Here is a 64,550-nt window from a genome sequence, read left to right as displayed (position 1 = left end):
ATTGATCCAGTTCAGACTATGAATTATTAACTCTGAAGTACAGACCAGAGAGTGGTGTTATTCCTGAATTTATACAGTTTAGAATATGGATGATTAACCCTGAGGTACAAACCAGAGCGTGGTGTCATTGCTGAATTTATCCAGTTTAGAATATGGATTATTAACTCTGAAGTACAGACCAGAGAGTGGTGTCATTGCTGAATTGATCCAGTTTAGAATGTGGGTTATTATCTCTGAAATACGAACCAGAGAGTGGTGTCATTGCTGAATTTATCCAGTTTAGAATGTGGATTATTAACTTTGAGTTACGAACCAGAGAGTGGTGTCATTGCTGAATTTACCCGGTTTAGAATGCGGATTTATATCTCTGAGGTACGAACCAGAGAGTGGTGTCATTGCTGAATTTATCCAGTTTAGAATGTGGATTATTAACTCTGAAGTACACACCAGAGAGTGGTGTCATTGCTGAATTTATCCAGTTTAGAATGTGGATTATTAACCCTGAGATGTGAACCAGAGAATGGTGTCATTGCTGAATTGATCCAGTTTGGAATGTGGATTATTAACTCTGAAATACGAACCAGAGAGTGGTGTCATTTCTGAATTTATTCAGTATAGAAAATGGATTATTAACTCTGAAGTTCAGACCAGAGTGTGGTGTCATTGCTGAATTGATCCAGTTTAGAACATGAATTAATAACTCTGAGTTACAAACCAGAGAATTGTGTCATTGCTTAATTTATCCATTGTAGAATATGGATTATTAACTCTGAAATACGAACCAGAGAGTGGTGTCATTTCTGAATTTATCCAGTTTAGAATATGGATTATAAACCCTGAAGTACAAACCAAAGCATGGTGTCATTGTTGAATTTATCCAGTTTAGAATATGGATTATTAACTCTGAGGTACAAACCAGAGAGTGGTGTCATTGCTGAATTTATCCAGTTTAGAAAATGGATTATTAACTCTGAGGTACAAACCAGAGAGTGGTGTCATTTCTGAATTTATCCAGTTTAGAAAATGGATTATTAACTCTGAAGTACACACCAGAGAGTGGTGTCATTGCTGAATTTATCCAGTTTAGAATATGGATTATAAACCCTGAAGTACAAACCAAAGCATGGTGTCATTGTTGAATTTATCCAGTTTAGAATATGGATTATTAACTCTGAAGTACAAACCAAAGCATGGTGTCATTGTTGAATTTATCCAGTTTAGAAAATGGATTATTAACTCTGAAGTACACACCAGAGAGTGGTGTCATTGCTGAATTTATCCAGTTTAGAAGATGGATTATTAACTCTGAAGTACAGACCAGAGCGTGGTGTCATTGCTGAATTTATCCAGTTTAGAAAATGGATTTAACTCTGAAGTACGGACCAGAGAGGGGTGTCATTACTGCTGTTTAATCGTATATATGAACATATAGGAGAAAAGCTTACATATAACTGATGTACACGTACATTGACAAATCATATTGCACACCGGTAGTGTGTTTGGCTATTCGCCAGAAATCACATTGTTCACACTGCTCTGGTTTTACTCTCTGCTCCGTAGTTTTTCATGTTTAATTAATTTATATATTTGAATAATGTTTATCACTGTACTAGTTACGCTTATAAGGTGGCGGTTTATGAAATGAGGAAATTGGAGAGAACCTGTAGGAGACCACCGAACATATCTGGTACCAAACAAATATCGTGATTTAAAGCCGAAACCGATCCTGCGAGAGCAGAATTCGAAATCGCGATCTTATCTTATCTCACATGTCAACGATTTTATCAATATCGTGGCGCCCGATGTTTGAGACTTTGCAAGTGAAAATCGGGAATTATGTATAAAGGAAACTCAAGTTTTTAGTTGATATAGTTCACAGTACCAGCATTAATGTTAACGTTGCTTCAGTCAGACCAGATATATAAGCTGTCCAGCGCTATGAAGTACAGCCTCCCCATGTGTACACAGCCTCTTGCATTCTTACGTAATTATATTCAGTTAGTGGTGTGATCTTATTGTGAAACAGTTTACCGTGACATATGTGGTGCCTATAATCTGGATTCATTCAGTATGGATTTTTCAAAGCCCAGATAAGACATTCACAGCAAAGTTCAAATTCAAAATAGCATCATACATTATTTTCTAAGCCGTGATACAGTTAGTTAAACATGTAGGACTATAAATTAAGGCCAAGAACAATCTTTATTCGGATATTCAAGAATAAAATGTATGATAGGCTTGTATAAAAATTAGACTGAATTTAAACTTCTTTTTTGCCAGAGAGGTATAATCCTAGTTAGCCTTTTATGTGCACACATTGTCAGGTTTGGCTTTCTGATGGGTATTATTATCAGATCGCTTAAGGTTTGCAGGGAGTCCGCCTCGCATAGCACAAGACATCCATTGAACCAGTCGACCTCGTGGCGGTATTGTTGGCTTCACGTGAGGTCGTTGTTTCCATCGCCACAGTGGTTTGCCAGTCACGGTCCCCGCATCGATCACCAAACATTCCATCTATCTTTTCCATCTCAAAATCCATGTCTTCTCCGTAAAATAACATGTGTTTATATCGAATTGTCCTCGAGTTAATGGATAACTTACAGGGTATCAGAGATTTCTCAGATACATAACCATTGTTTGCTCGAACGGTAACTTCCTCGAACCGATTGTCTGGCTTCGGCTTTAGAGCCATTGAAGTAAAATGAAGACACGGTGAGCTAAATACTCACAAGCCATAGTTACTGACCACTCCCACAGTGCGCATCTTCTGGGCATGTGCTTAGAGCATTAGTTTGTGGAACACGATGGCTTTGATATTGTAAGCCCGTACTGTCAATATTCAGTGTAGATATCTCTCCGACCTGTCTATCGAGTACAGACAATCATGAACAATTAATGAGGAAGAAATAAATCTGCGGCATGCCTTACATATTGCGTATATATTTACGACGGTGGAGTAACGTCCCCTTATAACGTCAAGTATATATTAGGCCAACCACGTACGCTATTAAGCCATATATTTTCACCGAAAATCTAATCTAAGCTAACACGTCAAAAGGACGGAATGATTGCACTTAGATGTAACTCGAATAAAAAGTGACATATTGTAACTAACATCACTACATTTGCATTACCTAGTTTTGCATACACCACGGTGTTAAGGGTTTGTGTTAGCTGCTAATATTTAAGAGCTCATATGAACAGTCAGAATAAAACCCTAACTGAGGTAAACTGACAAAAGATCTTATTTCACCCGTTACGTGTAACAATTCCCCAAATATCACACTGTCGTTGATGCTCAGGTTTTTAAATCAGGATTGCATTCTATTGCTTTTATGTTACTGTTTATTGTATGTAAGGACAACCCAGCAATTGAGTAATTGTAGACCATTGACGTCTGTTGATTGTTATCAACGGCATTGCCTTTAGTTTACCTAATTTTGCTTAAGCGTTGATGCCAGAGGGTGCTTAAGTTGCTACTATTTAAGCATTTACATGAGGCAATAAAATCCCTGAGGTAAACTTATAAGAGTTCTTATTTCACAGGTTACGTGTGATCATATGCCATCACAATTTAAAAGATTTTTGTCAGGCTCACACTGTGGGCTTATCTATGACCATGTACATGCTTTGTTTAATTGTTGCTGCTAAAAATGATTTATCCTTACCCATTTTAGTCAAACCACCAAGGGAAAGAAACAAGATGAGTCTTGACTCACACTCCGGGCTTATCCATGGCCATGTACATGCTTTGTTTAATTGTTGCTGCTAAAAATGATTTATCCTTACCCATTTTAGTCAAACCACCATGGGAAAGAAACAAGATGAGTCTTGACTCACACTCCGGGCTTATCCATGGCCATGTACATGCTTTGTTTAATTATTGCTGCTAAAAATGATTTATCCTAATCCATTTTAGTCAAACCACCAAGGGAAAGAAACAAGATGAGTCTTGACTCACACTGCGGGCTTATCCATGACCATGTACATGTTTTGTTTAATTGTTGCTGCTAAAAATGATTTATCCTAATCCATTTTAGTCAAACCACCAAGGAAAAGAAACAAGATGAGTCTTGACTCACACTGCGGGCTTATCCATGACCATGTACATGTTTGTTTAATTGTTGCTGCTAAAAATGATTTATCCTTACCCATTTTAGTCAAACCACCAAGGAAAAGAAACAAGATGAGTCTTGACTCACACTGCGGGCTTATCCATGGCCATGTACATGCTTTGTTTAATTGTTGCTGCTAAAAATGATTTATCCTTACCCATTTTAGTCAAACCACCAAGGGAAAGAAACAAGATGAGTCTTGGCTCACACTGCGGGCTTATCGATGATCATGTACATGCTTTGTTTAATTGTTGCTGCTAAAAATGATTTATCCTTACCCATTTTAGTCAAACCACCAAGGGAAAGAAACAAGATGAGTCTTGGCTCACACTGCGGGCTTATCTATGACCATGTACATGCTTTGTTTAATTGTTGCTGCTAAAAATGATTTATCCTGATCCATTTTAGTCAAACCACCAAGGGAAAGAAACAAGATGAATCTTGACATCATGCATCTGTCATGATTGTTAACTACGCATACGCTAACAATAATAACAACGCAAAGGCGTTTTCAATAAAAGTTCAGTTTGCTTGAATCATGGCCTAATCTGATGATGTAATGAACGTTTTAATTTCAGGTGAGGACTCCTTTAGCGACACCTTTCCTTCGGAGGTTCTTATGGATTTCTGTTGACAGTCCGAAGACTTAATCCTTCGTGAGATGGTGTCGTCATTGTTCGCATGCGTCTTAACGCAGCAAAGTCTTGCAGCTTGACATAAAAGTATACTTTTCTCATAATTGTACAAAAAAGGGTTAGGCCGTGATAGATGCTCGTGCTAAATACAAACTTCTTTTGATCTAGTATGCATCCATGAAAAAATCCATTGTGTCTAATGAACATGACGAGTTCATTCAATCTCCCTGCATGAAATAAACATACATCCACTCTACGTGTCAATGGCATTTACTATAAATTATATGTATAATATAACCTGTATATAAATTATTTCAAATATTGTAGTAACTGTGATACAACAACATTCCAAGTTTCTTAAACCTTACAATGAATGGGTAATTTTATTAGAAAATCTTCCTCTTCATAATTGTATGTAATGCTGTTAGTTATGTCTTGGACGAGGGGATGTATATGCATCTACGCTGGATATGTGAGCAGCTGCCATGAAAATGCAGAGATACATGTTTATAATGAACCACAGCTTATATACTAACATGGCACACGATTTGTTAAATTGACATGCCTAGAACATTCTTTACGTCCTTCCAACATAATTAAAAACTATTGACTTCGTCTCTTTACTATGTTCAATTCAAAGTTCTTACTTTATGTTCTTTCTGAGTTCTTTGTACTGTTTTTGTGGAAAGTTATTCAGAAATTTGTTTTGCTATTATTAACCTGGGGTGTCCATTGTGGTCCATGGCTATTAAAAAGAATATCTTATACGACGCCTATATGTGGGAATAATTCTTCGAAGAGCCATGGCAATTATTGATTACTGAAATGGCTTTTAACTGGGCTGCAAGGTCATGCAGATGAAAATATAAGTAAAACATTAAATACTATTCATAAATGTACACTAGCCTGGTAAAGGTGCATCTGCCTTAAGAATATCTACCTGAATGTGCTGCAGGATTAGCAGTCATTTGAAGAATTACGATTTCGGATGTGATTTAAAGGTTCAGTTAACTTTGCTCATCTTAGAAACTTGGCATCAGAAGCCATTATATACTAGTGAAGACTTTTATTGTGAACGGCATTTCGACATGGCTGTTTCATACCAGTTTCTAGCTATAGACTAAGTGCATTTGACTTAAAATTTGAGATTTGACAAAGTTACTATTCTTGCTGGATTCTGAGGATTCTTAAAAAGGCGTTTTGAGAATGTTTGGAAGGCATGATGATGTCCTAATGGAAATTGTGGGTTAAGCACTGTGGGTACTATTTTAAGATCTTTATTACTCTCTAAAACTGTATCGGGATTATTAGGGCATTTACAACACTGTACTATGTACAAAATCTAATTCCCTACAAATACATTTACGTGTGAATTCATCTACACGATGGCTTTTTGTGACTATGCCGTGTGTGTAGTTCTTGAATTAAAAGTATTTAGCTGCCCTGCCTCTAAACTCAATCATATTCAATGATCCAAACGCAAGAAACGATAAGGATGGCATACTCAAATATATTCAGGCGTAAAGGGCCCTTGAGGCTAATGTAGCCCCAAGCCCAGACTCATGGATTCCTACCTAATGTGAACTGAGATTGAAAGGGATTAATTTTTCATGTATCACACCATATAAAAAGAGACCACTGATATGTACATGTAACTACATGTTTTTATACCATTTCAAATGTCAGACAATAATTTATCTAACTTTAAGGATTTTTTTAAATATATCCCTAGATATTAACCCTTTACTGGACTTCTCATGAAGAGCTATACATACTGTTGTTCTTCAAATAGGATGAAAAGATCATGAGCCACGGCAGTGAATACCACACTGGACTTGCTAATTTATGCCCCAAATCGTCCTTCAGACAGTATAACCAATCCTATCTTTCAGGTAAACACTAACTTACTCGTTTTTATTACACCCAAGGGCTGGCTGATATGTAAAATTCGGTATTCGGTGCGTGTCCTCTAAAAATAGCATGTACAATATTTCCGGTGGACTAAAAATGACGAATACACAAATTGTCAACATGTTTAAAACGAGAGACTTTTGCATTTCACGTTCATTATTGAATTGATATAAAAAAATCTGAACTGAAAATGAACATTAACGTATGAAATTATACTTAATGTTCCCAAGGCATTTCACACACAAAACTGATCACAATTCCAACACCATTGGGGAAATAACATTAAAACAGCAACAACTTTTAAAATTATCGTTTTTCTGGCAAACTCAATTCTTTTGATGTAATACTGTCTGTCGGTTTGTTAGTCCGTCAATGTATCTGTCGGTCAGAAAACAGATTAATCAGTCACAGAACAAATTCATTCATCCATCAATCCAATCATCCAAAGATCAATTAGTCAATCCATTAAGTCAGTCAACTAATCAATAAATCAGTCAATCAATCAATTAGGAAGTAGTAAAAACGTCAATCAAGCAATAGGGAACCAGTCTATATTAATGGTTTCTGAGGTTTCTAAAGTCCTAGGCTATTGTGCTAGGTAGGTAGAAAACTATCGGCTTATTGGTATGAAATGGGTGTGAGTATCAGTCATTCATTATAGAGACCCTCTCGTCAGCGGGATTGAGAAGGCGAAGACCCCCATCGCTTTCCGATAGGTGCTTCGTTATAAATTCCCTTGTAAAAACAAGTGGCGAGCTGAAGAGGGCAGCCGATGTCTTCAAGTGGCTCCACAGCCCTCGTACCCCTGCCTAGGGTACAGCTGATTATTCCCTCTTCTCCGTGTAGCGGCGTTTACTTAGATCTCACAGCCCATGCTAAATTAAACCTGTGCCTACTTCCGTGAGTCTATTGTGGCACACCACCGACGGGCTGCTTCCCCCCATACTCCCATATCAATTGACAGCAGGCCCGGTTTGTAGGGCGCGCGGTAAGGCAACAGCGCAAGCAACTGACGAGGGGGAAAAGTATTAACACTGGACAAGCTATAAGCTCTTTTATCCAATGAGACAGTTCGATTTATGATTCAAGGAAGGCGCATACCCTATCGTCGACAGCCTCTCCTGCCAGCTAGGCATACTCGATAGTTTCATATCAAAGGGTTTTGTGCAAATAACCATAGTGCCGGAGTTGGTGTCAACAGTCCACGGCGGAGGCACAAGTCTTCGGACTGGCAACAGGAACCCATAGGAACCTCCGAAGGAAAGGTGTCGCTGGTTTGTTGGAAAGTGCACACAAAGTGGGGCGGAGGACTACATATACACTGACATGGGAATCACACGACTCTACGACAGTTAAGTCGTCCTCTATTTTTAAAGTTGCCTTCGTTGCTCCGTTTGCCCCCATGTCAGGATGCTCCTGCAGAATTTGAGATACAGTTAAGTTTTGCGACCCGAAATTTTTTTTCATCTGGAGCGAATAACGGACAGTGTGTGTGTGTGTGTTGGAAAGCATTGACTGAACTAGGGGAAGATGTCAGTTCGTTGTTGTATTTATGTACTGGTGGTGCTGGTGTCCTTGCTCTGTGGCCAGGTTTCTGCCAACAACAGCACGAGGGGTGGAGATGGATCGTGTCCGTACAGGTTAAGAGACGCTCAGGGTGGATCTCCCGGGTAAGTTAGGTCATATTATTTTTCTGTTATTTTTCATCAGTGTGTTAGGCCATTCGTCAAACCGAAGTTAACGATTCTTGATTTTACTACAATAAAGGCAAGCGGCGTCACGCCTTAGGTGGATTACCTGTATCCACAACTTACTATCACAAACGTATGTAGGACAAATTGATTAGTTAGTTTGATGAATGCATTGACTTAAATTTTACTAAAACGGTAGAAAAAAGACAGCAGATAATTCTAGCCGTAGGTCATGCACCAGTCTTAACTTTTCATGTACTTTATAGTAAACATTGCCGGATAACCTATATTTACATACTTGTATATACAGAATGAACACACTCAACACACGCTAGTAAATAGGACATATCTGTCGCAACATCAGGCTTCGTACAAAAGGTTAACAAACCACTATAATGTAGCCCCGGGGAATTACGCTGATTCATCACAACATAATGGCTGCGATGACAACGCATACCTTCTCACACAAACAACACAGAAACTTACATGAGCAGATGCTCTCATTTTCAGGGTTTGTTTTTGATCTGTGATGTACATTAGACACTGTCATACCAAAAGTGGACGAGAGATTACAGCCAATTCCTCTATTAGCTTTACTTTTAAGGTATACTTAAAAATAAAACTTTCTTTACTATCTCAATCAGTGTCATTTCATTTTCAGTTCAGTTAACTTTTTCTTGAATTTCAATTCCTGTGCATACCAGCGCTTAGCATTGGCATAGGAATAGAATTTTACTTCAATATAGCAGTAATAGTTCAGGCTGTATGTTAAACCAACCTGGGATGAGATGCCTAACTCAGCTTTAAATAAACTTCAATACATTTAGGTCAGACAGAGATGCTCACATCTACCGGTTGTCGCTACACAAATAGACCTAGCCATGTTTGGAAAGTCGTAGCATAATCACATGTACGCTCAACCTGACTGCACGGTTATACTAAACTAGCACACACAAAGTGTTGGGTGCAAACACTTACGTTGCCCAACAATAGCAGCCTTCTGCTTGGAAACAGATTTACTTTTTTTTTCGCATGAAGATAGTGTTTCGCTGCCCAACCTTGACCTGATTAGATAATAGCCCAGTATTTAGTTTTGACGTACATTCTGCTGGCAGATGGATAGTCCTTATTGACTGCTTAGCATGTTAACTATTGAGCAAAATATTAAGTTAATTCATTTCGCGTAAAATTTAATGCAGCATTTTAGCTAGAGCTACGTAAAGTTAGTCGTATCTTGAGTAATGTTGGTTTGAAGTCCCAGTAGAGCAAGAGGATCACCCGATGTTATCTAATACACAAAACTGGCCTGTCCCGAATGGCGCGTTAGACTCGTTTATGATACTCCATGGGACGCGGATGACAAGTGCGGAGATTGGGGTTAAATATCAGTTCTGTCAGTAGTTTGTCATACCTTTTCTGGCTTTAGATTTATTAGATTTGAATTAATTGACCTGACAATAAAGATAAATTGGGGTTTAAAATTGAAGACGCATCCTTTGACTAACAGCTGTGTGATAAGCGGCGCACGGAAATTCTGGAAGCCCTAAAACCTTGGATACAAGAGTTTTAAACACATTGGTTATGTAATAGTGTTGCGTGTGGTTTATCTACGTATACATACGAAATGATATGCGATGAATTGGACACCTCAAACACATCTAACTGTCAAATGAACTGTACGTTAACATAGTATATACGTCAGCACACGTGTGTGAAATCAGCGTTAATATACTCATGTGCAAAAAGTATGCATTAACATCCACACGTACAAAAATGTGCGTTAGTAAACGCACGTGCAAAGTGTTCTTAAGTAAGGACACTTGCAAAAGTGTACCTTAATGCTCAGGTTCGTGTTTTCAGCTTTTAGAATTTTACTTTCAGTGGTGAGGAGTGTGCTCAATTAAAGACAGTAGTGTGTATAGTTTTAGCCGAACACGGTGGGGAATGTTCGTGTCTTATGAAACTTGAGTGTTTCAGTGTTTGGTCTCTTTCTTGAAATGAAAGTTAGGCCTATAAAAAGTCTTAGGCTAAACAAAACAAATCTACATCATATTAAATAATTTAGTACCATGTAACTGTGGAGGTTTACAACTTACTCAAACTCATTCTAAAACATTTCAACATGTAATAACTCAACCCGATTTTTACACTATTATTACTTCGGAAATGACATTACTTATTCAAATTAAGACCTGAATGGTGATTCTTAGTCTCTGGGGAAATGGGAAGGGGACACTATTTCAATCGTAGGATTTCCGTAATCGCCCTTCCCTTAACGATAAGGTGTTGGGATGAAAGCAAACGACCTCTTCATGCCAGGATATAAATGTACTACTTCATGGTTTAGCCCCGCATTCAATCCTGCCTTAGAGCATCTCTTGCCATACAGAATCTGTTATCTTGTTCCCCATTCCCTTAACTGTCATTTCCGTCTCTTATTTTCTTTATAACCATGTTAATTTATTCATACTTGTATAGATGAGGCATTCAACCTTGGCAATCGACGCTGGAAGAGTGTTTTAGTCAGATTTAGCGAGAAAAAACGAGAACAGTTGTCAGAATTAAAACAGAACTTGACGGGACCGGTGTTCCCTGAGGAGTTGGAAGCTAAGCGCCGTTTCGATGATACCGTTTGTGTTCGCGGTAGATTTCCAGCCCGGCCCATCAATCAACGCTTGGCAAATTTCTACTCGAAAACCTTCATGCAAAAACGCGTGAACGTTTAAACTGTAATGATGCTCTCGTTTGACTTAATTAACCCACGAGTGCCTTTTCATTGATGCAATGGTCCCGTGGTCGGCAGGTCGGAGGTCCAGGCCTGGTTTGTCGGGTCTGTGACTGAGAGCGTTGAAGTTTTTCAGCGGGTGCTAAAAGGAAGTATCATATGTATTTCTATAGGTAGACTGCCCCAGTACAACAAGCGCGCCTCCAGTACGAGTCAAATTAGTTGTAATTTTCTTCAAAATGTAGACAGAGCGTCTGTTACGGAAAAGGCGTATTGAATCTCAAACAAATTCCGTTTCCGTATTGGCGAAATTCGATCTGGAAAACAAGGAAACTGTCAATTGGTTTTGGCCAGGGAGTTTTTGATGCAGTGATTCTACTGGATCGATATCTGTCAATTTTCATTTTAGCAGCCGCAAAGGGACTCTCAACGACAAAGTGGCAAATTTCAGCTTACTGCGGATTTATGGTTTCACTAAAATGTTCACAATTTCAAAACCCATCAACAAAAACTCAATTTGCGTAGATCTTATAAATTCTATTGATCTGTCTGGACAATCCCAGGTTACGCGCAATGTCCTCTTGAGCTAAATATTCAAATAAACAGAGAACGTATTTGACCACTTATACAGGCGATCTTTGGGCATAGCTTTACTGTCCTGACGAAGTGTTTTGACTACAAGATTCCACGAAGCTAAAACGTTATTCGCTATGAGAGCTCAGAGTGCAAAGTACTTGTGCTAAAAAATCTTTGGCTTGTTGGTAGCAAAACTATTTCTGTGTGAGTTGATGTCAAACAATTCTCCGAGCACGTCCAGGATCGAGCAAGAACTCTCCTGTCACAAAGATTTGTATTGATTTCTGCAGCAGACGACACTTATCGTAGATGTCAAACGATATTCTCTAAAGTGTTGAGGAATTTTCGTTGAAATGTGTTTCTGAACGAATTGCCTGGATCTCAGAAATCGTCACCATAGAGTCATTTCCAGTGGACATTCGTTACTGTTGATTTTGGTAACTGCTTGTAAGTTTTTGTTATACTGGGCATCTCACTCATGTTGTAGACATTTATATTTCAAGGCAAATCGATTGAACATAAACTTGCCCCCATAATCCAAGGTACAAATGGACTTGAGTACAAATACAGCAAATTGGAATATTTCTGAATATCGAAAGATGTTTTTTTTTGAGATCGACTATTTCAAACATTTTCATTAATTTACAACTATATTCAAATGTGTTGCATTCACTACGTAGTCAATGTTCAGTTTGGTGTATTTCGGAAAATTCATCAACTAACACCTAAAATTAAGTGATCTCTATAGTCGGTGAATGAGTTCATCTATCACCAAATAGACCATCGATCTGCTCTTCTGCTGGCTGTCCACAAATTCGGATTGCCAATAGCCATTCTTTATAAGTGTGTGTAATCCTCATCATTTTTGCAAACTACATATTTAAAATATTGATGGTGGTCAGTCAGCCAGTCCATCAATCACTTTTAATTTTGTCAAGCCCTCTACTATTCCAAACGCTCGTCACTGTCAGTATGCCATCAATAATCGCACTGATGTATTTAAAGCTCGGTGATGAATGAATCGGTTGGCAACCGTGCAGTTGCACCCTGACCTATGGCTTGCATGGATACGGTGACGCTGAGACTTTACTCACGGGGGTTGGGAGTATGGTAGGGCAGGCGTTGTCAGGTAGTGATGATGTATACCAGACTCTTGCCCTCTGTTAACTTTGTTGTCACCACCAGCTCATCATGGACTCAGATCAGGTCTTCTTTCGTGCATTCTGCTGTCCAGTGTAAACAGATGCTGCCTTGTTGATGGGGTTATTGGCATATGCTAAACCAAAATTACATTGCCCGTTAGGGTTGAAGAGACAGGTTGAGATGTTGAGTCCCCTGTTAACTCGGGGTTTTCCTGTCCCATACCCCTCTCTATTTCCATGAAATTTACGAAAGAAATGATAACCGTACAACAGACACTGAAAAATCCCCAAAAGCAACAACTTCGTGTGTGAACTTATAAAAAATACTTATGCAAAACCACAGCTAGATTGCCAGAAAGGGTAACACATTACGGGCAATGATCCGGGTACTTTGTTATTACAGCGAACCGTTATTTGGTGTGTTATTTTCTGCTGACTCACATGTTCTCATTCGTTGATAGATTGAGTTGATTGATAGCTGAAGTCGGCCTATCATGGAGCTGGATCAACGAGTATCGCGCTGCTCAAAATGCGCTGGCATCAGCTCATTTTTTTATGCCCATAAGTAAAGTGCATTTGTATAACGATTGGGCAAATGCATACATTCATGCGGAAGGAATACTTTTGGTATTTGTTTAATTCGCCCATTGCACTAACCTGACACGATTACAAACATTTCCGGTGATAGGGATCTATTCATTAGTTGGTTATAAACGTACGAGGAGGTTACGTTTTCTTTACTTTATGTATTTGCCATCTGATTGGAGTTTAAAGTACTAAAGATTTTTACAAGTATATAGGAACGGAATCAATGCGCATTGCCTGGTTTAATAGAGTGAAGAAAAATCCAGATTAAAATAGCTAATCTGAATTTTAGGTCTTCAGCATTTATTCAAGGCTGCAGATTTTATCTCGGGAAATCATGTCTCCAATCCCAGTCAATCTGCGTCGATATGCAATCCTTTAAATGACGCCGTTGGCAGTTATAGATGAAGTAAACTTGAATACCTGATCTTAATTAGGCCAACGCCCTACGCCAGGAATCACTTACAATTATATATATTTGTCAACATAACAAATCGGCCCAACCTTCAACCTGCGGATGGTCATGGGTTTCCCCTTGCTCTGTGCGGTTTCCTCCCACTATAATGCTGGCTGTCGTCGTATAAGTGAAATATTCTTGAGTACAGTGTAAAACACCTGTCAAACAAATAAATAAATAAATAAATCAAACTGCACAGAAAGATAGCGATTATACACTTAGTCAAGACAAAAGCAGCAACAGATGCACCTTATTTCCACACTATACGACTTTGGTTTAGTACGGTATTGCATGGCATGGTCAAATTTGACTGGTAATGCCGTTAATTAATTAGACCTTGACGTCAACGTAGATCGATCAGTTAGTATCCAGTCGAAAACTGAGCTTTAAATAATTCAGTTAGAGCCCAGGGGTTTTCATAATCGAATAATATTCTTTGAAGTGATACAGTTGTTAATATGTGTCACTATATAGCTCTACGCTTTCTCCAAGATCGATTCTGCTTGGAATGAACTGGGGCCTTTCGATTTCCGACCGATTACATGTCATTATTATAGTGGGAAACAGTTCAGACCGCTTTTAATTTAAGAAACTATTCATGTAAAAATAAACTGCATCATATTCCCCGAAGCATTCTTTGATGACACGTTTGTTCAACCAGAGATATGTCTCTAATCCCTTAATACCAGGATTATCACCGGGTTTATTCAGAATATTAAATAACCATTATAATCCTCTTACTGATTAAGCCCCCTGGGCAGCGTTTAACCTTTGACTGAGTTCCTTTTGTGTCTAAGGTAGCAAACAAATCACATGACCTAAATGTCTACATTGACGGGATATGTTTTGCAACTGGTACATAAAATTCGAAAAAAATCCGTTTGTAATCTTTTTTAGCCAGTGTTCAGTAATCAGTGTGCTAATATAAGTTCAACTGTTGTCGTTAGTCAGAACTTTCTTATACTAAATAAATAATGAAGAGCACATGCGGCAAGTTATGTTACCTAAAAATGTATATTTACTTCTTCTCGGTGATAATTTTGAAACTATTGAAACATTAACTTAACTTGTAGGCGTCCATGTTTAATGTGTTTTTATTGTGTCTGAAACCCTTGTAGTGAAGTCTCCGTTAAGTGTGATTTAAGACACCTGCAATGAAAGACGAGACTAAAGATCACTGATTTAATAGTTGTCTTCCATTCCACACATCTGGCTATCCATAGATTAGTTGTATATTGCTCCAACGTTGGGATTCCATCTGATAACATCGCAGTATGTATCGTATTAGCCATGGGGTTAAATTTATCCCAGAAGCTTTCTATGAATATTGTAATAAAGCGGAGTCTTTGGACTCGTGGAGTAACCAAACTACATGCACGGGGATGCATAACCTCTTCTGAACGTCAGATGCAGTGAGATAAAAGCGAAGGTTTGCAAGGAACCAGAAAGGTTGAACTTATCTCTGCCCGAACACTATCGCTATTGGGCGACACTGGTCTGGACGCCTTTGAGGGCAAAGGGCAGAAAAATGTATTGGAAATTAGTTGAGAAATCTTAGCTTAATAAATCATTAATTACACATTGATATCCTTCAAACAGAATTTTGACTACCATTTATTTTCACAGATACAATATTTTTAGTAGAGTTGTTATCTGATAGCTGTGGTTATTACCAGCTGTTTCAGTTTTAATTATTTTTGGTGCTTTGGTTCATTGTGTCATCATCTGACAACTTTCAAATTTAAAACTTCCTATATGTAGTTTCTCGTACCAGCTGTGGGTTCAAGCACAGCCTTTGGCAGAGAATGTGTAGATACACAGCTCTCACTGTTCTTAGGGGTCTTGATGGCCATAAGCAGTCGACGATACCTTGAAGCAGTTTGAGTAGTCTTACATTCGTTGTTACGCGTAGGTATGATTGGCAGGAACTCGCTAAAGGTTGGTAGTTTACCTCAGTCAGTAGTTTTTCCTGCAACCATATCACCGACGGTTTTCGTAAAAGTGAAAAATTCTTGAACATTTCGTGAATCAATCAATCCAGTTATCAATTAATCGATCAACCAATCAGTCAAGCTTGGTAGTTTACCCCAGACACTACAATCGATCAATCGATCGATCAATCAATCAATCAACCAACCAACCAACCAACCAATAGTAACCTTTCTGAAATCATGTCGTCTAGGTCAAAGCGCAGCAATCTGTTAATGCATCTAACCTGAATGATGTATGAATAGTGAATGCAAGATAACCATTTTCCATAGGTTTTATGGTGCTCAAGCATTAAATCCTAATGTTTCATCCAAAACTAGAAGTATGCAACTTCCTTACAGCTAGTCTTCACGACACAGTACACATGTTACGTCACCTGGTGGAGAAATATGCCGACCTCTTGGGTGGAAATTGTGAAGTGAATCATGGGATATCTAATTGTAAATGCCTGCTACAAGAACTGCCCATGCCTTGGAACTGAATCTCCGTATTTAAAAACTATGATTTCACTTATCATAAATGTTGCTGTGCAGTTCAGAACCCATTGACTATTTTTATATTTCCAAGGAACCTTTTGTCCTTTTACAAAACTTTCCGTTCTCGTAATTTTTTTTAGTCTATTTCAACCACGATTGGAACCCATCATGCATCAGCCGCTTTTCAAACCTTTGTTGGACAATAGAGAGAGAAAAGCACACGAATGCGCACATACGTCACATAATGTATTAGAGATCGAAGAAAAGTGTAAAGTGCCGTTCAGACTAGCTATAGGGAAGTTCTAGGTAATGGACTTTTGTCTGTATATACAAAATCGTGGCACCTTCAACAATGCAGGGATGAAGTGAAGGGATAGGAAAGCTAATGTACAAATGGGTGATTATTGTATTACTGCTACTGTAGTACTGAAACGCTCCATTTCTGTAGAAACAGTGTATTTTATCAGAAATGCATAAAAAGCAATCGTTAGAAACAAGCTACTACTATTTCGATGCGCTTTGCGAAATGTCCCTATATAACTATGTTCTGCCTGTACGTTAACATTGCTTTGCGGTTCAGTACGCGCCATCTATCAAAACTGGTATAACGGTCTTCCCTGAATTGTCAGTGGAATGGTTTTGACAAATGCTCCTGCAAGTTGTAGCCATGGATTGATGGTTGAGATATGATAACCAAGGCTAAATTATCGAGTAACATATCTTTTTGAAGGTTTAAATCTAAAATTTATTACTTATTCATGCGGGAAAATGTAATGTATTCTCTGTGAACCAGCGATTAAGCATAGTTATAGCCTCTTCCCCAATAAAAATGGATAGAGATGATGAAGACATCTTGTATTGAAGGCAACCATTTAACCCTCGTGTTAAACTGCCATTTATCATCCCCAATGGCTCATTTCTAACAGAGCTAGCGTAAACCGTTTCTTCAGGAGAGACGCAATATTGGATGTGACAAACAGTCTTCTAACGTGTCAAACACCAATACTTTTTATTCATCACGCCTTACGCGGCACGAAAAAGTGCGACAATTTTCTTAAATTAAACGATGAGTCATGGAGTAAATGATGCGAACTTAACCTGCATGACAAGAACAATTCATCCGGTAGACAAAATCAAGACTTCACCTTCTTCGAACTAAGGGCGTGTCGCTTGATTTGCTATTGTCAAACAATTACACATATCTATATTACTCGGTACGCCTATATGACAGATTTGAGTTTCTCCCAAACGTTGAGACCTACCTCTTATGTCGACCCACATATGTCCAGGGTATATGGACTCACACTTTTGTCACCGAAATAAGACAAGGCCCATACAAGTCATTGTATCCCACTAATCAATAACTGTTCAATCTCACGTCATTAATTTCGTCCGGATAGCTCTATTGGCGTGAATTATTTCTGACGCGACATTATTTCTGCCATGTACCCCGCCATTGTTGTCATGACGAGTTACATCACGAACTGAGTTTGTAACGTGATTTCATTTGTTTATTTATTTATTTGAGTGGAGTTTTACAGTGCACTCAAGAATATTTCACTTATACGACGGTGGTCAGCATTATGGTGTAGCGTGATTTCACGGGAGCGGGAGTGCTTGCCATTCAGTTGTTAGAGCACACGAAGTGCGGGATCAAAACCCCGTCTTGGAAAGGGAAGGGACGTGAAGCTCGTGTTTGCGCAGTGCAAGACCTCTGTCTTGTCTTTCATCAGTATAGCGTGCATATTTGTTGGCCACACGAGAGGCAGGTTTACATATCTATTTGATTGGTGTTAATATTTAATTAATCGGTGCTCAAGAATATTTCACTTTTTCGACGGCGGTCAGGATTATGGTACGAGGAAACCCAACAAAGAATGCATGGGGGAACCCACGACCATCCGCAGGTTGCTGTGGCCTCCCCACGTACGGAGAGGAAGCCAGCATGAGCTTGACTTGAACTCACAGCAACCACATTGGCTCGTGGGTCATTGTGACCCAAGGCAATTCGTTTACCCAGGGCTACCTGATTCCCTCTACCCATTACATCGACCGTCATCGCATTTGTGAGTGAGTGAGTGCTTGGGGTTTAACGCCGTACTTAACAATTTTTCAGTCATATGACGACGAAGGAGTCATTACAGTGCACGTACGTGTGATGTGCCTCTTTGTTGCAGGGCGAATGTCCACCGACGGATGTCATTTATCTAGTACTGCTTCACTGAGACGACTTACCGAAGGCAAGTAAGCTGCTCCTCCCGAGCCATGATATATTTTATACGGGTCAACCAGTCGTTGCACTATCCTCTTAATGCTGCAACTTCCTCTTTTTATGTGTTAAGTTTGACCCCCACCTAGGATTAACCCTAGATCTACCGCTCCCGAAGCGGACGCTCTACCAATTGTGCTATCTGGGCCGGTCATAGTAAAAAAAAAAGTCTCACTATGACCCTAAATGGCAAATAAATGAATAAACAAATTCATTCACTCATTCATTCTACGAAACAACGGCTTCATTCACAGAAGTGAATCATTTTCACCAGTTGGACTTGTAATGTCCAGTAGCATCTAAATGTAATTGTGTTCGACGACGTGATTCTGGCGTTGGGATGCTTTGCAGTGTCACCTGCAAATTATCCGTCATTATGCCGTGAATGTACCTGACTTCATTTCCCAACAACTGTCCGGTCATATCCCGAACGAAAACACGCAAATTAAATAAAGAGAAAAGATTGTCAAAGAAATAATGAAGTTATTGAATTAGACTAGATTTGAAATCACCCAGAGTCATTTCTTTGCCACCAGGTATGAGAGCTGTCTTGGATGTTTGGTGGCCTTTATCGAATCTTGAAGATTGTGGCGATAAGCCATTAATATCATTCTTTCGAATATGGGTTAATGTTGAGTGGGTCTGTGCCGGTCCAGTTTCCGTGGTTTGATATATTACACGTGTTAGACTGGTTCGTGAAGTTGTCAATTAGCTCTTTACAGCTGTACTGTGCATCTCTGATTGTACGCTACACATGATCAGATTCACCCTACAGTCTCGGTATTAGTATTCTACATCTGTCGATCAGTCTATTATCAGCACAAACCCAAATCTGCTTCAGTAGCGATGCTTTGATTACCTTGGGAATCTGGCCCTTTAACGATCGACTCAGTATAACTTGTACATTATTCAGGCGTGTAATTCCGGCTCATTCATTCAGGAGTTATCTGAACGCACTGCAGGTTCTCCTGGTAACATTGCATGCGACCACGACAACATACGTCATCCAATAAGGATGTTCCAAGTCAATAATCGCCAGGCCAATTCCCCAAAACGACTTATAACGTAAATCACCAAAGAACTAAGAAGTTCGCGATAAACCGAAGAAAATATTGATATGGATTGTAAAATAATATTGTCAAAAGTAGATGCGTTTAAAGGCGGTGTCATTTAGAGCCATTTTCGGAGATTTCCGGCAAGTCTTTCCATGCGGGAATGGCTTTATCCTCACATGTACGGTTTTTATGATGTAAACGTTACAACCGTAAATCACTACGGAATTTGAATTAAGTTGACCCAAATCTTACCCCGAAGAACTTGGGGAAGACATCCTTTTTGAAATTAAAGGCAGTCGAAGATCTCTTTGAAAAAGCAGATTATCGTAACAGACTCTAATTTGTCAGTCACTGACAAACTCAGCATCTATTTTCAATGCCCTGTACTGACGTCTTTCAAATCAAATCTCGTGTGATGGCGAGAAAATTAACTTCTTTTCGCCATTAGACCTGCGTCAAGGCTTGGAAATTTCCTGCGCATTGATAAAGGCTAACATACACGTTAGTGGTATTAGAACCATGAAACAATCTTTCAGAACACTTGTGTGCAGCAGCAAACCTAACCGTACCAATGTAACATGTCCTAGACGCATAACGGTTTTCATTGATTGATTGATTTATTTGTTTGGTGTTTTACGCCGTAATCAATAATATTTCAAATTTTTTTTTTTTTCAAATTAAAAAATTTCCATTTACCCTCCATAATTCCTTTAGGCGCGCATCTTGCGGGACGTTGTAGCATTATACCCCAACATATTGCAATAGATTGCTATGCACATCTTAAACCTACAATTTAACTATTAAAATTCAGACAACGGTTCCCAGCATATCCGTTAGTACAGTTCTACAAATAAATGAAGCCAAAAAATAATTAATTTCCAATCTGCGCATTTAAAACGCTTTTAGCAGAAATAGAAGCTAACCCAAGTAAAACTTTGACATAAATGTCATTCGCCCATTAATTGTAATTGTTCATGTACCGTAAGTGGCCTTTCTGGAGGCGATGTTGATGTATGTGCCACCCCTATAGTCCCAAAGTAATCTGATGCAAATGAAACAAAGGATAAAATACTACACTGTATAATCATAATTCCATCTGAGATCCACTTGACAAAAAATTTACAAAGGTTTGACAATCTCTCTTAATCCGGACACTTGGATTCAAGCCCTCGTAAGCGAGACACCCTGGTTGAAGCCTGTAACCTGATACGGGTTCAAGCCTTAATCAGCGCAGCGGGTAGAAAGTCGGTCATGTTTTGTGTCTTCGGCACGACGATCCAGTGAGGCAGCATCACATATATGTCAGACTTGGTACACGGTAACACAGTAATGTGACCAAGATAATGTTGAAAGCCACGTTAGGCATGATGCAAACAAATAAATAGAGTTGTCAAAGATATCTTTGCTTGAACCAAAAGTAGTTTTAAAATTCAACACTTTACTGTTAAAAGGAAATTTCATCTTGGAAAAATCTATGTTTACTGTATACATAGATCTAAACCACGACCAGTGTTCTTCGACCCACATGTAAAATTGATGTGTTTTATTTGTATTTGGGAAACATAATAGAGTTTGAAATACGGTAAAAAATCTGCGGGCGACACGCGTTTGAGATCATTTCCCGGCGACCCAACAACGCCCCAAATATTCAGAGAAAACATAATGGTTGATTCTCTCATCAATAGTTGCTGTTTCGTGCAGTTCTTTTCAAATGGTTTGGACTTGTCATTACTTGGCCTTTCTTCTCAGCATTAAGGCTCATGATACACTAAATGCATGGGTAACAAGGGATTTCCCTGCGATTTCCTTAAACGCTGTTCTTTTGATTTCTGTGACTTGTCACAAGCCACCCTGTAATTATGTCACTGGTTGCTGCGGGTCCCCTTGTGCTGTCAGATCATGATGTGGATCGATTTACATTGTCGTAAGCGGGGCAGGCCGTATAGTCCTGGGCAGACTCGTATACGGTGTTTTACCTTTCTCGATCGTCGTGAGACTTTTATTTTAAATATGTCATGTGCAAAGCTTGTGATTAACCATTGACATTTTTATACTTAAACACAGAGTAGGTGGTAATTTTCAAGAAAAAGGTGGCAATTAATTCTGAAAGAGAAAGGTTAGATCATGAGTAATGACGCAAGTTAAGATCGATCTATGCGTCGGAACATTCGTATACCAGCCGTCATCCAATAAGTATGTTCCAAGTCAATAATCGCCAGGCCAATTCCCCAAAACGAGGTATAACGTAAATCACCAAAGAACTAAGAAAGTATACAAAGTACAAAAATAGGGGGGAATCATGCAAAGAGAAGCAGTCAACACTTTTCAGTGATGTTGGAAAGACGAAAGGTATGCTCTAGGCGACTGAGTGAAATCGGTATTCAAATCGTGTACCATGCTAGAATACCAGTTGTCTATACCAAAATATGTATCTCAGCTGGGCATATATCCCACGGGACGATCTAATTCAACACAATGACTATACGGACCCTAGCCGGGTTAAGCGGAATTAAACACAGGAATCAGGAAGCAGAGAGCCTGCGATTGTGGACGCTTTGTCCATATTTACTTACAGGAGAATTATACTCATTATAAAACTTCAGAAACTTGGAGTGAAGCCGTTTGATGAAATAACCTTGACACTAGATTTGCAGTAATAAATTGTGAAATCATCAGGATCTAACAAATGCAACAAGGCGAGATATGTACACGCCATATGCAGGACCCTTCGATATATTGTTGTCCAAGTAAAGGTAAACTATCATGTCACAATTGAAACTATCCCTCTTGTCGTAAAATCGGCGGAGAGGAAACCGTTTTGATCTTTGTACAAATATAGGTCCAGATAAGATGTACCATCTGTAGAGTCTGTGGTTTCCTTTAAATCCAGCGAGGGTGGGTAAATATCCTTCACAGCCTTTGCTATCGTATGGATTGTTTAAAGCCAGTATATCATCAAATATACCGTTTAGTGAATGAGGAAGATCGGACCTGGTGAGGATTACTCCTTATTATTTTCTGCATATAGTCGTATTCATACGAGAACAGGTATAGGTCCGCCAAAAGAGGGAATAATTTGTACCCATCGGAATACCTATACCTTATTGATGTGTGGTCTCCCGGAATTTCACATTATTAATGAGACATTCAAGCAATTCAGTGAACAAGGAAACATCCCATGAATGGTAACCCTTGTATGTAGTGGAAACTGAAGAAGGCTTTGTTGCCTCTGACGTTACATAGCGGTGAATCGGTTTTATTAAACACCGAAACAATTAAAGTCGTGCGAGGAATCGTGGTCTTGAGAGTGGAGAAATCCCAAGTAGATATGACCTTATACGGTATGTGTATTAGAGCGTCTAGTTCCTGAGTGAGAGTTTTGAAGTATCCACATACAGTTGACTGCACAACAGTACTTTTTCCAGAATGGCTGTACTCTTGTAGTGCTATCGTTAACATAGTTGACACAAGTTTGGTGGTACACCCTTTTTGGCCCCGCAGTAAAGCGAGCTTTGCATGGGGATTTTATGCATTTTTGGAATCCAGTAAAATATGGTATGTCTGTGTGACGGGAAAGTACTGGTATACTCCTCTGTTTGAGAAAGGACTGATGTTTTTAAAATACTTCCACCAGAGTGTTGGTCGTTATGGAATACGTTGGCGTTCCGGCAGTAGGTATTTGTGGTATTAAACATGTTAATAAGCATATTAAAACATTTAACAGCTGGTGTTGTTAGGTAGATAATAACCCATTGTGGATTATATTTCTATCTTTTTGTTGATCTAATGCTATCTCGTTTATGAAGTTGGGTCAGTTTTAAGTGATTGGTGTAGAAATACTTTAAATGAGAAGTGATTGTTATCTTCTATTCAAATGTCCAAAAATTAGGTTTTTATTTTAAGGCTTATAAAAGAGATATTTTAAGGAGTTGAAATAGGTCCTAACATTGTAAATCTCAGAAAGAAACAACTGCTAATCCAAACAGAAACAAGGAGCCTACAGCTCATTATTAAATCAAACAGCCTTAAATCTGGAGGATGATGTTAATTAGCCTTGTATTTTCAATGGCCTCTGCCGCTTTTTTCAACTGAACATAACAAATGTTGGCGAAACGACACCAAGGCGATAAGAATAAATGAGATAAAAACATACTGAGAAGCACTGGTTTTTGCTGGCTATGAGGGAACCTTAAAATAGATTAGATCGCCTGAGTTCACAGTTTGTTGGGAAGGGGGCAACGCCGGCATATGTGGCCTGCCTAGAGCGATCGTCAATCATGGGAGCCAGGCTGCAGTCCCTTCTGGTCTGGCAGCTCATTGAAGACCAGTGGTTAGCCCCATTCCTACACTCATCCTTTACTTCAAGTGAATTGCACCCGAGGGTGTCATTACGGAAATCTTGCCATAATTTCCATTGTCAGTACGACGTCGGTTCATTGATTTCAGCAACAAGTGTCTCGTGGGACCCTGTGTTAACACGTGTTGTAATCTGTTCATATATCACTCACTCTGAGATTACACTCTTTAATTTTACCTAAGTGTTGCGCAACATCTTAAAGACATATATTCTCAAAAAAGACACGGTATTTATTAAATCTGTATATAAGTGGATACTGTCGTGAGTCGTTGTTTCAATTTGTTCTTTTGTGGTAAATAAGAAAAAAAGACGCCTATCATCACGGAAAATGTAAGTTTTGTTCCTGTGTTTTTGACACTTTCTATGAAGGGACACTCTCGATGTTATCACAGTCGAGATTTTACGGATTCTTCTCGATATTAGGTGTTCGCTGAGTGACATCTGGGAAAACGTGGAAAGGATAACGTGTAATTTGCGACGGATCTTTGGTTCGCTGATGTTACGGAATGAATGGTTTGTCTATTACAGACCGACACTGACACGTCAAGAGCTTGGCCTGCCACTTATGTGTTTTGCACTCACGGGCTAATTGACAGGTGTCTCACACCGGGGCAAATCGTCTGACTGACCTTCTGCGCAAGATACTATTCTGAAGGGGTTTTCCAGTTAGTCTGAGGTGTGTAATAGTGTTGGTATTAAGAATGAGACAGCCCTAGGCTAGAGCATGGGGCAACCCTAGTCTAGAGCATGGGGCAACCCTAGCCTGTAGTATGGGACAATTTTAGTCTGAAGTATGAGAGAATCGGAGCCTGGAGAATGGGATAGACAGCCTGTAGAATGGAACATTCTTAGCCTGGAGTATAGGGTAATCCTAGCCTGGGACAATCATTGGCTGGACTCTGGGATATTCATAGTCTGTAGTAATCTTAGTAGTAGGTAATCTTAGGCTGTAGAATGGAACAGTCACTTCCTGCAGAATTGGATAGTGTGAGTCTGAAGTACGTGACTGTCCTAATCTGAAGCCTGAATATATCCTAGCATGAAGCGTGGAACAGTCCTAACCTGGAGAATGAGACTAAACCTGGAGAATAGGGCAGTCTTAACCTGGAGAATGGGACAGCCTTAGCATGGTGAATGGAACAGTCTTGGCTGGTGAAAGGGAGTCTTAGCATGGTGAATGGAACCGTCTTGGCTGGTGAAAGGGAGTCTTATCATGGAGAATGGAACAGTCATATCTGGTGAAAGGGAGTCATAGCATGGTGAATGGGACAGTCTTGGCTGGTGAAAGGGAGTCTTATCATGGAGAATGGAACAGTCATATCTGGTGAAAGGGAGTCATAGCATGGTGAATGGGACCGTCTTGGCTGGTGAAAGGGAGTCTTAGCATGGAGAATGGCCCCTGGTGAAAGGGAGTCACAGCATGGTGAATGGAACAGTCTTGGCTGGTGAAAGGGAGTCTTAGCATGGAGAAAGGAACAGTCATATCTGGTGAAAGGGAGTCATAGCATGGTGAATGGGACAGTCTTAGCTGGTGAAAGGGAGTCTTAGCATGGTGAATGGAACAATCTTGGCTGGTGAAAGGGGGTCTTAGCATGGAGAATGGAACAGTCATATCTGGTGAAAGGGAGTCACAGCATGGTGAATGGAACAGTCTTAGCTGGTGAAAGGGAGTCATAGCATGGAGAATGGAACAGTCTTAGCTGGTGGAAGGGAGTCATAGCATGGTGAATGGGACAGTCTTAACATGGTGAATGGGACAGTCTTAGCTGGTGAATGGGACAGTTTTAGCTTGTGAAAGGGAGTCTTAGCATGGTGAATGGAACAGTCTTAGCTTGTGAAAGAGAGTCTTAGCATGGTGAATGGAACCGTCTTGGCTGGTGAAAGGGAGTCTTAGATGGTGCATAGCATGGAAAATGGAACAGTCTTAGCTGGTGGAAGGGAGTCATAGCATGGTGAATGGGACAGTCTTAACATGGTGAATGGGACAGTCTTAGCTGGTGAATGGGACAGTTTTAGCTTGTGAAAGGGAGTCTTAGCATGGTGAATGGAAAAGTCTTGGCTGGTGAAAGGGAGTCTTAGATGGAGAATGGAACAGTCATATCTGGTGAAAGGGAGTCATAGCATGGTGAATGGAACAGTCTTAGCTGATGAAAGGGTATCTTAGCATGGAGAATGGAACAGTCATATCTGGTGAAAGGGAGTCATAGCATGGTGAATGGAACAGTCTTAGCTGGTAAAAGGGAGTCGTAGCAGCTCTAACCCAGAATATGAGACGGTTACAACTTGATTATGAGGCAGTGTTAGCAATGAGTATTTGATAGTGTAAGCCTGTAGTATGTGGCATTCTTCCCCCGTAGTACTGGACGGTCTGGAGTATGTGACAGACTTAGTGCAGGACTATGTGGCAGTCATGGCCTGGAGTATGTGACAGTGCTAGCCTGGAGTATGTGATAAACTTAATGCCGACTATGTGGCAGTCTTAGTCTGAAAGGGAGTCTGTGACAGTGCTAGCCTGGAGTATGTGACAGACTTAGTGCAGACTATGTGGCAGTCTTAGCCTGGAGTATGTGACAGTTCTAGCCTGGAGTATGTGACAAACTTAATGCCGACTATGTGGCAGTCTTAGCCTGGAGTATGTGACAGTGCTAGCCTGGAGTATGTGACAGTGCTAGCCTGGAGTATGTGACAGTGCTAGTCTGGAGTATGTGACAGTGCTAGTCTGGAGTATGTGACAGTGCTAGACTGGAGCATGTGATAATGCTAGTCTGGAGTATATGCAAGTGCTAGACTGGAGTATGTGACAGTGCTAGACTGGAGTATGTGACAGTGCTAGACTGGAGTATGTGATAATGCTAGTCTGGGATATATGCAAGTGCTAGACTGGAGTATGTGACAGTGCTTGTCTGGAGTATGTGACAGTGCTAGTCTGGAGTATGTGACAGTGCTAGACTGGAATACTTGGAGTACAAAGTCTGGAGAATGTGTAGTTGCAAGTGTTGAGATTTTCATGACCGTCTTAATTACCGATTTGTGGTACAATGTGGTGTTAATTAGCAATTTGTGGTACAATGTGAACCTTGAATCTCTGGCGCTCTACTTCATGATTGTGTCTAATTCCGCTTAACCCGGGGCTAGGGGCGACATATTCATCGCGTTGAATTAGAAAGCCACTTTGGGTATATGAACCGTTGTAACCACTGAGATACATATTTTGTTATCGAAAACTGGTATTCTAGCATGGTACACGATTTGAATGATGATTTCACTCAGTCGCCTAGAGCATACCTTGCGTCTTTCCAATACCAAAAAAAAAAACCCAACCCCACCCCCCCAAAAAAACAAACTGTAGATTGCTTCTCTTTGCAAGATTCCGTCCTATTTTCGTACACTATATACTTTATTAGTTCTTTGATGATTTATGTTTTACGTCGTTTTGGGAGTTCACCAGAAATAGTAACGTATCAAGCTGTGTGGGAATGTCATTATATTTAGATAGACTTACTTTATAGTCAACAGAAAGCTGAAATGATTTGAGTTTCGGCGATAACCTTTTCGGGTAATAATTATCCAGTGTCTATTTAACGGAAAACACAGAGCTGATACAGTCGGTGTATGCTTAATTGGCACATCTACGAATCTGCAAGAGAGGAAGCGATAAATAAATAATAAATTCAGGCGTGTGAGGAAACTCAAGTAAAATCATTCCAGGGCTCGTTTAATCGGCGTGAAAGTATCGATTTTGTGATTGTGTCTCTAATTCCATGGCATTTGTCGGAACGTCGTAAATGAAAAAGGACAGAAAGCACTAAATCCGCCTCTAAAGTTACCATTATTGGTGGGGTCTTGATATTATGTCAGAGAGTTTTATGATTATACTTGGAAGTGACAAATGGGATTCCAATTGTGTTTTGATCGACATTCATTTCACGGAAACAACTAGACTGCAGCGGGGGTAAACCCCACCGAGGGAAAGGTAGTTTAGTCTTAGATGGTCATCGGGGGAACCGAGGGAGAGAAATGGAGGGCGCAGTCGTTACCATCTCCTCACAAACCACTCTTTGACGTGTGAGGAGGGAACACTCCAGGACGTGCATGACAACAAGTACTCAGTTCCCCAAAAGTAACTTAGTAATTATGGTTTATGACAACCCACTAAGACCAAATTTGACAGCAAAGCTTGCTTCGTTTCCACACGGTCGTTAGCGGAAGTGCTGTTCTCTAGGAGACAGTTGTGTACCTTGCAGTGATTTCGGGGTTATGAGCTACAAGTCGACAAATCACGTAAAATGGTCATGTTGTTTTCTAAGCAGACGTATTCTTGCATCCAATACGGTAATGGTAGTGTTCACCGCAGGGAACCGAAATGTGTTGGTATATCCAATATGATAATGGTAGTGTTCACGGTAGGAAACCGTAATGTGTTGGTGTATTCAATATGGTTATGGTAGTGTTCACCGTAGGAAACCGTAATGTGTTGGTGTATCCGATATGGTAATGGTAGTGTTCAACGTAGGAGACCTCAATGTGTTGGTGTATCCGATATGGTAATGGTAGTGTTCACCGTAGGAAACCGCCATGTGTTGGTATATCCAATATGATAATGGTAGTGTTCACCGTAGGAAACCGTAATGTGTTGGTGTATTCAGTATGGTAATGGTAGTGTTCACCGTAGGAAACGGAAATGTGTTGGTGTATCCGGTATGGTAATGGTAGTGCTCACCGTAGGAAACCGCAATGTGTTGGTGTATCCAGTGTGGTACTGGTAGTGTTCACCGTAGGAAACCGTAATGTGTTGGTGTATTCAGTATGGTAATGGTAGTGTTCACTGTAGGAAACCGTAATGTGTTGGTGTATCCGATATGGTAATGTTAGTGTTCACCGTAGGAAACGGAAATGTGTTGGTGTATCCAATATGGTTATGGAAGTGTTTATTGTAGGAAGCCGTATTGTGTTTGGTGTATCTAATATGGTTATGGTAGTGCCCACCATGGGATTGGAAACCCTAATATGTTGGTGTATTCAGTATGGTAATGATAGTGTCCACCGTAGGAATATATGCGCATGAAAACATCGAATGCTGTAACTGTGTTATAATAACAGATATTAATGGGACATGTTAACCCAAGACGAGGACAGTAATCATAATAGCCATTTTTATCAAAACAAATCAGGTATCAATTTTTAAAAGTTTTGTACATTTGCGGTTTTTTTTCCATCCTTATAAATATGTAACTTTTAGTCACAAAGTTCGTCAGGTACGTTGCACTGTGCCGTGTGGTTTACTCCTGGCTGTTTTGTTTGTTTCCACCCGTAAATGTGAACTGTGTCATATAAACAAAATAATTGTTGAGGATGGCATTGAAAGCTAATCAAGTAAACAAAGAAACAAAGAAATTTTATTTGGTGTTTGCTAGAGGGTGTTATGCATTAAATTACATAGAATTAAGCTTGGGGGTTAAATGACCCAGGAGTCTCTCGCCAAAGCGATCGCAGTGAGTTCAAGTCCAGCTCATGCTGGCTTCCTCCTCGGTCGTACGTGGAAAGGTCTGTCAGTAAGCAGCGGATGGATGTTTGCTTCGTCCGGGCTCTATCCGGTTTCCTCCCACCATAATGCTGGCCGTCATCGTGTGAGTGAAATATTCTTGAGGACGGCGTAAAACACCAATTAAGTAAATAAATAATTATAACATGGATTGTCCTGTTAACGATTGCACACAGCTGTAGGAGTATCTAATAGCACCTTTGAAGTTTGAATAATGTCTAGACTCCTGTACTGTCGCACTTTACTGAACGCTGTTTTTTTTATTATTTACGATCTTTGCCGCTCAACCATCAAGTGTCAATGCTTCCAGGCATCAGTAACATCCTTTTCTTTATGATAGCCCGCTGTTGGTGGTATTCATTTCTTTCCGATAAATGGACCGGGAATTCACTGTCATATAAAAAGGACGTAGGCTCAGTTAAGCTGTAACTAACTTTTTCCTCTAAATTTCCCGTCTGACGGCAACACGACGCTTTCCGGCAGTCGTTAGTTTAAGTGATTGATTTTCCCATTCTCTTTTTTTTCTTGTCCCTGCTCGCTTGTAATGCCAATTTACGGTTGATAGGAGAGATTTCCTTCTGTTTGCCCGCTGTAGATTGAGAAAAATCTAGGAAAGTCTGAAATCATGTCGCTGTGAGAGCTGGTTGCATTATTCGCTCTAATTAACGCAGCATGACTGTAATCAAGAGCTCAGAGCCCACAGCCTATTGAACTGGTCCGAGTAGGGGATCGATGGACAATCGGGTTTGGACGCGGTCCCCTGCTTCAACGAGCACACCTTGGTGACTATTCAAGCCCCGCATTCCGCACTCCAGATGGACCCGTCTTTCTGATTTACTTTACAACAACATCTCATTATTATATCCATGGCTTTTCTTTAAGGAATAAGCGATGAGGATATTATACTATGGAAAGAGGGTTTTTTTTTTCACCGGAACCCACGGCGTCTGCTATGGCACCGAGGCTAAATTACCAGAGCAAGCCGGGTTAACATGTGTTAATTGAATTTTATAGATTTACATTGCGATTATTTGGCAAACAATTGACTTAAGGTTGATGGAGCCTGGTCTAGAGGCTCTCCTCATTCACGGACGGCTGATGACTTTTCACAAAGATCTAATCAAATAATACCTGATTCAGAATTAAGAAGCAAACTCTCGTGGTAAATACACGGTAGGTGGAGGGTAAGAGAAAGGAAGAAACAATTCAGTGGCTAATTGAAACTTTGATCAAACTCGCCGGCAATGAAAACTTGAGACGAAGTGGAGACAAGGCTACATTTCCGTCTCTATACGGGTATTATTGGCGAGATGTGTAATTAGACCTCCTCCCAGACCACAGCTGTACTTCTTATCCATCCCTCATTCCTTGGAGTGCATTTGACAAACCTCCCTTGCATGTTGCCCGTTTTTTTTTCATGCGAAATTTAATTATTGGAAAAAATGTTTGCATACAATAACCAAAAAGAGGAAATCGCTGGCTTTGATCCATTCATGTTTGCGACTTTCGATAACATTCAAAAGAGAGTAAATCCTTGTTCCGACTTTACCAATCTTGATCCGGAAGAATTGATGACATTTATTCACAGTTCAAGCTCAACAGCAAAGGGGATAAAATTTGTTCGAGCAATTGTAAATCATGAGTAAAAACCTTATCATATATCGGTGAAAAAGCGAGTCCTCCAGAATCACTTGATGGACCGAATATCAGCTATTTGAAATGTGAATGGATAACCTGTCTGTAGTGTTAGTAAAGTATTGGATGGTATTTTAAAAATTTGCTTATCGCATTTTAAGCGTTTTTAATATCTCGACACCTTTTGCCGGCTCTATACTGCAGAATCATGAACAATGGTACTTCTTTATGATTCTTTTGGAAGATTACTTATAATCAATAGCCTTCCTCATTTAGTTACATTAGTTTAATTACTTAATAAGAGAGGCGTTTTGTAGAAGCACAAATAATCATGTTGAGACTAATCTGAAAATCGCTTTTCTTTAGGGATTTGACCTATTTTTCATTAAGAGTTTTGATCTTTTATTAAGATTCTTGATCGCGCTCTGCTTCACAACTGTGTGCAATTCCTCTTAACCCGGGGTGGGAGATGTATATAAGCATCGTGTTTAATAAAATAGGATATGAATAGATATAATCAAAGCTCAAATGGCACGTTATATTTGGTTACTGATTAAGTTTATGCACATAAAACATTTCTTTCACCTTTCCAGCATCAGTGAAAACTCTTGACTGTTTCTGTTGACGTGCATTCGTAAATTTTTCATTTTACATACTTTCTTAATTCTTCTGTAGTTTGTGTTGAGCGTTCTTCAACATTGAACTTGGAAATTGGTCATGCGATTATTGACTTGGAACGTCCATCATTTTCGACAGAAATTAAACGCATGGGAACACGTCTGTAGTTAAAAGTGAGCATATACCAGTCCAAATCAACCCACTTTGTGATTGATAATACTTAAATATACTTTCAGGGTCAGCACTGTACTGAAGAAGCACGAGTCGGGCCTTCTCCTGGTGCTGGGCTTTGGCGGATTCTCCTTGTTATTGGCATTTCTCTACAACGCTATGCGCAAGTACATTTTCCACGATGAGCACAACTTGGATTCCACATTTGACGCAGGTGGAAACGTGACGTTCAGCTTGACAGCTGTGACCGTAGCGTCACAGTTGTTCTGGCCGGGTGACATCCTGCACAGCGCCACACTCACGGTGAAGGTAGTTAACTCCGGTTTGCCTGATCAAGTGACTCCTGTCTTTTCGTGTATTCTCACAATAACAAACACGAAAGAAACTGCACAGAATTGTTCTGATATCATTATTCACCTTACTTTCTAAATTTCTTAAAGTTAAGATCAGTACACTCAAAAAATAATGTGCTAACGTTAACAGAAAGTCTGGTGTGTGAGTAATGCTAGAATGTATTCTGTTGTATAACATAACAATGTGTCATATTCAACATAAAATCCAGCTAGTCTAATGCAATCTTAAAGTAGAATTAACAGAATATGTGCGCTATGTTTAACAGAATTATCTGCTGGAAGAACAGAATGCATTCTAGCCTCAATCAAACAACAGACCTTTGTTAAATTTAACAGGTTTATTTCTTTATAGTAGTATCGTTATTTGAGGTTACACTTTCTGGGTATAACACAGGTTTTTGTGCTGAAAATGGGTCGATTCCATTCTTTCTTTCGAAGCAGCGCCCACAAGTCGGACAAGACTGAAAAACTAGTATCTGTTTTGAGAATGTATTTACCATTTAACACGTGTCCTTTCCCCCTCACACACAGAATGGAATCGCCGGTCCGTTCTGGTATGCCACGGGTGTCATGTTCAACATCTTCATCTTCCCCATCCTGTCGGTTAACTTCAAAACCAGGGCACCCGGCGCCAAAACATATCTCCAGGTGAGATAAACTGTAACTTAAGCCAAATGTGCAAAGCCAAGGGCGTGTCTTATTAGACATTTTACGCTCACATTCACAACATGAATAACCATATCATGGGATCCAGACGGGTAGAAAAATGAAGAAGAAATGCTTCTTCGATACGCCTTGGTTATCCATGTTACTTTTCTACAGCCTTCTACTATTTATAAATGTTACCATTCAGGGAATGTTTCCTTGTTCATTGAATTACTGGCATTTTGCAGCAATAATATCTATGTGAAATTCGGTGTCACCATATACCATCAGTGCAGAGGTATTCCAATCGGTAACAAACTACTTAGTTAGTTTTAGTTGTTTCTAATTTCGCGTTGTCCGGGCCTAGGGGGTGTATATGCATATGAACAGCTGCAATCAAAGCGTGACTGACGTACCTATATTTTTATCCGACCTGGAAATTATTCATGACCAACGAGTTTGACATTAGAACTGGATGTGATGCCTAGAATATCCATTATCTTCCCTGCATCACTGAAAACTGTTCACTACTTCTCTATTACATGTTAACAGCTTTATTTACTATTTCTGTATTACTTCTTTCATAGTCCTTTGGGAAATGGTGTTTTAAGTTGCCTTTGTAATGGGTCTTGCGATTATTGACTTGGAAGGCCCCTTTGTATTTTTTTTAGACGTAATTTTATAGGTGCATTTCCCAACAAACATAACGCCTGTGCATTGGTACATTAACGATTTCCAAAGGAAATTAAAACTGTAATACAAACATATAGTTTTTGACCATAAAAATTAATTAACTAGCTTTGTTTCATCTCTTTACACTCCAATACTCCAATTGCGACTAATTTCGCACTTAAAACTTACAACATGCTAACAAGCAAAATCCCGGCGGTCCTGTATGTACCACAAGAGCGATCCACTTAAATACGAGTATTGGTTACCATTTTTTCATTAAAAGCAATTTGCACTATAGATTCATATTACAGCAGAGTTAAAACCGCTTGTCAAACCCATAACGTTGAAAGCGGAAAAGTATCCAAATTCAAAGACCTGTTAAATGACAACCTCTCAAACATAATTCTTATTTAGACAAACGTTAATTGCAATTTTTTCAAAATTATATTCTATTATATTCTACTAATATTATATTAATCCGAGATACAACAAATATCTGACGTTGCCTTTTTTCAGCTCGATGGCCTGACTTATGACTTTAACACTTTGCCTTGGGCAATATAGCTCTAACAAAGCGTGACATGTATTTGCAACAGATGGCTATTGTATTGTTTTTATGCCTGATTTAAATGCACTGCGAGTTATTGATAATCTTATTGCCGCCTTAGTTACACATTAATATATAAAATTAAAAAAACAAACAATAATCCCAATATGTACCTAATTCTTCAGTTCACTGATTATATAGTGTAATTTGATTGATTATTTAAGCGAACAACTATCATAGAACGTGATGCGATTTTGAATCAAGATCAATCGGTGATGCTCTAAACGTCTCTCTATGTCATGCAGCAAAACTCAAATTTCAGTCAGATTTGTATCAGTTTTCACCTATGTCTTCATCATTACAGACATGCTCCAGCTTTACTGGACTTCTTCGTGTAACGTCATCACGCGCATGGGTTGTTAAATTTGAAGGTTAGAGCGAATTGTAATCAAATGTGACTGATGACTTATGAGTACCTTCTTCGAATATAAAGAAAACCAATTGTGGCATTTCATTATTGTCACGCAATTTTTATCACATTTGTCATTACCTTTAGGCCACGCGCTTAAAACTGACCACGGTAAATCATGGTTACAACAGTTACAACGTCAGTTGTAGGCGCGTGAATGTAATCAGTATTGTAATCGTGAGTCTCTAGTTGTACAAGTCTGGACTACTTGTATTAGAAAGGACATTTTTACTATGGCGTCTCCACAGACAGCGTAAAGCTAAGAAGCCAGTCTTATGGATATCGTCCAGAAAGTAAAACTTTCAGAAAAAAATCGATTAGGACATTATAATCTTTTGCACGCATTACTGTGGTTATAATAAGAAATTTTCACAGATATTATAGATCTTTTTCCGTTTTAGATCGGCGTAGATCAGCCAAATGACCATTATTTTGGTGATCATTTCCTTATGATGTAATTTATACCGGATGTAATCAACCATGCCACATAACCTAACACTTTTATGATCGGTTTAATGCTATGTCCCCGGGACGACCCTGAGAGTAGCGTCGAGGCGAGGCACCATTTATAATCGTCTTCGGAAAATAATGGTGTTTGGTTTAGATTACAAACTCTGGAAGGGAGTAGCAGGCGGGACCCAGCATTGCTGCTGTCAGAGACAATAGGAATAGACGCCACCTGCAGTTTTCTTTCCCAGATGCTCTGTTTTCAGCTAACCGCAAATAACCTGGAAGAACTGTTTGAAAAAGCTACAAGGGGAATGTTGTAAACATTTTTCATCCTTGACAAGTGGAAAGAGTTGGCAGTTCTCCAGGAAAAGTACGAATACCCCGCTTAGCGCAGTTCGCCTCGTGTTTGTCCCTGGTAACCACAGATACTTTAAGCCTGATGCTTTTCCAATAAGATCGGCCCTTGTGGGGAATAATGAACTTACTAACTGGACGAGAATGACTCCGGATTTATGAGGCACACAGCATAAAACTGGACTAACATAGTTTATTTTCTCTCATATAAAATTAGACTCAGTTTATCCCGTTAACTGATGGGAAAGCATCCCTTACTATGCCGTCATTGCGATATCGGAAAAGCTAGACCGGAAGTTGGTGATATACTCTTAGCCAGCCGTTATACAACCAATAACTCCGCTGTCACTTGCAATATTCACTTCCGATCCACGTCTACAGGAAAATCATTTGATTAAGACGAATTTGAAGCAGCTAATACGACACCGGGAATTGCATTTGATTGATGTTCTCCAGCCTTAACGACACTTCATTTCTGGGAGTTTCGAAACCATACGACCGTCAGAGTTGTTGCCCTTTGGTCATCGCGTGCAACCCGACACGCTATGCACCTATTTATCAAAACTGATGGACGTAAACAACAATGGATTATTACGTATTTCCAAGTCTTAACATATTCCTTATACGCCTTAGCGCCATTTACTACTAGGAGGGTAATTTAAAATCGTTCTCGAAGAGAAAAACGTTCTCACGGAGAGATTTAATGAGTTATTTAGGCAGAACCATTATATAAGGATTTTAGTTAGCTGTTGTCGCAGACTGCTTCCATAAAGGGGTCCAGTAAGCAATTTGCCTACATGAAAGGAGTATGGCAAGCCGTGCAGCTTTATTAAAGGAAAAGGCATCTAAAAAGGAAGGAAGTTTTTCCAACTCTAATGACGACACTCACTGTTGGAATAACTCTTTTTACCCATGAGTAAATTACTGAAATAATGTTCCCCAAAATACATTCCTTCTGTTGAATATCAGGAATGAAAGGTGGTGTGACGTCAAAGTTTCTATACACCGTCAGTATGGCTCATAAAGCGCACTATAGTTATCAAATATTTGAACGCCTTTCAACTTACTTCAAAAAATCTGGAAAAATAAATGAAAGTATTTTTACCCATAGTTTTCAGCTGTCTGTATGATGAACCTTACTTTAAAATTTGACCTCTTTCAAGTAAAATACCTTTCCCTCGAGCTATTTGTATGTTACATCGAAGCATCAGTGCTTAACCACACATTTGCTGTTTCACACTTCTATTAGTAATCTTGTCACCCTTCACTGCTTCCATCTACAGATAGAGGGTTATTGGTTACCTTGATTCAACCAACCACAAATAACTATATTGTTCATCTTCCCATCCTCCTTCCATCCCTCCAGCATCCACACGACTGACCATCTTTGGATTCACTCGTTTTCACCGAACCATAAGTGGCTTACAAATCTAGATATCTCATTCAACCCGAAACCCGCTCTCGCAACTTGTTGCCATCACCAGCCTATTTTATAGTCAACTAGAAGTGGTTTAAATTCGTCCTTCTTTATATCTGATGGTTTATTTTCCCGTCACTACACCATCCAGTCATCTTTTGTTCATTTGTTTGCGGAATGGCATCTCATTATTATTATTACTATTGTTATTATTTGAATTTGTCTTATATTTTTCTTCAGATAATGAAGGCTCGGTTCGGCAAACAAACCCACATCGTTTTCTGTTTCTTCGCTCTACTAACCAATCTCGTCATTACCATCGGTATTATCCTGGCTGGGCAGGCCACCATCCAGTCTCTGACAGAGGATGCCTCCGACGAATTCGTCATTTTTGTCATGGCCATGTTGTTTGGTTCTTACTCCTTTGTTGGCGGTCTGGGTACGACGTTTTACGTATCCTACTTCAACGCCTGTCTGGTATTCATCCTATTGATTATCTTCGTCGTCCGTATTTTTTACGTCAGTGACAATGACGACCAAGGGTTAGGCAGTGTACAGAAAGTCTACGAAGCTGTGTCCTGTGTGGAAGGTCCTGAAGGCAACGTGGACAACAGTTTCGTCACCTTCCGGTCTACTGGCGCTCTCTTGTACGGAGTCATTGAAATATTCGTATCCTCGGCCGTGACATTTTGTGACCAGGCCTCGTGGCAAAGCAGAATCGCCGCTAAACCTAAACAAGGTGTACTTGGTTTTATTCTAGGCGGTTTCATGTGGTTTACTATCCCAACCACTATGGCAACAACGACGGGCATCGGATATCTGACACTGTGCTACCACAACGGCTCGCACTTGTTACAAGATGGCGAGATCACAGAAGGTGAGATTGCTTGTCGGAAATATTAGTTTACCTAGTATTTCTACGCATGTTCAGTATTTTAATTTCCGCTTGGTAATTATGTGTATAATTTCTTGTGTAATTAATTACATAATGATGGATATTTTTCCTGGTTGTAGCTTTTAATAACTGTTGTCTTTCAAGCTCAATGAAACAGACGAAGGGATATGTCACCAGAAACATAGAAAATGCTGGATTGATTTATGAATCCATAAAATAAATAAATTATTTATGAATTTATGAATTTTATACAAAACTTAAACTGGCTTCATGTTTATCAAGGCTCTACACCAAAACGTTTGATTCAGTGTATATAGATCACTAAAACGACATTCTGAGATTACCCCCGTATGTTCCCAGGTTTAGTGACCCCACTAATTGCCGAACGGGTTCTTGGTTCCACCGGCGGGATCATGATCCTGACCATGGGAGCCATGGCCCTCATGTCTACCGGAAGTGGAGAGGTCATGGCCGTGTCATCCATCATCGTGTACGACATCTACCAAACATACTTCAAACCCTACAGGTATGCAAGCTCTATTGGTTGCCGGAAACTTAAGTAATCGATCTTATGGCTACCTACACAAGGATTTGGGACCACTCGGGGGTTCGGGTCACTCCACACGACCTTCGGTCATACAGCCTTAAAACAAAATTCAAAATAAAATAATTTTTGCAACACTCAATGGCGATTATACCTGCAGTCATCTTTAAGCATTTGTCTTCAGGGTGTCTTTTATTGTCCAAGTCTTATTCGTTTCTGGTCGCGTTACACTGAAATTTCATAAATCACGCACCTTTCCTCTGTATCCAGTGTTACGACAATACGAACCAGCCGATTGGACAAAATTATCGGACAGATTTCGGAGATTTCGAGACATCATTTCGTCCAGTCACCTTAAATCAACGTAACGAATTGGTCCACGGGAAATTTATTTGACACGTTTTGTTTTTCAGCAAGCGGCTGAAAAGAAGAATCAGATCAGTCAAAGTCACATTTAGTACCATTACCATTTAATACTGATTTACCATTTAAGTTACTGCTTTCTTCAAATGAGTTGCTTTGTGTAATCATTTTAAAGATTGACAACGTAAATGGTTTATAATAATTTCTCAATGATAATAACCTGATATTTATAATTTACAGGGAGGGCGTTAAGCACAATCAGTGTGTTCTTTGTGGTCGAAACAAAAAACCAAGCTTTGAAACGAAAAACTCCTCCAACGACCAAAACGCCGATAAAGTATACTGTGAATGTCATTACATCGCTGACTGTGAAACGTGCACCGCGGACGTTCAGGCGCGTTCACTGGCGAAGGACAACCGGAAACTCAAGCCTAACTATACTTGTGAACATCATGGTCGCTACCGAGAATACTTGGACAGTTTAATTCGCTTTAAGAACTGGTGCATTATCTGGGTGACGATCTGCATCATCCCTCTGGGGCTTGTCGTGTTTGAATCTGGTATTGATCTCAACTGGATCTTTTATGAGGGTGCCGTTGTCACCGTTCCGTGTTTCCCTCCTGTCTTCTTAAGCATTATGTGGGCCAAAGCCACGGGACCGGGTCTTATCGCAGGTATGCCTCTATGATGTTAACTGCTTTATTTCATCAAGATAAATTGTGGTCCACTTTCATTAAAAGGCCATGGTAAAAGATATGAATTTTGATTGAAACACCACGTTTTTAAGGGCAGCTCTATTTCATCAATGGAGCATGGTAAAAGGTGCGAATTTCGATTGAAGCATCACTTTTATAAAGTCAGCTCTAAATGAACAATGGGTCATTGCAAAGGACATGAATTTCGATTGAAACACCGCTTTTTAAAAGTCAACTCCACTTGAATAATGAGCCTTGGTAAAGGGTATGAATTTCGATTGAAGGAATTTCAAACCCTTTCTTTGTAGATTGCCAGTGAAAAATGTTCAGTTACAAGCTGAAGCGTTCTGTCCATCTTCTTGGACAGGAGATTTTCTAGATTTCTCAACGATCATTGCTGCCGAAGCCTTGGTGGCGATAAGTGGTTGACGATTCTCACCTGTGTGTTCTTGCACGTGGTTTGCATGTCACACCTAGGAAAGTTTGCTACTAACTCACCAAAGGTCGGGGGGTTATTTCGGCCACTCCGATTTCCTTTAACCATAAAATTTTAAGTCACAGTTGAAGACATCTCTATTATGTATGAGCCTACGTGTGCAAATGTGCGTACGAAAAAAAAACATATGATGTGTGTGTATATTTTTCAGGTGGTATAAGTGGGTTAATAGCCGGGATTGTCGTCACCCTCGGGATGGCCAGCACATTTCCAGGTGGGCTGGGAAATTTCCTTATAAACACTGCCCAAGATCACACAATTCTGGCGGGCATCGCCGCGGCGTTTGGCTTCAGTCTCGGAGTATCCGTTATCGTGTCCTACCTAACCAGCAATGTGAAGACACGGGAGGACGAGGAAGAGGAGTGGCAGAAAACACAAGACATTGACAATCCACTGAACCCTTGGGAGCAGAACTACCAAGAGGAGTTGAAAGGTATTCAGTACGAAGGAAAACCTTCCTATCACCAGATGGAGATTTGTTTTCGGTCAGCCAAAATCCTGGCTTACGCCACAGGCTTGATCAGCATTGGGGTATTCGCCGTTGTCATCCCATGCATCATGGTCATTTTCCCAGTGATGGACGACGGGGTCTTCAAGGGCTGGGTCACATTCTGTCATATTTGGGCAGTCATCATGGCAATCATAGTAATATTCTTTCCGCCCGTCGAAGAAGTGAAAAAGATGCTGAAGCAATACAGGCTGAACAAAACGAAAGAAGCGAGCAAACGATCGCCGATGAAAAACGACAACACCGCCAATAACTCAAAGAACATGGAGTTGCAAGTGATGTTGTCTGATGGTGGTCACCAAGACGGCGCCAAAGTCTAAGTACAATCATTTAGGCAGCTTTCTCCTGGCAACTGTTTATTGCCTACATCAGTGGTCCTTGCGAAGAAATTCTTATGTTAACAAACAATGACAGAGTGTGACAGCACATATCAAAAAAAATTGGACAGAAATCAAGGCTAACTTGAAACAGCAGGAAAGCATCAAGAAGAACGACATCTTCAACTAGAAGTACCACAAGTGTATTCACGAACTTGTGATGTCAGAAAGTTTGGACAATAGATACTACAAAGGTGGAGTCAAGGCTTGTTGGAGACTATACTACCTCTGTGCTTGTGTTGTTGTTGTCATCTACCTGTACGTGGGACAGGCCATCGATGATTCCACGTTCTGGCAGTTTCTGAGATACGTTTTTCATGGACTAGTCGGATGCTGTCGAATAAAGTCAACCACTGTTCAGCAGAACATCGACGAAGAGCTTCGAACAGAAGATACTGGTGAAGTGGGGCTATAAACTTTATCAAAACAATAGATAGGGAGCAGCAAAATAATAGTAAACTGCCGTACCATTCTCTCAGCATGTAGCAGAGATGAATCCATTTGCATTTATCTTTTACCGTTTGTAAATGTTTGAGGTGAATACAGTGCATGACTATTTGAATATTCCCCCCAAAGGCAAATAGAGGCTTTATTCGATATGAAAGTGATCAGAAAAGGAAAAGAATTCTTTACAAATGATTGTATTGAAAATATATGTAACTTCGTCAGCATCGAAACAGCCTGAGTTTATGCAGACTTCATTGTTCGAGTGAGTTACGATCAAAAGCGTTCGTTCCAGTACGCTTATATCGATCTCTATGACTATCGCCGGTCACAAATAGAAATGCAGTTTTATAATGTTGTCGTCGGTACCCTCAGGCATAGGCTCATACAAAAAAATACAAAAAATAAAAACGAATTGCCTACTTTTGAAAGGATACAAGTCCAATCCCACTGAAACGAATCAGAAGTTGTTTGGTATGTCGATAGTCCCCGAACTCTTACACGACTGTTTTTCAGACCAATGGCATGTCACTGGTTACCCACAGAAAGACGTCTTTGGCGTACATTCTACGCCGCCATGGTCCGTGTAACACGACCGAGATAAAGTTTGTCATTGCAATGATTTTATAAGACAGAAATAATGCACTGTTTATAGCGAGTAACTAGTCGGAACAGTATCAGTTATGGCAACAGGATGGCAAGCGTACTTGACCACGTACTTGAATGCTTGACCACGCCCATATGTCCTGACTGACAAGCAAACTGTTAAACACATGCATTTGTAGTTGAAATTGTGTGTCAATTTAATGGAATGATATTGTTGTTCATAATGTCAAATTGTAAACAGTGTCAGGTAAGTTTTGATAATTTTGTACTTTGATATGATAGAAACTGTGTTAATTGTTAAGTTGTATGTGTATAAACATAATTGTTGTTTGTAGACTTAGGAAGAGATGGTTTCTTGCAGAGAGATTAAAACAGAGGCGAGCGAAATTTAACAGCGGACCATAATAAGGTCAAAGAATCATATTTAACTAACTAGGCCTAGATAAGTTCCTTTCCCACATCACAGGTCATAACTACGTCTGTCAATTCTGAATCTTCTACGAACATATCTCATGAAACAAATGTAGGGTAAAATACATGCGCCTGGAGGTCATTCTATATAAGAGCTGAACTCGGAATACCACTAATACTAGCCGAATGAGGTGGCAAGTTCAAATCCGGCTTCCGCTGGATCAGCTGCGACAAGAGGTTTGTTACCCGGCAAAGTGCAGTTGTTTCTCCAGAGCTGTGCCTAGTTTCTTCCAACCATAAATCTGACAGCCGTCAGTCTTGAGAATGGCTTAAAAAACAATTAAATAAATGACACAAATTACGCAGTACTAACATATGTGCTAAGAAAGTTGTATTATGTTTTGCAGAGCTCAATGGGAGATAAAGGGAATCCTTGACTTTCGATTTTGTTAACAATTTATTTGGCAAATCTAAACATGTCAAAAATGGAACCGTTAGTCATCCTGGCTTTCGTGTCCAAGTGGTTAAAGCGCTAGCGCAATCACAATGAATCAGGTACTTTTCATCAATGCAGCAGTTGTGAGTTCAAGTAAAACTCAGGCTGGCTTCCTCATACATCGTTCAAGGGAAGGTCTGGCAGATAGTCATACGGTTCGAGTCCAAAACCGTTGTATAGAGCTAATATTCGCGTAGATGATGTCGGTGCCCATTTCTGGCAGTGCTCAGCGTTAGCTTGCTAAATGCATCAGACGATGGTTTACAGAGATAAAGTACTACAACAAACTATAGTTTGCTGAAGTTTAGTGGTAAAAGTACTGCACGTATCTACAGCTTGCTCAAGGGTAGCAGTGAAGTACTGCATGAAAATATAGTTTACTAGAGATACGTTAAAATACTGAATCAAACTATGGTTTACGAAATGGCCGTTGATAAGTACTGTTTAAACTAGTCCAGTAACAGTGATAGCTCGATCAAGTGATTCCCATGAAAAGGTGGTAAACTGTACAGTGTTACAAATAGGTTAAAGCGTTCATGTTACAATAAAGTATATAGTTACAGCACTCGTTGTGTTCCGTTATTTATGTACAAACTTTACAACCCGCATTTCATGGTGAAATGCCACGGTGTACACACGGTGTGTGCTGGAAGTTTTCCACGATAAGTCACAGGCATTGCCGTTCGTAACCGAGTGTCGTAACCGTGACACTCATAGCATTGTGACCTGAAGCACTGTAAAACTTCATTTAATAAAAGTGTGCTATGCATGTCACATGAAGCGAGATTTGTTCCTACCACTGTGCCTTTCTACACTATACAAACTGTGGTTCATACTGCCATCTTATACTGTACAAAGTGCGGTTCATACCACTGTGTTATTTAACAAACTGCATTTAAGATAATATGTGCAGGACGCAAACTGTATAGGATGAAAGTGTCGTACAACGTTAAACTGAGAAAAATGCTTTTTGTACGGGTGTGTCATGTTACACTACATCACTCTACACTCAACTGCTTTCCATTCGAGTGTGCATTATTAGACCTACACTATACAATATACATTTCACATCTGCCAAAACACAGTAGAAACCGTATTTCACATATTAAGTGTGCCGAAACATAATAAAAACTATTTTCGCGTAAGTCTGTGTTTACACATAAAGCCTGTGGACTACAGAATAGAAACCGTATTTCGTATTAAGGTGCCGGACTACAGAGCAGAAACCGTATTTCATATTAAGGTGCCGGACTACAGAGCAGAAACCGTATTTCATATCAACGTGCTGCTCTACAGTACTTAAAGTGTATTTCATATTAACGTGCCGTATTACATAATAGAAACTGTATTTCATATTAACGTGCCGTACTACATAATACAAACTATTTCATATTAACGTGTCGTAACGTGTCGTACTACATAATAGAAACTGCATTCATACTCACGTGCCCCACTACGGTAAAGAACTGTATTTCATTTTAACATGCCGGACTACAGAAAAGAACATGTATTTTATTTTCACGTGCCGGACTACATAATAGAAACTGTATTTCATACCCATGTACAGCACTACAGTCCAGAAACTATTTCATATTAACGTGTCCCATCACAGCACAGAAACTGTATTTCGTATTAACGTGCCGTACTACATAACAGAAACTGTATTTCATGTTCACGTGCCGCACTACGGTACAGCCACTATATTAAATACTAACGTGCCGTACCACATAATAGTAACTGTATTACATATTAACGTTCTGTACTACATTACAAAAACTATATTTCATATTAACGTGCCGTACTACAGAATAGAAAATGTATTTCATGTTAACGTGCCGGACTACATAGTAAAAACTCTATTTCATATTAACGTGCCGTACAACATAATAGAAACTGTATTTCACACTCACGTGCCGTTCTACAGTACAGGAACTGCATCTCATATTAACGTGCTGTACTACATAACAGAAACTGTATTTCATACCCACGTGCCGTATTACAGTACGGAAACTGCATTTCATATTAACGTGCCGTACTACGTAATATAAACTGTATTTCATACTCACGTCCAACGCTACAGTACAGAAACTGTATTAAATACTGACTTGAAGTACGATATAATAGAAACTATTTCATATTAACGTGCTGTACTACAGTACAGAAACTATATTTCAAATTAACGTGCCGGGCCACAGAATAGGAAATGTATTTTATATTAACTTGCCGTACTACATAATAGAAACTGTATTTCATATTAACGTGCCGGCCTACAGCACAGAAACTGTATTTCACATTCACGTGCCGCACTACCGTATAGAAACTGTATATCATATAAACGTGCCATACAACATAATAGAAATTGTTTTTCATACTCATGTGCCGCAATACAGTACAGAAACTGTATTAAATACTAACGTACCGTATTATATAATAGAAACTGTATTTCATATTAACGTGCCGTATTATATAATAGAAAATATATTTCATATTAACGTGCTGTACTACAGTACAGAAACTATATTTCTTATTAACGTGATGTACTTCTTAATAGAAACTGTATTTCATATTAACGTGCCGTACTACAGAATAGAAAATGTATTTCATATTAACGTGCTGTACTTTGCAGCCTTCAAGCAAACCATTCTTAAAACACACCTAACGCTCCCACACAAAAAAGCATAAGTGACAAATGGCGGTGACACTGGCTGCTGAGATCAAAATCTACTGAAATGATGCCATCAGGGAATGACCTAATATTGCTTATTTTATGATTACTGATTGTGTAACTTGGCTGAAAATCACAGCTTTTAAGTTTTATTATCATACTTTTGTATGATATTTGATTTTCTTTTTGTTTTACTGCCTTAATATTAAATTGTCTAATCTATTGTATTAGTTATATTCTATTTAAATGAGGCTTAGAGATTAATATTCAATATCTTTAACTAGATACTTAGTTTATGAATAACACTGAGATATCTGATGGAAAAAAGGACATATGGGCACAATTATTGGTCGTGATTTAGTTAGTCAAATATATGGAAACTAACTGACAATATTTGAACGCCAATATGCGCCCCAACCAGATTCACGTGTCTGTCACGCAAAACACTTCCATGGCAATGATGGCTTTTGACGAACAGAGTCGTGAGCGTATCTTGTATTCCTTATTCATCCATGTCTATACAAGCATATTTTCGTGAAATATCAACACGAACTGAAATATCCCTAGCCGTACGTACGTGGCTAAACTAGTCTAACGTTATATTGTCGTACCAAGCAGTGATATTCCACGCTGACTTGTTCAATTAAGTACCAGAAGGGTCAAAACATCTGTGCCACTCGGCTGAAGAAAGTTAGGTTTTAAACGATGTTGTTCTAGCCTGATTGAAACTGGTTCGTACAACCACAAAGAAACGTTACGCGATGCTTCTAATAACTAGGTGATTAACGTCTTAGCGCAGAACTGATGAACTTTCCATCAATGCGGTCGCTATGAATTCCAGCCCAGCTCAGACTGGCTTCCTCCCCAATCGTATGCGGAGATGACTGTCAGAAACCTGCAGATGGTCGTGTGTTTCCCCCAGGCTCTGCCCTGTTTCCTCCCATCATAATCCTGGCTGCTGTCGTATAAGTGAAATATTCTTAAGGACTGAGTAAAACTCCATTCAAATAAATACGTAAATAAATCAAAAGATGCACGGACCGTACGCCAGCACATACGAAAAAATTAAGCCATTTCGGCGCAGGTGTCACCGCGCTTTCTCCGGGTTCATCACCATTTTCATCTTCCATTCTCGTCCTCACGTGACTCAATTGTCTGGAAATCTAAGGACGTCATCGTTTCATGTGATAGGAATTGATTATTGTGCAGGATTCAGATTCAAAATATGGCTGAATTAAACAGTTCAAACGAAAACGCTTTCGTCAAGAAAGAAACTATTTGCTCTACCTACAGACTGGGATATAGGACTGAAGGCACAGTTTTCCACACGGTGATCAACTGTTCATCGATGCATAAATCTACCTAGTCAGAGTAATAATTAAGATTTTATGATGGATCTAGGGTTTAACTGCGAGTTTGTTCAGATTTATAGCATGGGCGAGTGAAGCTGACCAGCTTGGTACGGTATAGCTCTCAGATCGGTTGTCCATGTTTCCAGCTTAGCTTCCTTATTAACCGCTCTGAATCGTTACATTCACCAACCCGGAACTTAGCTCTGTCGTCTGTGCTGTTCTCAAAATGTCAGTGCTTTACTCCACAAAAAACAGATTTCCGTGATCTTCACGTAATTCTGAATTCATATCACTAAAATATCTTTGAATGACAAATACTATGCCGTTGCAAATGTCACAAATGCAACCAAGGCATCCAGTCGGACAGCATCTGAACATCGCAATCAGCGATTCTCGAATTTAGTGACAGTGTTACTGGTGTGAACTCGGCAGCTTTTCTTTTTTCACATTATAGTTGTTTCTGTTCATCATTAAAACAATATTTACTGATGAAAATCCCAAACACGTTGTCCATATGTATGTATGTTTTGGGCTTAAGGTCGTACGTAAAAATTTTTCATACATATGACAACAATGAGCCATAAGGTGTGTGTACATATACTGTGTTTTTTGTGGCAGCGCGAGTCCATGCCGTCAAAGTGCTGCCGTCAATACACTATCATGCCGAAGACACCAGACGTGACGCCCCACTGACGTCACATTATATGGACACCGGGCCAACCAGTCCCGTTTCCTTTCTCTAACCTCTAACTGACAATATATAGCAGGTTCATCGCGTTATTCACAGCCGACAAGCTTGTGACTAATGAGGTCTCCGACTAAAAGTCATCTTCACAATACCAACGGCTCTTTTGGGTTTCGCTACAGGCGATCCTTTGATTGCTTCTTTGACCCAATTACAGATTAATCTTAACTTGCTCATCCAATCAGATCACTCAGCAAACGTCTTTTCCTCGTATGATGATTTACAATGGCAACATGCATGCAGCATGTATTTGTACTGAACTGAAACTACCGACCAAAGACACCGGAGATAATCCTGAAGGGATGGTTTGTTGGTTGGTTGCAGTAATTGGGGTCACAATAACTAAGTTTATTGTGAGTAAGAATAATAAATGAAAGGCAAACAATAAATGCATGCAAAGAACAGACATGAGCAACACGTCACAGGTCTATATTCACGCAATAAAAAGCCATAGGAGATCCACAGACCCGAAATTAAAATCCACAGAAGGACCACAGGCCTTCATTAAAAAGGCATAAGAGTTCCACATACATGCACTAAAGTGCCACAGAAGGCCCACATACATGCAGTAAAAAGCCACAGAAGACCTACACACATACAGTAAAAAGCCACAGAGGGCCTATATACATGGAGTAAAAAGCCACAGAAGTCCCACGGACATGCAGCAAAAAGCCATAGAAGATCCACAGAAATGGAGTCGAAAAGGCACTGAAGGCATGGCCTCTGGAGTAGCGAGAATGGCTAGTTCTATTGCACCTTTTTCTCGGCAGGTTCGTCAGCTATTTGGGGACGGGCACCTGCAATAGGTGACTCCGTACACTCCGGTTTTCCCAACCCCTTAACCTGTCAAAGAAATGAAAAACTCGTGAGTTTCACATTAAACTTCAATGAGAACAAGGTCACAGCAGTCTTTACAGCAGGTTCTGTACGCCGTGCAGGCTGAGATAAATTGAAGAAAGCGTCCGACAACGTGTGGGCTGGGATAAATTGAGGAAAGCGTCCGACAACGTGTAGGCTGGGATAAATTGAGGAAAACGTCCGACAATGGGTAGGCTGAAGGAATCTGAATCAGAATGCATCAGTTAGGAAAAAGCTGTCGCTATAAATTTCAATTCGTTCTACAAAGCAATCTCTTGTTGATGAAGAGGTAATATACACTTACTACGTTCAGCTGAAAGTGTATATGCTGCTAGTGCTGGGCTCAGTGTGCTAATTTAAAATTCTGACAGTCATAGTAAGTCATAGTCTATCCCTTTCTCTCACGAAACATAGTGCAGATTTCCTGGCCCTCTCCTTCCAGCTATGGTCCATCGAACACCTCACACTGCTCATTTTGTTTCTCATTTTGTCGTTGAATCTCGAATACAATAATCTTAATTTACCACCCTTACCCATTACACTACTTTACTTGCTGTTCTGAGGTAACGTTGAATGCTAGAAAGTTAACGGTACAGAGCGCCTCGCCGTCGACCGCTATTTTGAATTGTTTTCGTGGCATATATTGGGTTTGCAATCTAAAATATTTCCATTGTCGTCAGTTGGCACTACTTCAACCTTCATAATCAAAATCAGAAGGTTATCAAAAACTTGTATTTTAGTAAAGTTAAGTTTGGGTGCCGCCAGCGTGGGCCACAATGAAATTAGTTCCATCAAGTAGACCTTGGGAAATGTGTGGCGAGTTATTTTGAGAGATCTCGATGGACTAATATGCTACCAAATAACTCTTACTCTGCAATACATGTTAGCTATTCTGGCAATACTGAATCGCGTTTTACAAAGCTGTCCCACCAAGCGCATTTGTACGGAGTTATGTAAATACGGAGCCGTAAAAGGCACATGGCGTTTTTCTTTTTCTTAACTGTGTGTTTTTTAATATTTCCACTTTTGCAGTGAGAGGTTTCCTTTTTTCTTAAGCAGCCCCTCCCCCACCAACAAAAAAACTCCCATTGGAAAAAACAGAAAAATCCCATTGAAAAAAATAGAAAAAATCCCATCGGAAAAAAAAAGAACTCCCGCTGGCAAAAAAGAAAAATTCCCAGTGGAAAAATACGCTATGCTTCGGGCTTTTGTTGAAACACCCATGTATGTGACACTGTCATTTGATGATTATCTCGGGCTCCAACTTAACGAACTTGGGCCCCGAGTTAATCAGCCAGTGGCTGCGCGGCTGTGCAAAACGGCCCGTCTTGGCGTAGGGGCAAGACAATTGATCTTGGCGTTGGGTAAATGTGAACATTCCCTCTAGTTACCACAGGTAGCAGGGTGGAGGATAGGACTGTCCCTTTCCCAAATGTACTTTGTTATAGATGACTTGAAAAGGGCAATATTCTAAAGGAATTTGGACCGTATCTATGTTGAATGTTCACATTTCCCCTACGCCAGGGTGGACCTTTTTGCAGCAAACACAGCCGGCAAGACGGTTGATCTTGGCCTAGGATAAATGTCAACATTCCCTCTAGTTACCACAGGTAACTGGGTGAAGGATAGGACTGTCCCTTTTCAAGTGTAGTTTGTGACAGATGAGTACATTTGAAGAGGGCAATGAACTAAGCTTGGACATGCATTGGAACACGCAAATGCCGGAAATAGGCGGTCATCTTTAGCGTATGATACAACAATTGGCTGATTAACTCGGGGCCCGAGATAATCATCCAATGAAGGAAAAACGCCATGCCCCTTATACGGCTCCGTATAAAAGGGACATGGTGTTTCTTTTTTTTCAACTGTACGTTTTTTTAAATTTTTTGCACTCTTGGAGTCGGAGTTCCTCTTTTTTTTTAATGCAACCCCCCACCCCACCCCCCGACTCTCCCTGAAAAAGATCTCGGGCCCCGAGGTAATCAGCCAATCGGGTTATCTAGGAGCCCGACTAGGATATCTCCAGTCATGAGTTAATCATCCAATGGTAATGTCACATACATGAGTATTTCAACAAGCACGAAGCAAAACGTAATCAGATTGGCTAATTATCTTGGGGACCGAGATTTTTTCTGGAAGTTGTTCTTTTTTCCACCTACTTAAAAAAAGAAAAACTCCAACCCTATCTCTTTTTCTGGGAGTTTTTTTTCCCGCATGCTTATAAAAAAATTCGACAGCAAAAGAGGCAAAAATAAAAAACTTATATTTAGAAAAGAAAACCGCCATATCCCATTTTACGGCGCCGTGCAATTGTCATGTTGACGTATCTCTTCACCTATGTTACAAGGAAAGTTACGCCAGGTGATTGATGTTACTGGTTCGTAAAACGGAACCGTGGAAATCACTGGCTAGAGGCAAAATGAAATGGTGAAAACTATGAGCAAGGGGGGACAACTCAGCTATAGAAAAGACTAGCGTGAACATCCTTTTCATATAAATATCCAATAATATCAATTCTGACATACTCCAAAAACTATAACACTAAAAGCAAAGGTGAACGAAGCCTGCTGAAATTGACAATCAATACACAGTTGTCCTCATCATGGACGCTGGGACGGTTCCATTTCACTAACAAGATAGGGGGCTGGGTTATGCTGTTAGAACGTCTGATTTTTTCAAAATTTGACAGCTCACATTTTCCGAGGACAAAAGCAAAATGAATTTACATATAACCGGTGAGGCAGTGAAGTTTAAAGGTGATTTATTTACCATTACCGGCATCATGTGGCCAATGGGCACTTATCCTGTATATGAGATATAAAGAGGTGGCATCAAACAACGAGCATTTAGGTACAATATCAGGATAAGCGCAACGTGGGCAATGATAAGTTTTTTCAAGGTTCTTTTACTTGATTCTCCTCCAAAAGCACTGGATTGCTAGTATTACAAGCTAGCGATGGGAGTGAACAGCTTGTGCTGCATGATGGCAGACATCTCCCGTGATGCAGGACTCAGTCGGCGGTACACAAACTACTGTCTCCGCGCCACTGCAGCCACTGTTCTGAGCCACGCCGGTATTAGAATAATGTCTGTAACTGGCCATTCGAACGAGTCCAGGCTGTGGACTCGTATATAGCTTCAGGCCGTCTGAAGAACAACGCCGCTCTTTAAACAGTGTTTTCACACTTAACCGTTGTTTCTTCTCAGTCGCCGGATGCCTCTTCTGGCATTGTGTCAGCGCGCCTGGCTCAGTTTCTGGGCAACGCTGTCATCTCAGGAAACACCTTCCATTTAGGTTTCAACTGAATCAGCAAGTTTCTCCACGAAATAAATTGTTCACTTCTGACAGTTTTTTAAATTAGTTTGACTTAAAATCATCATTCCTCAGTCATCGCAAGACTGTTATGTTCGAATTTAGAGCTCGAACTCACATAGGGAAGTGCTGACGGGAAATGTGCCTTTATTGGTCAATAACTGTCACGTGCGTGGCTCTGATTGGATGATTTATTTCCCACCCATTCCATTAGCACAGACTTGCCCAAAATCATGACAAAACAACCTGGACCGTTACATATTAACAACAAGGAAACAGCGGCTGTCTTGGGTGTTATTCCCCCACTCTAATGGCTCCATTATTTCGTAATGGTATATTAGAATAGAAATAAAACGTAGTTTGCCATGCTCAAATCACCAAGATAATGCACAGCAGACTGTTTGAGAGCTCGGCAGGTCTACTGTGCATTATCTTGGTGATTTCAACATGGAAAACTACGTTTTACTTCTTAAATAAAAAACACGCAGCCTAAGTTGAATCTATCAATCCTTTAGAAGAAAAATTGTTCTAAAGAAAAACATTTTATTTCGCCCTTGTTTAGTATAGATGAGATAAAACATAGAATTTAGCATCCACACAACTTTTCACTGATGCACAACTGAGCTCATATACAGTGAAATTTACAGCAAGTAAATATGGAAATAATTACTTAGAATAGTCAAATTTATGTATACTTTATTAATTCTGTCTGTGGTGTATAGTCATGCGTTAATCATAATTATCATCTTGCACGTGTATCACCTAGCAACAGACAGATCACGACGTATTTATGCAGCGGACCTGGGACCAAAATTTCCTTTTACTGACATGCTAAGGTTCAGCGCCACTGAGCAGTCCCTAAATCTGCAAGCCCGAAACCCTATTATCCTGTATGTTGATTGACAGGCCACACAATTCTCAAAACTTGTGTTAAAAGTAAGCTGAAGTTACACCGCAGTGTCAAACATGGAAATGCTGTGGCCTGTATCCATTCGCTGGTGAATTTCACCCCGCCATTTTGCTCATCACCTGACATGCTCAGTCGATCGAGTTGATAATCCACGTACAGTAGTACAGGAGCAAAAAGCGACACGCAAAGTTATTCCCAAGGAGATTTCTTCCCGCCTGAAACAATAACGATATATTAACGATCTGTGCTAATGGATAGAGGTTAATTACGCATACTTCTGTTTCATTTATCCTGTAGGCCTACGTCAGTATATGAATGGGAGTATTCATATTTTGGAACTTAAAATTGTTTTGTTAAGAGCATTGGCACTGGGGCCTCGGATACTGCGGTGTAAGGTAGCACTCCTGTTTGAGGAGAAACTCTTACACAATGCTTACACAAGTGAATAAATTCTGTTCACATGTGACAACTTTTGAAAGCATTTATTTGATCATTACGCTCGTTTATATAGCGTTTTACCATCTACATTAAGGATGTATGGATAAAACCTGACTGGCGAGTCTTGGGGGAACACCACACTTCCTTTCACCCAAGACCATGACATTTATGCGAGGACTGTCTACACGGAGAGCAGAAGAAACCAGGTAAAGGAAACAGGTGGACGAGTCTTGGAGGTAACACAACACTTCTCTGGAATGTTTCGCACCTGGTTGTTCATGTCTATATATCGTAACAGGGAGCCTTACTTTCAGTACTAGTCCTACTCTTATGATACAATGCTGAAGCTGAGTTCTAGTTATATATTCTCCACAGAAGTAACATTTTAAACCATCCGAACTGCAGGGCTGACCAGCAAGCAAAGAAAAGAGTCGCGGAAATAGTCATGTAAATATTCAATCGACACTGAGTGGTTGTATTGGGCTATATCGTGTGCAAAAAGCTTCAATGACTAATTACAGCCTCTGGTAATAGCATACTGTCACCGATACAAATGCTTATTGTTTAAAGAAAATCTATTTTCGTCATAACGGTTTTCTGAAAATTCATGTTTACATATAGTCTGCATGATTCTGTAGTTACACATTTATTTCAGAGTGAGTATGCGTAAATATACTAACTATACCTAGTTTCTGTTTGAGGAAGTGGACCACGTCGGAATTCCCCTGCCCTCGGGCCAGAGTCATCAGTGTGTAGCCTTTACCCGTAGTTCGCTCTGAAGAAGCCCCGTTTTCCAACAGGAACTTGATCGCATCTGCGGATAAACAACAATAACGTTGAGTTTGAATTGTATACATAAATCATCTGCAATCATCATTCATTTGGCAGCTACGACTAGAGCAGGTGTGTGAGTTGATCTGTATGTCTGTTTGTGTGTCTGTCTGTCTGTTATTCGGTAGAGCTGTTGGTCAATACCTCATCTATCTTTTAACATGGGTCTTTCACTTGTCTGAATACAAAACACCTATGATTTTATAGGGAAATATACCGAATCTCGCAACAATATTGGGAATTAATCACGTTTTATTGCGGACTCAAGTCCATAGTGTAAAAACATGCATGGTAACAATAAACTACTGAGAATACATATAATGACAGCTTATAGCCAGAAAATACATTAATGCGGAATATAACTCCACTTGGCACATGTCACTGAGTGAACACGGACATCAAAGGTCCATATACAGGGTGTCCCAGAAGTCGTGCACCATCCTGATTTTATTTTTTTTCTGTGTTTCAGATTTAATACTGATTAAATTTTTTTCTCTCTCTCTTTCAGAGTTAATTATGGCTAATAAACTAATAGTGCAAGAAAGAGTTGAACTGGTTTTTATGTTTGGAAGAGATGGGGCAACACACCGCTCTGTAGCTCAAGCATTCAACCTCAACATGGATTATGCGCGACTTATGGGACACCCTGTACAGTATAGCAGTTATCATTGATTAGTGCTGTATTCACGTCTTTAAATCTGCACTCATTTAGACCTAATTTGGAATAAAAAAAGCTTATCAAAAATGCATAGTCACTTTTATCATCTTGAATTACGCATATATATATTAAAAGTGAACTTGTACTAGTGTGTGTGCTATTTTTTTCTTTTTTATGAAAAAGCCTGTGTTTACGGTATATTCATAACGGTATTATATGCTTCCACGGCTTGGTTTTGAGGAGATTTCCGGTCTGACGTTGATGTATTAGGTATATATTAGCAAAAGTGGAGATCTGTCCAGCTTACATAATGCCCTTCCTGCTTAGCAAACTTGCTTATAGCCTGGTTATAATTCCTTGGTGATGATTTTTTTTTTCACTATGTACACCTGTACTCAAGGATCTCACGTTTTTAGCAAGATTCACGAAGAATGACAAGTAGATAAGACATATATTTTAAAAGTCAATATACAGTACTCATGAGAACATAAAGTCAAACTAGGTTCACGTATATGGCTTTTATCAGCAAACTATTGCTTTAATCGCTCAAGTAATTTGGAAACCAACGTCTGGACTTCTTCCACAAACTTCCATATAGCTGTCTATAATGTCTTTCAGTTGGCTAAGGGTCATTTAGCCGACTATCTTCAATTCTTACCTACCTGCCCCGTAAACACAGTTGGTACAGCGCCCGCTTCGGAAGCGGTAGATCCAGGATCATTCCGGGGTCGATCACACCTAAGACTTTAAAAGAGGATGTTGCAGCTTCCTCGTTTGGAGTTCAGCATGAAGGGGATAATGCAACTACTGGTTGACCCGTATCAGTATAATGGCTCGTGCGGGGCGGCTCACTTGCCTTCGGTAAGTCGTCTCAGCGAAGCAGCACTAGATAAAAGAGCGGTGGAAAGCCGTCCTGCAACAAAGAGGCACGCTACATGCACTCTAAGGATTCCTTCGTCGTCATATGACTGCAAGATTGTTAAGTGCGACGTTAAACCCCCAAACACTCACTCACTCACTCAATTCTTACCGGTCACTTACTATTAAGACACCGAGAACTCTTGTGCAGATTGAGGATAACTTTCCTTCAACATAAGTAAATAAATTAATAAATGAAAGAGAACTAACCCAGATGTCCATGCCGTGTGGCCCAGTGTAGTGGTGTACACTGGTTGTTGTCTAGCGTGTCCACATTTACACCGCGATTCACTAACATCTGCAAATATACACGTAAGTCGGAAGCTGGTATTTATTTATGTGGTGTTTTAGACTGTACACAGGAATGTTTCACTTATACAACGGTGGACAGCGTTGCTTTGAGAGGAAACCGTCCGCAGGTTGCTGACTGACCTTCCCACGTAGGACCGGAAAAGAAGCCAGTATGAGATGGACTTGAGCTCAGAGCGATCACATTTGTGAGAGGCTCTTGGCTCATTGTGCTGCGCTCTCAGCTAACCTCTTCAGGTACGAAGGCCCCAGAACCTGGAAGTAGTCTTAAAGTAGAGCCATCCGGTGGTTAAACCTAATGACCCCGAAGGACACATGTATACATACCGTGCGCGTTGGCACAACACTTCCCATCACTGTATGCTGTTCACATGAAACATGATGCACGACTAACAGTGTCAAAACCACCAACTATTACACTCATTTATTTGGGGTTCACAGAAGAGGAATGCAACACTACACAAAAATATGAACCTCATTCGATAATACATGAGTGTACCACATAAATGGAACTACATAAATGGAACTACTTCCTGTCTAGCTAGTTAAACGCAATGTGTGGTTTGCAAACTACGACACAGCTGCATCGATTTTAGGAGCATTGAGATGACGTGCACTGGAAGTGGACCTAATCACGCCCACAATATCCAACATTAGATAGTAATTCCCAAAGAAATAATACAGTATACAGATACAATAATGTTATAAGTGAACTGACAAGTGCACTAATGGTTTGAGTGTGTATACATAGACTCACAGTCTTATCGGAGAATGCTTCAGTCAGCTTTACATGCTCCGTGTACCACCAGTACCACCCAGACTGAAGAACAGCAGTTACATGCTATTAGCACATCCTTGAGCACATTCACAAGGCGTCTAGCATTCCACATCTAGTCGCCACATCTTTTTCTTCTCTCATTTAAAGTTGTCTGTGTATGTAATGACCTGTATACTGAAACATAATTTCAGTTTTCCACAATTCACCTACATACTTACCACAGCTATTCCTAAGGTACACTCAAAAAGTAATCTGTTAATTTTAAACAAAAGTCTGTTGTCTGAGCGATACCAGAATGTATTCTGTTATTACAGCATAATACTGTGTCATATTCAACATAATATCCTACTAGTCTAATAGAATCTTTATGTTGAATTAATAAAATATGTGTGTTATAGTTCACAGAATAATCTGTTGTTATAGCAGAATACATTCTAACATCATTCAGACAATAGACTTTCTGCTAAAATTAATGGATTAATTTTTTGAGTGTAGATTAGTGATTCGTTATGGGTTTCTCTGCGGAAAGTTATTAGCCTGGATTGTACTATATACTCAGTGTTACACGTACAGCTATACAGGCCACATGACCATTGGCTGCTGCAATATGGAGTGCTGTCTGACCGTGCTTATTCACACATCCAGCTTCCTGAAAAATTAAAAAAAAAAACAAAAACCAAAAAACAACAACATTGAAACAAGAACTGTGAGGATAGTGGGTTTACATTAAATAATAAAATATAAGCGTCATGTCCGACATTTGTATACCATTCGTAGTCCGTAAAGGGCGTTCCAAGTCGATAATCGCAAGATATCTCCGAGTTTTTGTAATACTGACAGATTGAATGGTTAGCATTTACTTATTTATGTGTGTGGTCTTTAACGCCGTTTTTCCGGTTTACCCTTACACGACGGCGATCAGGTCTATTGTTGGTGGAAACAAGCTTACCTGGACTAAACCACCGCCCTTCGCAGGTATCTGACCGACTTCCTAGCTTAAAACCGTAGCTGATGCACCAAGAACTGGATTCGAATAAATGCCCTCATGGCTATGTATGTATGCTTGGAGTTTAACATCGTTCCTAATAATTTTTCAGCCTGACGAGGAGTCATTAGGTGTGTGTGTGTGAATATACTGTATGTGGCAGGGCGAAGCGCCAAAGCGCTGCCGTCAATGAAGTATCATGCCGAAAACACCAAACACCGTCACTGGTCAAAGGATTGATTGTTGCATAGAGCCAGCGCTTGAACAATCTGAGCTAGCGAGGCGGCATAAATAGCTTGTAGTAACAAATGATTTTGGGATTTCTTTATAAACTATTTAATTTTTAAACGGGATAACTGCACCTAAACTGCCATTGTTATTTAAACAACAAAATAAAAAATCACCCTCTACTCTACAGAGTGACCTTTGCAGCTCATATAGCCTCTTCTTTAGTATTATAGGTGAATAGGTATTTGTGTCTATGGTTGACTTGTCATGTCGTACGCAAGATTGTTTCACTTCTGTCATGTCGGTCAAGTTTACGGGTTAGGAAACGGTCGCATTTCGCCAGGTACTTGCCGTCATGAATCACGAAGAAGTGGACTGGAACAGTATGTTTACGAATTATTTATCACACTAGGGCATTTCCCCAGGCTTTATATGGCACGTTGGTGGGAACCGCTTCGGTGGCCTAATCGTTAGAGCGTCCGCCTCGAAGTCGAGAAGCCCCGGGATCAAACCCGAGTTTTGTCACACCAAAGGCTATAAAATGGTACTTGTTGACGTCTCTCTCGGTGCTCAGTACTGAGAGGTCAGAGCAAGGAAACAGGGCTGTTTGGCCTGGTGTCAGTATAATATGATTGGGTGGCTTGTTATGTCTGGTGTCTTCGGCATAATACTTCAGTGACATTTTGACGGCATGGACTCGCCCCTTTGACAGCATGGACTCGCCTATTTGACGGCATGGACTCACCTGAACTATCCGATAATCCTACGGTAGACAGACTTACAATACGCTCAATGCACACATCCTTAGACAGTACAATTTGATATCAGAGGTTTATATCGTCTTCTACCTTTGGAAGACGTGTACACAGTCAAGTGGCTCGAATTGATTTATCTCGAGTGTTCCTGCTGTTTTCTTTTCCAACACAGCGTTGATGACACTACCAAAGTATACAATAGAGGCTTGTAACACATTCTCGGTACCTGTGAATCGATTATTTTCTGCTCAGTTCTTCTTTCAGAGACGTAGATAGAAGACTGTGGATCTCTTAGTTGCAAGGAAAGTGTAATCGACCGTGTCCCCTTGATGCAGGTGAAGACATACAGAACGTATAAAGCGAGACAAGGCACGGTAAGTCTTCACGCCAAGGTGACAGATTCAGAAATTCAGATCAAGTCTCACATCCTGCTTGGCTTAGGGCCATGCACTTCCCCATGGATCGGGCGGAACTGAGCAAAATGCTTAGATAAAAAATGTTATTTCATCTGAAGTGCTTTACAATCCTGTAAGCAAAGGAGTGAGTGAGTGCTTGGGGTTTAACGTCGTACTCAACAATTTTTCAGTCATATGACGACGATGTAAGCAAAGGAAAGAGGGGAACTAGGTTGTGTTCACGGGTATATAAAGACATCAGTGATTCGCCCTGGAAAAGTGGTCCGGTGAACGTTGTCCGTTTGAGAAAAGTGAAGTATTCCTGTTCTTGACATTTAAGAACAGCTATCAGAGAACATTTTGAACAGGGTCAAGGTTTCAGAAAACGTATTCTTAGCATTTAAAGGCATTTATAAAATAGCGCAAGGTGATGTAAACCACGGCGGATAGGTCGCTTGACCAAAACTTATGCGACAATAACGAGTATATTGTACATTTCGCTTATAGTCCTTGTTAAATATTCTAATTAATCGCTACATGGAAAATACATGGTTATGGCAAAAATATTTATTGATACACTCTAAAGGAAGATTTTTATAAAGATTATTATAACCCAAATCTCGGTTATGCTACGATTTCAATTTGCGTAAAAAGTAAGTATTAGTTCAGAAAGTCTCTATCAAATACATTATATCAAAGTCACAGACTTCTTAAGCATTATACATAAATTATGACACTGTTGTGGGTAAATATGCCGAAAGAATAAAACGTGAAAACACAACAGTCTAAACTATATATCTGTCAAACCACAAATTTACACTCCGTGAAAGCCATATCTGAGTGTATCTGAGGTAAATTTGGGAACAGAAATTTGTGTAAATAATTGTAAACAGAAACCCCATAATTCAGTGATAAACTCTGCTCTTTCAACAGCAAATGTGAGAGTGTCAATCAGTGACTTATTTATGACAGACGCACTTTTGAAACATAATCATGGAGACGTTCCAACTTTACGGAAAATGGGTGTGTGTGAAAGGGAACAGTTGTCGTCTGCCAACACGTGAAATTTTGCAGGGGCAATATGATAAACAGTGAAGAAGACAAAACCAGAGGTGGACAGCAAACATTGGCATACATCGTTTTATTTCTCTTTTATTTCGCGACCAAGAGGTAACCTATTAGGAACATGGGTGAGGGAAGTGTTTCTCCTCTTTCTTTTCGTTTGTCGCATAGATTAAATGTGAATCATCTGTGATATGTTCAAAATAAAAATAACTAATTTCTTGCCGTGACACTGAGTAGTGGGTCTAGAAAACCGCATAGTTGATAGCAGATCAAATCCAATGTCAGCTTTGCTGTATATACAGTGAACTACCACATGTCACGGCAAGAAATCGTTTATTCTTTAGAGACCATATCGGGATAACATACTTGTACAATGGGCCTGCAGGCCTTGCATATGGGCTTTACACGTCTTGCCTGTGTCATGGCCTATAGCTTGTATGGATATAAAAGATAGCTATCTGTCTCATTAAAGACCAATACCGACCATTAATTGAAATCTAGCAGCGTAGTTTAGGGCATCTATGACATTTATGTTCGTTTCAGGTTTGTATTTAATACTGCTTAACACCGAGGATACAGCCTACATGTACAAACACGGAGCAGTTTAAAAATATCGCCGCACCTGTGCTTTTCACAACATAAGCTGGACTGAAGTAAGGCCTACTCCCTTATACGCCCGCCTTGATTTAAAGCACAGAATATGGAAATATGAATTTAGTCCTTGAAAGATAAAAAAACACAGTGTTATGGATTGTATATAAGCCATTAGACGGACTCTGCATCACTTGAAACTACTGGCGTTTATCACTCCGGGGGCTGACTTCCGCCCATATATAGAGTGTACACGTTTATTTTCACATCATGGAGATAATTCCGCTAATGAAAGAATGAAACTCCATGAACAGGGCTATTCTAACGATCCGAAATATAATATCACACTGCCCATTAGACTGGTCCATGTGACGTAAATGTGTTTTGTTATACATCGCATAGGGGCCAGGAAGGATGAGTTTCTGTATACATGCACTCATGATCAAATAGCAGTTAAAGGAAAGAAACATTTCGGTTCAATGTACACTAAATATAATTGTCCCTACTGCTGAACTTGATCATATATTTATAGCTGGAAACTTCAGAATTTAGACTCAGTCCTCCAAAAAAATCCACTGGATGCTTATTTTCCATTTTCTGACTGTATGAACAGTCTGACTTGTTTGGGGATATAAAAATGTTAAAATTATCTTCAGATTTAAGGCCTTCGGACTATGTCGCCTCAGTTTTGCAGGTGTATGACTAGTGTCCGGAATGCCAACAACAACAGCTTGAGTCACTACTGACGATTAATCTAAACCGGTCTAATTATCTAATACCCAGCCTAGACTAAAGTATTAGTAATGTCAACAAAAAAAGTCTTCGTCAAAAATTCATGATAAAAAATATACACGCGCCTGTTTACTAAAGTCAAACAAATGATGTTGAAACTAAGCCAGGTTAATGGAATAGGTGATGCTTGAGGAGGCTAAATGTTTTTAAGTGTAAGTAACCGACAAGAGCAAGTACTACACTTGACGAAGACACGGTGTCGATCTGACACTCACCTGACCAGCATTCAGAGAGCGCTCTATATCCCGAGTGTCACCAAAAAAAGCTGCAAATAAAAATGAATGTCCCTTAAAATACAGGATATAATGGTTCAACTGAACATTCATTTGCTACGTACTTCTAGCAAATTATATGAACATTAGTGGTTTAGTGGTTCCAGACGTTTTACTGTCAAATGTGTGGGCTCAAACCCAGCCTTGGAAGGGGAATTCGTAGATCCCCCTTCCCTTCATTGCGGCCTGGGTGACAATAAACAATCGACGACGCACGATGTGCATATTTATGTATGTCATATATGGGAAAGTTTGTCACTAAATTGCCAAAGGCCGGTTGTTTATCCCGAGCACTCCAGTTTCCTCCACCCATAAAAATGATCTCCGTCGTACGAATCAAAAATCCTAGAGTTTGGAGTTAAACAACAATCAAATAACTATATAAACAAAAACACTGAAAAATATTAAGAGCAATAAAAATTATAAAGACAGAAAACAACACGATAGCACTGGATTCGAGCCTATGATGTCACTGGCCAAGAGACGAACAACGCTATAAGCGGGTGAGCCTGAGAGTCAGCATGAAGCTTCCACTCACTTAACTTACATTGGGTAATACTACATGTACATGCCGCAAGCTGTAGACAACATTCCACTGAATTATTCAGCATTATGCATTATACATTATGCTTTCTCTTTACACATACACAATGGCGTGTTCGGCTCTGTGTGATAGTGTTTGGTAATGTCGGATAGTTCAAGAGATATCCTGCATGGATGAAGGAAAGAGGAAACGCATTCTACCGTATATAACCAACAGACAGGGATGTCTACATAGATACGTCTGTAATAGTTATTGTTATTTGTGCAGAGAAAGAAATTAGAGAAATGAGAAAAAATATCCTGGCATCCAACGGTACCGCATAGGTGGTTTATGCGGGCATATATACTCTTAAAAATAATCTGTCAATTTTAACGAAATGTCTGTTATCTGATTGATGCTAGAATGTATTCTGTTATTGCAGCGGAAAATTCTGTTAAATATAGCATACATATTCTATTAATTCCACTTAAACGTTTGCTGTGACGTGATGCTATTGTCTGAGCAGTTGATTATTTTTCAAGAATCCACATTTGTGAGTTAGCGGTGAAGGGTGACGACTTCTACCACCGGAGTGCGCCTTCGTTAGGTATACTGTAAAGCGGGACTCAAACCCACGAACGCAAAGGGTTTAAAACGTAACAATATCCCATTGTACTGTCAGGAAAGAAAGCATAACTTTCTCCTTTTAGACAACTTTAAAACGAGTTTAAAACAACAGTTACGAATCTGTGGCTGGAGCGTGTATGGATACAAGGTAAGAGTATAAATCCTAACGTTAGTTTATAAACGGTCTTTGTAGAATTATGACCAGAAAAAATCCGCTGACGAACAGATGTATTATACTGTGCTGCGTGCCAGAAGTCACTCATACTATTAATCATCGCACCGAGGATGCGATTTGCTCCGTTACATAATCTTACACAAACAGTGTATGTTCATGTTGTGATCTATATAGAGTACAACCGACTGGACAACCATTGGTTAAAGCTCTAATGCAATTGCACTAAAACTTTATGTAACACCGTCACGAAAGATCAACCATGCTACGTATTATGTTCAACTGAGCAAATAAATGCGGCACAGCCGGCACGAAAGGGCATTGATTGACGCTAGTTGTGGCGTTTTTTTTAAATATTTGTTTGAAAGGACACCGCTCGATTCTTGAAAAAGAATCGATAGTTGCTATATTACTACAAACACGTGTAACTCGGAACAGTTGGTTCTCGAAAAAGAATCGCCTTGTCGATTTCTCCAATACAGAATACATTCAAGTATCACTCAGACAACAGACTTTCTGTTAAATTTTACAAATTATTTAATTGATGGTATAATAATTCTGTTATATATGTTGTGTTGATGTCGAGAAAGCGGAATGGCATTCAGATATATAACAGTACAGTAGAGAAAAACAAAGCATTTGCAAAGTTTCATCTATGATTTATTTATTTATTTATTTATTTGATTGGTGTTTTACGCCGTACTCAAGAATATTTCACTTATACGACGGTGGCCGGCATTAAGGTGGGAGGAAACCGAGCAGAGCCCGGAGAAAACCCACGACCTCCGCAGCTTGCTGACAGACCTTCCCACATAGGGTTTATCTATGAGGACAGTTTTGTTATATATGCTGTTGGTGTTGAAAAGAGGAATTATATTTGAACATACAAAAGTACAACGGACTATAAAGTGTACTATTTGTGTTCATTAAAAAATACCTCAACTCCAAAAATGCGCATAAATTGCACTGAAAGTTGCTCTGTCATGTGTGGTCATGAAAATGTTGTGGAATTAGAGTACCTGTAATTTATGTCAGCAGTACGGTAATTACGTCCAACAGTCGTCATGATACCGCTGCAATTTTGCCTAAATGGCGTTAAACCATCATTACTGATTTAATTATTTAGGTGCATAATGTGTATTTATGTATTTGATCGGAGTTTTACGCCGTACTCGGGACCATTTCACTTATACAACAGCGGCCAGCATTATATAGCAGGAACAAGCCAAGCAGTGCCCGTGGCAAACCCACGACCATCTGCAGGGTCAGCTGTGTAATACCTATCGGTCATATACTTTTGGAACTTATATATACGCCTATAAATATACCTACATATATCGGATATCTGATTTGTCGATTAGTACAAGCACGTCAAAGTAATATTCTGCATATCTTAACATTCATTAACAAGACTTACCCGCTTCAAACAGATCCGGTGTCATCATTTCGGATGGCCTAGTGATGCTGTCCCTTATATAGTATCTCTTAGAGCTGGACGCATATATACGGAGTGACTCGACGACGGTGTTACATTGACTACAAACGCACCCACAAAAGACGACGACACATTCTCGTCTCCGCTACCACAGGCCTTATTGATTCTTAATTATTAATCTGCATACACACTCATCAATAATAAGGTTAATCGATGCTACATCCGCCGGCAACCGTCAATCAGT

General features: G+C 39.8%; 2 protein-coding genes across 2 annotated transcripts; one reads left to right on the top strand and one right to left on the bottom strand.

Moving 5' to 3' along the window:
* The first annotated feature begins 7,770 nt into the window (after positions 1 to 7,770).
* LOC135472809 (uncharacterized) lies at positions 7,771 to 43,210 on the top strand. Its single transcript, XM_064752491.1, has 7 exons — positions 7,771 to 8,331; positions 32,015 to 32,258; positions 32,834 to 32,950; positions 37,097 to 37,733; positions 38,112 to 38,277; positions 38,899 to 39,332; positions 40,001 to 43,210. Exons 1-7 carry the CDS (start codon positions 8,192 to 8,194, stop codon positions 40,675 to 40,677), a joined length of 2,415 nt encoding a protein of 804 aa, XP_064608561.1. The 5' UTR covers positions 7,771 to 8,191; the 3' UTR covers positions 40,678 to 43,210.
* Positions 43,211 to 48,200: 4,990 nt separating this feature from the next.
* Positions 48,201 to 64,313, bottom strand: LOC135473483 (serine/threonine-protein phosphatase 6 regulatory ankyrin repeat subunit B-like). Its single transcript, XM_064753334.1, has 7 exons — positions 64,289 to 64,313; positions 61,493 to 61,542; positions 57,038 to 57,115; positions 56,446 to 56,508; positions 55,590 to 55,677; positions 53,653 to 53,786; positions 48,201 to 48,296 (listed from the first exon to the last, which is right to left on the bottom strand). Exons 1-7 carry the CDS (start codon positions 64,311 to 64,313, stop codon positions 48,201 to 48,203), a joined length of 534 nt encoding a protein of 177 aa, XP_064609404.1.
* Between the last annotated feature and the right edge of the window lie 237 nt (positions 64,314 to 64,550).

Source organism: Liolophura sinensis, chromosome 8, assembly GCF_032854445.1.
Source record: "Liolophura sinensis isolate JHLJ2023 chromosome 8, CUHK_Ljap_v2, whole genome shotgun sequence".
Classification (NCBI taxonomy): Eukaryota; Metazoa; Mollusca; class Polyplacophora; order Chitonida; family Chitonidae; genus Liolophura; species Liolophura sinensis.
Note: the sequence above shows the minus strand (reverse complement) of the source record. Positions and strands in the feature narration are given on the sequence as shown.

Coding starts and splice junctions, on each gene's coding strand:
- LOC135472809 (XM_064752491.1), top strand. CDS start 8,192: ATGTCAGTTCGTTGTTGTATTTATGTACTGGTGGTGCTGGTGTCCTTG. Junction 32,951..37,096: donor GCGCCAAAACATATCTCCAG/GTGAGATAAACT, acceptor ATTTTTCTTCAG/ATAATGAAGGCTCGGTTCGG. Junction 38,278..38,898: donor ACATACTTCAAACCCTACAG/GTATGCAAGCTC, acceptor TATAATTTACAG/GGAGGGCGTTAAGCACAATC.
- LOC135473483 (XM_064753334.1), bottom strand. CDS start 64,313: ATGACACCGGATCTGTTTGAAGCGG. Junction 57,116..61,492: donor GCTCTCTGAATGCTGGTCAG/GTGAGTGTCAGA, acceptor TTAATTTTTCAG/GAAGCTGGATGTGTGAATAA. Junction 56,509..57,037: donor GTCATGTGGCCTGTATAGCT/GTACGTGTAACA, acceptor GCTGTTCTTCAG/TCTGGGTGGTACTGGTGGTA.